Raw genomic sequence first — 72,089 nt, forward strand, 5'->3', positions numbered from 1 at the left:
TAAATACTGATACTGTGGAGGTTTTAGACAAATAAGCTAAAATATATTAATTTCTTGTGTTGTACTTCCTTTAATATAGCGAAATCCCAAAAATTTGACAAAGTTTCACAAAATGAATTTAAAAACTGAATTCCGGGACTTTTGAGCGTCCCGAAACAAATTTTCGGGACACCGGAATACAAGGATGAAAACCGGGACAATCCCGGTTTTCCGGGACGTTTGGTCACCCTAGACTAGGAAAGCGCTCACCCACCTGTCCCTCTTATTGGAAGGCACTTGACACTTTTATTTGAGATAAAGTGAAAGATGGAGTCTGTGCAGAAGTTCGACGATCCCAGAGGATTTAAAGCATCGCACTATTTTAGGATGTGCAGTGATATCGAATGAATGTCTTCAGATGTCTAGAATTCCTTGCACCAGTGACTGTGAACGTGTGTTGAAGTAGACGGTGGGCATTTGGAATACTTGATGACATAAATGGAATTTTAAGGAGGTGTTTATGTAAGGATACCGTCGATATTCTTACCAGCGAGCGTCCTTGTAGCAGGTTCTAGTTGGCGAACCTTAACTTCTAGAACTTTGTGTATTCTCGCATTGTTGTGTCACGACGACAATGCAGACTTGTAGCCAGCACGTGTAGTAGTAGAGGGGCAGACTCGGTTGCGTAAACATGTAACATGTAGCGTGAGTCAGAAATACATCATGTTGTCTTATACGGTTTCATAAAGTGTTTGTTACAAATCTGTCGCAGTTGAAGTACATACACACCAACGAAAAAAATCGTAACACCGAAAAATAAGCGATGTAGAATGATGAAATTCCGAGAATACATTTGTCTAGGTAACATATTTAAGTGACTTACATTGCAAAATCATATGTTAATGTAAACTCGAGATAACCCATAGCAAAAGTGACACGCTAATAGGCCTACATTAACAATTGGTATAACCGGCACAATGTTGAATGCGAGCATGCAGACGTGCTTGCATTGAGTTGTACAAGTGTTGGATGTCAGTTTGTGGAAAAGAGTTCCATGCATGCTACACTCCGTGGATCAATACGGGGACAGTTAAAGGGGGTAGGACGTCAAACGGGCCGGCTTGGAGAAGGTGAGGCACCACAGGACATTTTAATTTCCACTGTCTATACTTTTACAAGTAAATTCATAAAACTTTGTCAGCATGACCAGGAAAGATTCAGGATTCACACTCGTAGCAACGGAAGTTCAAAAATATAACAAAATAATTTTTTTTACATGTGAAATGTAATCATTTTTTCACTTACTATTGGCTGCATTTGTTGCTATAGGTACACTTTTCTTCATAAGTAAGATAGACTGTTCGATGAATTTTGCACAGCATACAAACCATACTTACAGATGTCTGCAGGTCTAGAATCTATTTAATTTATGAAAAAATGAATGAGCTGTTACGTTTTAAGCTTTACGTTTAGAAAAAAAATCCATTTTTGTAGATAATTATCTCATTTTTTACCACAGTTTTTAATAGATTTGGAAAATTCCAGAGTTTCATACACCTGTAAGTATGGTTTGTATGCAGTGCAAAATTTATCAAAGAATCTCTCTTACTTGTGAAGAAAAATGTACCTATAGCAACAAATGTAGCCAATAGTAAGCGAAAAATAATGAAATTTCACATGTAAAAAAAATTATTTTGTTATGTTTTTGAACTTCCACTGCTATGAGTGTGTATCCCGAATCCTTCCTGGACATGCTGACAAAGTTTTATGAATTTATTTGGGAAAGTACAGGCAGTGGAAATTAAAATGTCCTGTGGTGCCTGTCCTGCTCCAAGTCGGCCCGTTTGACGTCCTGTCCCCCTTTAAGCTGTCTGTAGATGATGCTGGAGCTGTCGTCTGATAATGCCCCATATGTGCTCAATTGGAGACAGATCTCGTGATCGAGCAGGCCAAGTCAGAAGTGGACAATCTGAAGAGCATGTTGGGTTACAACATTGTTATGTGGGCGAGCGTTACCCTGTTGGAAAACATCCCTTGGAATGCTGTTCCTGAATGGCAGCACAAGAGGTGGAATTACCAGGTTGATATCCATATTTGCAGTCAGGGTACATGGGATAACCACGAGAGTACTCCTACTGTCATACGAAGTAGTACACCACACCGTAACTCCAAGTGTAGGTCTTGTGTGTCTACCAAGCACACACGTTGTTTGCGTGCCGTTAACAGACCTCATCCCAACCAACGCAGACCCATCGCTGGCCCCGAGGCAGAGCCAGCTTTTATCAGAACACGCACGGCCTCCAACGAGCTATTCCTTGACACTACTGAAGTCGCCAACGGTGGTGGTTTGGGGTCAGTCGAATGCACGCAACAGGCCGTCTGGCTCGAAGCTATTCTAGAAGTAGCCCAATTGTAACAGTTGATTGTGTCACTGGGTTGCCAACTACTGCTCAGATTGCTGCTGCAGATGCAGTGCGGGCCTTCTGGAGCCCGGTCTTCTTGCGACCGTGGATGATCGTGACCACTGCTGCCAGCAAAAATACGCAATGGCAACGTCCCTACCTTCTGCAATATCGCGGAAAGAGCATCCAGCCTCTCGTAGCCGCATTACACGACCTCTTTCAAGGTGGTGACAATGGCGTCCTTGTCATCTTAAAGACATTGACTAACATCAACTCACTGCGTCGAGTCTCAAGGAAACTAACTTTCACGATCGTTAGAGCACGTATTTAAATCAAAGTTGATTTGCCTCCTCACATTGGCGCTACTATCGATACTCTTATGGGGCTCACGCGAAATTTTGACAGACATCATCTTTGAGGTGTAGACATACGCCTACCAACTTTCGTTTGTGTCGGACAATTCGTCCTCGGTGTTGCAATTCTTTTCAGCGTCAGCGTAGATTTTCGTGATTAGCTTCGAGCCGACGGGTTCGCTCTCAAGCCTGACCTACTGAGGCCTCACTGAAAATGCCTGAAACTGGCAACACAGGATCCACAAATTGACGGTGGATGAATGTCGCAATATACGTATGATGACTGTACAAATCGCAGTCAGTCCATCGCCCCTCAGTGGTGTTCCAGGTCACGCCCAGGGAGTCTGCAGCAGCGTCTGGAAGGAGGCGGGCGGTGGCAGCGGCCCCGCGGAATGCCAGGCCGGAGCGGGCTGCGCCGGGATCTGGGTCATCTCGCCTCGTCCCAGCCAAGGACAACCGCAGCCGCGTCCAGCCCCGCCGTCACTCCCGGGGGCCTGACGCCCACAGCTGACCGCGCCGGCTACTCCTGCTACGCTCACCTCTCTGCGCATCCAGACAGCATGTCGTTTGGTGCCGCTTCCTAAGCTTAAAGTTAATAAAAAAGTTTGAATTATAAGTTCCCATGAACTGATGCCTCATACCTGTCTTACGGATTTCACGAATAACAAACGATTAATTCAACTGTCTGGAAACCATTCCAGGAATTTGGTCCTACCGGTCACTCGTGCTGTGTGGTATGTTCCATGTGCCGTCTAGTAAGTCAAAAGCTGTATCCATGCCACAATATTTATTGTGTAAACACGGTTCACGATACAAATTCACAGTAGTAACAGCCATCGGCAATGTTTTCCTTCTATTGACAATCTACTTATGGAAGTTTCCACATAAATAAAAGTACCGCAGATGCACACGCCATACCCCAACGTTACCCCATTGTGAACTACCTTTTGGAGACTTTACAAAATCTATACGTAGATATGTCTCTCCCCATGAGTTTAAGGAAAATATGTACACTCCTGGAAATTGAAATAAGAACACCGTGAATTCATTGTCCCAGGAAGGGGAAACTTTATTGACACATTCCTGGGGTCAGATACATCATCACACTGACAGAACCACAGGCACATAGACACAGGCAACAGAGCATGCACAATGTCGGCACTAGTACAGTGTATATCCACCTTTCGCAGCAATGCAGGCTGCTATTCTGCCATGGAGACGATCGTAGAGATGCTGGATGTAGTCCTGTGGAACGGCTTGCCATGCCATTTCCACCTGGCGCCTCAGTTGGACCAGCGTTCGTGCTGGACGTGCAGACCGCGTGAGACGACGCTTCATCCAGTCCCAAACATGCTCAATGGGGGACAGATCCGGAGATCTTGCTGGCTAGGGTAGTTGACTTACACCTTCTAGAGCACGTTGGGTGGCACGGGATACATGCGGACGTGCATTGTCCTGTTGGAACAGCAAGTTCCCTTGCCGGTCTAGGAATGGTAGAACGATGGGTTCGATGACGGTTTGGATGTACCGTGCACTATTCACTGTCCCCTCGACGATCACCAGTGGTGTATGGCCAGTGTAGGAGATCGCTCCCCACACCATGATGCCGGGTGTTGGCCCTGTGTGCCTCGGTCGTATGCAGTCCTGATTGTGGCGCTCACCTGCACGGCGCCAAACACGCATACGACCATCATTGGCACCAAGGCAGAAGCGACTCTCGTCGCTGAAGACGACACGTCTCCATTCGTCCCTGCATTCACGCCTGTCGCGACACCACTGGAGGCGGGCTGCACGATGTTGGGGCGTGAGCGGAAGACGGCCTAACGGTGTGCGGGACCGTAGCCCAGCTTCATGGAGACGGTTGCGAATGGTTCTCGCCGATACCCCAGGAGCAACAGTGTCCCTAATTTGCTGGGAAGTGGCGGTGCGGTCCCCTACGGCACTGCGTAGGATCCTACGGTCTTGGCGTGCATCCGTGCGTCGCTGCGGTCCGGTCCCAGGTCGACGGGCACGTGCACCTTCCGCCGACCACTGGCGACAACATCGATGTACTGTGGGGACCTCACGCCCCACGTGTTGAGCAATTCGGCGGTACGTCCACCCGGCCTCCCGCATGCCCACTATACGCCCTCGCTCAAAGTCCGTCAACTGCACATACGGTTCACGTCCACGCTGTCGCGGCATGCTACCAGTGTTAAAGACTGCGATGGAGCTCCGTATGCCACGGCAAACTGGCTGACACTGACGGCGGCGGTGCACAAATGCTGCGCAGTTAGCACCATTCGACGGCCTGGTGTGTCCGCTGTACCGTGCGTGTGATCATTGCTTGTACAGCCCTCTCGCAGTGTCCGGAGTAAGTATGGTGGGTCTGACACACCGGTGTCAATGTGTTCTTTTTTCCATTTCCAGGAGTGTATTTCATAGCACAATTAAACTACCTAATAAAAAAAAATGGTTCAAATGGCTCTGAGCACTGTGAGACTTAACATCTGTGGTCATCAGTTCCCTAGAACTTAGAACTACTTAAACCTAACTAACATAAGGACATCACACACATCCATGCCCGAGGCAGGATTCGAACCTGCGACCGTAGCAGTCGCGCGGTTCCTGACTGAGCGCCTAGAACCGCTAGACCACCGCGGCCGGCAAACTACCTAATACATAACATTGTTTTTGTTTATATTACTTCCAACCCAAAGAGTTTTCCCGTTGCCGAGCGGGATTAGCCGTGCGGTCCAGGGCGTACAGTGCGGTTGGTCCCGGCGGAGGTTCGAGTCCTTCCTCGGGCATGGGTGTGTGTGTGTTTGTCCTTAGGATAATTTAGGTTAAGTAGTGTGTAAGCTTAGGGACTGATGACCTTAGCAGTTAAGTCCCATAAGATTTCCCACACATTTGAACATTTTTTTTAGTTTTCCCGTTGAAAATTAAATTACTCGCAATACACGCTGAAGCTCCAAAGAAACTGCTATAGGCATGCGTTTTCAGATACAGAGATACGTCAACAGGCAGAATACGGCGCTACAGTCGGCAACGCCTATAAAAGAAAACAAGTGTATGACGTAGTTGTTAGACCCGTTACTGCTGCTACAACGCAGGTTATCTAGATTTAAATGAGTTTCAACGTGGTGTTATAGGCAGCGTACGAGTGTACCGTGAATACCAGGAATCCGGCAATACATCAAATCTCTGACATCACTGCGGACGGAATAAGATCCTCCAAGAACAGGACCAACGACGTCTGAAACAATCGTTCAACAAGACAAAAGTGCAACCCTTGCGCAAATTGCTGTAGATTTCAGTGGCCATTAACAAGCATCAGCGTGCGTATATTTCAACGAAACATCAGATATGGCCTTTCGGAACCGGAGGCCACTCGTGTACCCTTGATGACTGCAGGACACAAATCTTTACGCCTCCCTGAGCTTGTCAAGACAGGCATTTGACTATTGATGACTGGGAACATGTTTTCTGGTTGGATCAGTCTCGTTTCAGATTATATCATGTGGATGGACGTAGACGGGTGTGGAGAAAACCTGATGAATCAATGGACCCTGCATGTCAGCAGCGGACTGTTCAAGTTGGTGGAGGCTCTTTAACGTTGTGGGGAGTGTGCAGTTCGAGTGATATGGACCCCGACTAGAAACGACTCTGACAGGTGACACATACGTAAGCATCATGTCTGATCACCCGTATCCATTCATGTCCATTATGCATTCCGAGGGACTTAGACAATTCCAGAAGGACAATGCGACATCCCACATGTCCAGAATTGCTACAGAGTGGCTCCAGGAACGCCGTTCTAAGTTTAAACACTTTCGCTGGCCATCAAACTATCCAAACATGAACATAATTGAGCACATATGGGATGCCTTGCAACGTGCTGTTCAGAAGAGATCTCCACCCTCTTTTAAACCTACGGATTTGTGGATACCCCTGCCGGATTCATGGTGTCAGTTCCCTCCAGCACTACCTCAGATATTAGTCATATCCATGCCACATTGTGTTGCGGCACTTCTGCATGCTTGCGGGGGTAGGATATTAGGCAGGTGTACCAGTTCCTCTGGATCTTCAGTGTATATTAATGTGGCAGCAACCATATTTGAGCCACGAATCATTCACACAACCCACTCTCCCATCTTATCAAAATAAAATAAACGTATTTTTTAAGAAATTTAAAACGATTGTGAAATTATGTGTAAAACATCCCATCTTAAATGTAATAGCTTGTTTATTCCTAAGGTGGTTAGTTTTTGCGAGCCTGCAAAAGTAGTTACGAAGTTATGGAAAATTTAATATTACCATTAATATTATATTATTACTACTTCACCTGATGTGTTTAGTTACAGTTATATATTTAAAACATGATCTTTTGCCTTCTAGCAGTAACTGATTGAACGCTATTTTCGAAAACAATGATTTAGTTGAGTTAAAATATTACATCATAGTTTCTTTCGTTAATACGTGATCCAATCTTGGAATTAACGAAATGAGTAATTCCCCGTGAAACCTATTATCGTCTTATGATCTTTAATTGTTAAATACCCTGAATCCAAGGCAGCAAAGTATGGGGTGATGAATATAACTACTTTCGACATACGGGTTTCTTACTGGGATCCTAAAATACAGTTTCAGAAGAGTTCTGTAGTTACAGTACCTGTCAAACCAGTGGAACGTGTCAATTTGAAGGACTTCATAGTAGAAAATGTTTAAATGCCTATAGAATGTAAATAGACCAACGATGGCGCTTTGCCCAAGCGATTTCACGCATCCGTATTTGCGATTAGTGACAGTTCTTTAAATTTTAGCTACACCTGGTCTACGCTTACATAGTTAATTTGGAAGAAATGGAGGCTGTCTCTTAGGAAGGCTCCAGCAAATGAATTTTTTGCGTTTATTTTTGGTGGGTATTTCATTACGATATTCAGTCTCGCTACAACGACCTTGTGATCACCAATCCCCGTGTCCATCACAACGCTCCCTATTTGCTCGTGGTTATTTGTTGCTAAGAGGCCGGGTACGCCTTCGTAACCATTATCACCTCGAGTGGTCTCCTGAACTAATTATTCAAAATAATTTTTGGAGGAAGCATTTATCACCATGCAGTTATGAATGAATGAGATACGGATATTGATCCTTGAAGATGGAACAACGTTTTTCGCTATAAACAACGTATTAAACTTTGTTGAGAAAGACGGTAGGTAAATTTATGAAACTGAAAACTCTGCCAATGGAATTTACACCAACGAGACCATCCCATACATTCCTATACGATATACAAAATAGAATGGCCATCAAAATGAAACATCTTTGTAAAGAATCTCCCGACCCTCCCGAATCTCCCTCCAAATTCGTAGATCACGTTGAAAAGGTATCACACCAATAGGATTTGCAATCTATCATCTGAATTTTCATATCTCATTGGTTGACTGAAAACAGACTCACTGCGATACAACTAGTATTGTTATTTATATTAATTCTGCTTCTTCCTACAGTTTCTTCAGTACCTCCGCGACACTCTCCAGTGACTCAAATAAACCTGAGATCATTCGTGCTGCATTTGTATAAGTGCGGCATCTCCTGTTAGTCCTATTTGATACCGTTCTCAGTTTAGCAATGTCGTAGGATGGGTAGCAAGAATATTTTGTAAGTAATCTCCTTTGTAAACTGGCTACATTTCAGTTGTATTCTACCAATGAAATGGTCTGCCTCTTGATTTATCTACGTGATCGTTCCAACATATTCAGGACCCTGTGCATGTAAATTTTTAGTTATTACATCTACCCTTTGAGCACTCGAGAAGAAACAGCTTTATTGTCACTTCACTATGGTTGCTTCAAGCGCAGTGATAATTATAGCGTTATCTTTATTGTGATAGCTTTATATTAACAGGTATTTACTACCGTATTCTGAAAAAAAATCACGTCTTTTACACCACCACACTTACAGCCAAGGTCTCCCACTTGACATAAGGATATTTTCGCCTTATGTTCGGCAATTAGTACTCCATGACTTGATTCTTTTGTTACCGAGAGGAAATGAACGTTAAGTCCTTTTCGACACTCTTTTGTAAATACTGTGAAGTTACATGTAAATTTCACTGCTCAAATATATAGTGATCCATAGTTCCTCTACCTTCTGTGACGTCATAACGAACAAAATCGTTAGTTAGAAATCTGCGCTTCACTTCCACTTCGTTGTAGTATGACTACGGCTGCCACCCATCCTGGTTTTTTTCTACCGTGGACAGGAAAACTAAACGAACTCAAGATTTGTATAAAAGATAACATTAAATCTGGTGATACTATCAACGAGCAAATCACATTGTTCTGTTTAATACTACTGCGAACTCTATGGTTTAATATTTAAACTTCTGTAACAAAAAATAATCGTCTCATTTGCAGCGTTTGTGTTTAAAGAGCAGTCGAATACTGTTCGACGTACGTTTAAAGTGTGCTAGTCTGAAGATAATGAAATTGTTTCATTTTCACCAAAAATGAAGAAGTGGAAACGAGTGATTTGTTATCAGAAATCTTGGGAGACATCATATACTTGAGTAAGGCCGGTGCCTGCCAGCATGCACGATATGCAATAGAATTACATCCGCTCTCATAGAGATGAATCAGATTTGAAGCAACATGCAATGGAGGATACAAACTTAAAACGAGTTCACAGCTTTGTTCTAAAGAAATAACTTCAAATTAATCTCATTTCTGCTGCAGAATTAGCTTTTGTGTTTCGCAGTGTCAAACTTAATCGAAGCTATTCAAGCACTGATTGTAACAACAAGTTCATGGAAGATTCATCTGACGATTCAAAAATTTCGAAATAAGTTTCATGTGGCAGAGCCGAACTACAAAGTCTGATTGTTAGTTGGTAGCCTCAGATGTATTGAAGATATTGTTCAGTCATGAATATCTGTACCATTCCGTTGTATGTGGTGCTACCAATAAACGTAACCTTAAAATGGTTCTGTTATGTTTAACAATTTCTCAGTAAAAATGGGACAGTAAATATATTACTTGATTTTTACGCAAGTACAAATGAATCTGCAAATTATATTAATGAAAGTATCACTAACATATCAGACTGGCTTAAGCATGTCTAAAATAGATTCGTATTCTGCCGATAATGCTAATGTAAATTATGGAAGTCATATATCGGTCTTAAAGCTACTTAAATCCGCAAGTGAAAAAATTTTTGCATCTGACAGTTTTTTACATCCTGTGCATAACAAAATAAACCTTGCTAATGACTGTCAAGTTACTGATGCGGAATTCCTTGTTATGCAAGTGTATCACCATTTCTCTGTATCTGCTAAGGGAATACAGAAGCTGAAAGGATGTTTCGAATGTATGGATGTTGAATACAGAGATATTCTGGGACAGGTATCAAATTGTCGGCTTTGTTTGGATGTTGCTGTTGATAAACTACTTCATCATTGGCCCCCAATTGGAAGTTATTTCAAGTCAATCGGGGAGGATCGTACTGCAATATTTTGATCCTAAGATACAAACGATGTAACACTAGAGGTTTGCTTGTTGTTCTTCAGCAATGTTGCATCTTGGGAAAAGATTTTGCTCCTGTTGTTGAATCCCATATGTATATGTCAGTAGTACAGCCAAATTTAGAAAAGAGAAGAGATTTTTCTTTCTCTTTTTTTCTTTTTTTAAATTTTTAGCTCTGAAAAACTTGAAAAATTTCCTGGAGTTTGAAATAAATAAAACTGAAAAAAATTTACAGTTCTATGCCAAAACCATTCAGTACCTCTCTTAGGCATATGATTTTCCTGTAAAGAATGTTATTAAAACACTGCAATAATGAACCATTATATTTTCTGACATATTTTCGAAATACTTTACCATTTCCAAGTATGACACAGGTTTTTTTTAATGTTCTGTATTTATAAGCTTATGTCCACTATTTCACTGGCAAACCTAATTACAATCGAAACACAAATATCATTTCAGGCACTGGAAGGAGATGAGTCTCTTATCAAGTCACGAGTCATAATGTATTGGTTATAGCGAACATGTTTACTGGTAAAGAAACGGAGTCGTGGCCTTAAACTGTCAATTTCAAGATACGGCTCATTATTATCGATCAACTTCGGATCCAACAGTTCCGATGAATTGGGTTTCAGGTTATCGGTGCTTGTTTCTAAATTTAAAGCGCACTGGTTTGCAGAGGATGAGAGGCAATAACGTTTGGAATTAAACTATCGGAATTGTCGTCTACATCCAGCGTTACGAGTGCAGGCGCTCAAAAACCGGTTGCCTCTGCTTTTCCAATGAAATGATTCCTAGCACAGAAATTAACGCTGACTTGCTGTCTGTTTGTCTGAGGCATACAAAAAAAGAGTGGCACGAGTATTATAAAGAAAACAAGAAGGTAATCTTAAGAGCTTTGCAAACAGTCCTGCAGTAACCGCAACAACACTTACTACTGACGCAGGTGTGTGATACCGCGGCACCGTGATTCTCGTTTTTTAAATCCTCCCAATTCAGACCGCACAGTGCGACCAGTCACATAACAAATAGCTGAGTCTGTGGAGCAGGTTGAGGTGATGCGGTCGGCACCAGGTGGGAAATGGAGTCGTGTGAAGTTAGCACCCCTTTTTCGAGAAATATACATTTTTTTCACAGTTCTTGATAGATGTAGCAAAGTTATAGAGTTCTTTGTACAAAATTTCAATAGTTCTGCAGAATTTAGCGACCAAAACAACAATACTCGAAAAAATTTTCGTATCGAAAATGTTCTTTGGCAGTTTCCGCAAAATGTAAATAAGTAGAAGAGTTCTGAGCACAGTTCTGAACAGAGCTCCAAGAGTTCTTTCGAAAATCCAAGTAACATTTTTTTGTGCAGCTAATAGTTTACGAGATAATTGCATTTTAATGAGAAAATCTTTTCACTTACTGTGAAGTTGGCACCCTTTTTTTCAGAAATATATATTTTTTTCAGAGTTCTTGATAGATATGGCGTAGTTCTAGAGTTCTTTGTACAAAATTTCAATAGTTCTGCAGAATTTAGCGACGAAAGCAAAATTCGAAAAAATTTTCGTATCGAAAACATTCTTCGTCAATTTTCGCAAATTGTAAATAAGTACAACAGTTCTGAGCACAGTTCTGAACAGAACTCCAAGAGTTCTATCGAAAACCCAAGTAACATTTTTTTGTGCAGCTAATAGCTTACTAGATAATTGCAATTTAAGGAGAAAATCTTTTCACTTACTGTGAAGTTGGCACCCTTTTTTTCACAAGTGTATACTTTTTTCAGATTTCTTGATAGATATGCCATAGTTCTAGAGTTCTTTGTACAAAATTTCAATAGTTCTGCAGAATTTAGCGACGAAAACAAAATTCGAAAAAATTTTCGTATCGAAAACATTCTTCGTCAATTTTCGCAAATTGTAAATAAGTACAACAGTTCTGAGCACAGTTCTGAACAGAACTCCAAGAGTTCTATCGAAAACCCAAGTAACATTTTTTTGTGCAGCTAATAGCTTACTAGATAATTGCAATTTAAGGAGAAAATCTTTTCACTTACTGTGAAGTTGGCACCCTTTTTTTCACAAGTGTATACTTTTTTCAGATTTCTTGATAGATATGCCATAGTTGTAGAGTTCTTTGTACAAAATTTCAATAGTTCTGCAGAATTTAGCGACGAAAACAATATTCGAAAAAATTTTCGTATCGAAAACATTCTTCGTCAATTTTCGCAAATTGTAAATAAGTACAACAGTTCTGAGCACAGTTCTGAACAGAACTCCAAGAGTTCTATCGAAAACCCAAGTAACATTTTTTTGTGCAGCTAACAGCTTACGAGATAATTGCAATTTAAGAAGAAAATCTTTTCACTTACTGTGAAGTTGGCACCCTTTTTTTCATAAATGTATATTTCTTTCACAGGTCTTGACAGGTATGCCATAGTTCTAGAGTTCTTTGTACAAAATTTGAATAGTTCTGCAGAATTTAACGAAGAAAACAACAATACTCAAAAAAATTCGAATAACAAACATTCGTTATAAATTTTCACAAAAAGTAAATTCGGACAACAGTTCTGAGGGCAGTTCTGAACAGAACCCCAATAGTTCTATCGAATATCCTAATCACAATTTTTTGTGCAGCTAACACGTTACGAGATAATTGCAATTTAAGGAGGGAACCTCTTCACTTACTGTGAAATTGGAATCCTTTTCTTCAGAAATATATATTTTTTCAGAGTTCTTGATAGAAATGTCATAGTTCTAGAGTTATTTGTACAAAATTTGAATAGTCCTGCAGAATTTAGCGAGAAAAACAACAATACTCGAAAAATTTTTCTTATCGAATACATTCTTTGTCAATTTTCGCAAAAAGTAAATTCGTATAACAGTTCTGAACAGAACACCAAGAGCTCTATCGAAAATCCTAATAATATCTTTTTGTGGCGATGGTAGTTTATACGGTAACTGCTTTGATGTTAGACCCACTTTCTCCACAGAAAAAGTAAATTCGTTCAACAGTTTTGATGAACAGTTCAGGTTAACACCTCAAGACTTCTATCGATAATCATAATAACATTTTTTGTGGTTATAAAGTTTGTATGGTAATTGATTAATTGTGGGGCACTCTTACTAAAAAAAAAAATTATGTCTGTTCGTATGCTCTGATGCCAGCTCTGGATAGCACTGTAAGAGTTCTATCGAAAATACTAGTAACATATTCTGTGCAGGTAATTGTTTACGTAGTAACTGCCTTTATTAAGGAATGCTTATGAGCATTTCCCGTGAAGTTTGAACCCCTTTTACGATAAATATAAATTTTTTTCACAGTTCTTGATATATATGCAGTACTTCTAGATTTCCCTGCTCAAAACACGAGTGTTCTACAGAATTTCGGGAAGAAAACAATAACTCGGCAAAATTTTGGTATGGTAAAAAATTATTTGTCAGTTGGGAAAAAATAAATTTGTATAACAGTTCTGTTGGCAGTTCTGGATAGCACTGGAAGAGTTGCATTGAAAATGATCAGAACATTTTTGTGGCGATAATAGTTTATACAATATTAGTTTTAATCTGATACTCACTTTATCTAATACAGCAAAATTCGTAGAATAGTTCTGATGACAGTTCTGAATATCACCCACAGAGTTCTACCAAAAACTATAATAACATTATTTGTGACGATGACATTATATGAGATAATTAATGTGGGACTTACTTTTGTCATGTAAAAGTAATAAATTCGTACAAAAGATCTGATGGCATTTCTTAATACGACCCTAAGAGTTCTACCGACAACTGTAATAACATTTTTTGTGGGGATAACAGTTAATGAGATAATAGCATTTTCGAGAGACCCACTTGGTCTACATTATAATAAATTGGCACAACCCTTTTGCTGACAGTTCTGGATAGCACCGAAAGAGTTCTTTTAAAAACCCTCATAACATTTTTATGGTGCCAGTAGATTATGAAATAGATTGTGTGTTCACTCTGCAGTGGGTGTGCGCCGATGTGAAACTTACTGGCAGATAAAAACTGTGTGCCGGACCGGGTCTCTAACACCAGGCTGTGACGAAAGAATATCGTCACAATATCCTTTCGTCCAAGAGTGCTTCTGCAATTTTCGTAGGACAACTTCTACGAAATTGGGAACGCAGGAGATGAGGTATTGCTGGAAGTACAGCTATGAGGACGATCGTAAATTCTCACTTTTAGTTTGGAAAACCGAAAATCGAAAACCCGGATGTATATTCTACTAAATACAAAAAGGCTAAATGTTCAGCACTATACAAATGCCAGTACACCTTCTCAAGACTGACTGTAGTAACTGTAGGTGGAAGCGTGGGATGTGCACGCTTAGATGATTCAAGGAGAGAAGGCTCGTCAGTGCAAAACAAACAGATGGCTGAGAGAGCAGATACATTCACACGCGCCACTAACCAGATGGTGTCACACCTGTCGAGAATCGCACCAGAGGTACAATGAGCTGTGGTGGAGTGCTGTTGGCGTGGTTACTATGCAACGTACTTGATGGGCATCAATACTGTGGTGTCACCGCCAGACACCACACTTGTTAGGTGGTAGCTTAAATCGGCCGCGGTCCATTTAGTACATGTCGGACCCGCGTGTCGCCACTGTGTGTTCGCAGACCGAGCGCCACCACAAGGCAGGTCTCGAGATACGGACGAGCACTCGCCCCAGTTGTACGGACGACATTGCTAGCGACAATACGGACGAAGCCTTCCTCTCATTTGCCGAGAGACAGTTAGAATAGCCTTCTGCTAAGTCCATGGCTACGACCTAGCAAGGCGCCAATTGTAACAGTGCATGTATCTTACGAGTCTCATTTGTGTAGTCAAGAGAGATGTATCACAAGGAGTGATTAAAAGTTAAGTATATTCCAAAGCTACGTATTTTCTTTATAGCAGTCATAACGTATCTTGTTCCAGACTTGACGCCAGTCGGCGTGTGTGTACGCGTGCCTTTCTTTCGGCTCCCTTCCCAGTGTGGCGTAACTAGCTTGTTACGCCACAACAAATACACCGTTATATTAATGTACAATACTTGAGAAACAATGTCATTCACACATTCCGAGTTCCTCATCACTCAGTACTAGACTAAATTACCGGCCTAGTGATAAGCAGCCTATGTACCTCACCGACTACACATCTTCCTGTTACAAGAAAAAAAGAGAAAAATACCAAGGGACTCAAAATATGAATCCGGATAAACCGGAAATCCGGATTACTGAGGACCAAATAAACGAGGTTCTTATTTACAAATTTCGAACTTGTTATTAACTTTAATACTGTATCCCCTCAACATTATAACACCTCTATCAGTCATGTATTGAATTAGGATTTAAACATACTACTTAGTTCGTTTGTACGATATATTCAGTAAATATACTTACATTTCTACACATTGTAAAAACTTTTAACGCTCGCTGTAGTGTAACTCATCAAACTTCCACACTTCCTTTCTAACTAGAACAATTGTTTGCAACAATATTAACGACAGCAATTTCAAATTTATTCGTTACACACAGCACATGTTTTTATGTATCCTAGCGGCTGGTGATGTTGCCACATAACTTTCATCCATGAGGGTCCTGGGCATATTTTTAGCTGTTAGTGGGTCCTGGATGTCATGAGAGCTCAAAACAATTACTGTTTTACGTAATAAAATTCATCTGGTTCTTCCTGATTCTAAAAATATACACTTCATGTGTGCCTTTCAATGTTGTATGATTCAGTATCGACGCTAATGCTCTCTTGATGAGATATGAGCCGATTGCTCGTTTTTATCCACTGTGCCCTTTCGAATTTCATTTCAGCGATTAATTTATTTGTTTATCAACGTAGTAAGTAGTACAAAGCTAATCCAGAATGTAAACTGCACTTAAATTCTGTTTTAACTGTTTAATAGTCAGTGTCCGCTGTCTGGACGTCAAATTTCAGATTAATACACTGCGCCTGGTTGCGTTATTTTATAGGAATTTTATTATTGTAAGTGGGAAGTACTAGATAATGTTGAAGAAATCCAAAGCATATTGTTCGAAGAGCATAATATTATTCGAAATTTACCTGTACCAATAGGTGCAGCCAAAGCAGCATTTGTGATGCTGTAATTACCTCATAGATAACGATATTTGTCTATTGTAGTTTTGTATTCCAATCAGAATTTTGAGAGCATCAAAGCCTCATTTCAGCGTGAGAGAGGGGTAAAATCAATAGATGATATTGAATTGAAAGCCTTCATCAGTCTCTTGTTTTTAATTGTTGTTAACAAAAGTAACAGATAAAGCCTGGAATATCTGTGTGGAATTGATGGTTATGGCATTGAAAAATTTCACCTTCCAAACGAACATAAAACGTTTCAAATTTATTCTGGAGAGCCTTAGATTTTACAGTCGCGCTATTCGTGATGAAAGGAGACAATTAGACAAGCTAACAGCTATTCGGGAAATATTTACTGTGTTTGTACGCAACTACCACAAATCTTACATCCATGGAGAAAATGTTACAGTAGACAAGAAGCTGGAAGGATTCTGTGGAAGGTACAGTTTTTGCCAATATGTATCAATCAAAACAAACGAGTATGGATTCTTGAGTGTGCGTTCTTAAGTATTTTACCTGTACAATTTGGAAATATACGCTGTGTTGCAACCAGAAGGATTTACCAACTGAGCAATAAACATTTTGATGTTGTTCTGTGACTGTGTAAACCTATATATCAGTCAGGTCGAAATGTGAAAGCGGACAACTAGTTTACTAGTACTGGAATGATAATAGAGCTATGAAGGGAGAATTTTTCTTTTGTTGGCATGATGAAGAAAGACAAGCGTGGAGATTTGTCTAGAGTTTGCTATCAGTAAAAGAAGGGCTGCCCACATTTCCTTTTTTGGCTTCCACAAGACTGAACTCTAGTTTCCTCCGTACCTAAAAAGGGGAAGTGAGTGATCCAGGCATCACGTTTGCATGAAGATAATTCGATAGATGCTGACATTGTAGATAAACGGAAGCCATCCACCGTAAATTTTAAAATAGTGTTAAGTGTGGTATTTTCACAGCGGATAAGCCGAATATTTTGTACAACGCTGCAAGAAATGTGCGCCGCTGGTCAATGATTGTATTTTTGTAATGATCAGTACAGTTGGAATCTATGCACAAGTGATTTATTGTGGCAACAGTAAGAACTGTATCAGAGGGAAAGGGTTCCTGAATCAGATTTGTTATACAATGTTGTTTTCTTCACTAAATTCTGCATAACTATTGAAATTTTGTACAGAGACCTCTATAACTATGACTTATCTATCAAGAACTCTGAAAAATATACATATTTCCGAAAAAAAGGGTGCCAGCTTCACAGTAGGAGCTCTTATGGGGTTCTTAATTAAGTTGCAATTACCTCTTAACCTATTACCTGCACTAAAAAATTCTACTAGGAATTTCGATAGAACTCTTCACGTGGTGTCCAGAACTGTCATCAGAACTGTTGTACGAATATATTTATATTTTCTGTAGAGAAAGTGTGTCCCACATTAAATCAATTTATCACAAACTATTATCGCCATAGAAAAATGTTATTAGGATTTTCGATAGAGCTCTTGAGGTTCTGTTCGGAACTGTCCTCAGAACTGTTGTAGAAGTTTAATTTTTGCGAAAATTGACAAAAAATGTTTTCGATAGAAAAATTTTTTCGAGTATTGTTGTTTTCTTCGCTAAATTCTGCAGAACTATTGAAATTTTGTACAAAGAACTCTAGAACTATGGCATACCTGTCAAGAACTGTGAAAGAAATATACATTTATGAAAAAAAGGGCGCCAACTTCACAGTAAGTGAAAAGATTTTCTCCTTAAATTGCAATTATCTCGTAAACTATTAGCTGCACAAAAAAATGTTACTTGGGTTTTCGATAGAACTCTTGGAGTTCTGTTCAGAACTGTGCTCAGAACTGTTGTACTTATTTACAATTTGCGAAAATTGTCGAAGAATGTTTTCGATACGAAAATTTTTTCGAATATTGTTTTCGTCGCTAAATTCTGCAGAACTATTGAAATTTTGTACAAGGAACTCTAGAACTATGCCATATCTATCAAGAAATCTGAAAAAAGTATACATTTGTGAAAAAAAGGGTGCCAACTTCACAGTAAGTGAAAAGATTTTCTCCTTAAATTGCAATTATCTAGTAAGCTATTAGCTGCACAAAAAAATGTTACTTGGGTTTTCGATAGAACTCTTGGAGTTCTGTTCAGAACTGTGCTCAGAACTGTTGTACTTATTTACAATTTGCGAAAATTGTCGAAGAATGTTTTCGATACGAAAATTTTTTCGAACATTGTTTTCGTCGCTAAATTCTGCAGAACTATTGAAATTTTGTACAAATAACTCTAGAACTATGCCATATCTATCAAGAAATCTGAAAAAAGTATACATTTGTGAAAAAAAGGGTGCCAACTTCACAGTAAGTGAAAAGATTTTCTCTTAAATTGCAATTATCTCGTAAACTATTAGCTGCACAAAAAAATGTTACTTGGATCTTCGAAAGAACTCTTGGAGCTCTGTTCATAACTGTGCTCAGAACTCTTGTACTTAATTACATTTTGCGGAAATTGTCAGAGAATATTTTCGATACAAAAATTTTTTCGAGTATTGTTGTTTTCTTCGTTACATTTTGCAGAACTATTGAAATTTTGTGGAAAGAACTCTAGAACTATGGTACATCTAACAAGAACTGTGAAAAAAATGTATATTTCTCGAAAAAGGGGTGCTAACTTCACACGACTGGGAAATGGTAACGTTGCCTCCGACGCGTGAAGACCTGTCCCTTGGAGTGTACGACAGAGCATTCTGTCTCTTCTTTATTTCTTTTTTATTTCGAGTCTCGTACACACGGTGGTGGGGGTGGCTTCTCTGAGGGTGCTTACAGTTACAGGAACGGTGTCCTCTATTTTTTAACTGTGTCGATTGCTGTTATCTGTGATGAGGCAAAAGAACGGGAACACTAACTGCTAAAATTCCTTCACTCTTGCTTGACGTAACCATTAAAATTTTCAGTATAAACGACGCAAATGGGAACGACAACGCTTCTACTAAATTTTTCACCGGGGAGATCTATTTTTTCAAGTGATTTACCGTAGATGAAAAAATGTGCAAACAATGAACGGTTATCAAACATTAAATACTTTGGAAACCATCTGATTACGTTACAAATAAAATCATTCCCAACTGTGTCCATAGTACACAGTAACAGCTGAGACAGCCTCACGTCAAGTACACTTCACTTGATGAGCACGTCTGCACCGACATATACGTACATAACCGGTTAGTCACTAAATGGTGCACTATGGAGGATACAATGCATACTACTAGACATTTCCTTTCCTATTCCACTCGCAATCGGAGCGATGGATAAAAGACTCTCTGTACGCATCCCTATGAGCCCTAATTCTTCTTATCTTTCTGCCGCAGTTCTTACGCGTGAAACGTTTTGGCGGAATTGGAATCACTGTGCAATCAGTTGCAAATTTTTTCAACTGTATTTCATGAAGAAACGTCATCTTCCCTCCAGGGATTCCCGTTTGAGTTCAGCAATCATCTCCGTAACACGCGCGTATTGATAGAAACTACCGGTAACAAATATAGCAGTACGCCTCCGAATTGCTTCGATGTCTTCCTTTAATGCGAGCTGCTGGTGATCCCTAATATCCTAATACTCCAGCAGTGCTCAAGAATGGATCGCACAAATGTTCTTAAGGCGGTCTCTTCTGTAAATGAGCTACATTTATGTAAAATACTCCTAACCGAAGTTGACACTTGACACTTGACTACCGTCCTTACGTGGTCGTTCACATTGGTTTGCAACTTTGCGACCTTATATTTAATCGAACTAGCTGTGTTCAGCTGCACGCCACTAAGTCTGTATTCATGCATTAGAGGAATTTTTTCTACTCATTTGCGTTAACTTAAATTTTTCTACATTCTGAGCAAGCTGCCATTAATTACACCAAATAGAAATTGTATCCTTCTACAGTCCTTCTACGACGATACTTTGCCGTGCACTGCGACGTCATGAGCAAACAGTCGCAGACTGCTCATCCTGCCCGTCAGATCTTACTTACGTAGATAACAAATATGGTCCCACCACGCATGCCTGGGGCACTCCCGACGATAGCCTCGTCACTGATGAACACTTGTCGTTGAGGACAGCGTACTGGGTTCTGTAACTTAAGAAGTCTAACGAGTTAGAACCACCCATGTATCTGGAAACCTATTCCATATGCTCAGACGTTAGTCCATAGTCTGCAATGTGGCACCATATTAAATGATTTCAGGAAATCTAGGTATATGGATTCTGCCTGTTGCCCTTCTGATTAGAGGTATATCGTGCGAGGAAAGGGCAAACTGAGTTTCGCAAGTGCGAAATAGATGCTGATTTGAGAACAGAAGCTTTTCTGACTCAAGGAATATGTTTTAAAATCCTGCAACTTACCGAAGTTAAGGACATGAGCGTGTAATTTTGTCGGTCTGTTCTTCTACCCGTCTTATATGCAGAAGTAATCAGTAGTTTTTCCTTTTCTTCAGTCCACTTTACGAAAAAATACACATTTACTTACAACATGCTTCATTTTTTTAGTCTTGCACATCCCGTCCCTAAATTAAATTGAAAATAGTTCCAATCCCCCTGTTCTGATCAAGTTATTTGGCGGATTTCCCTTGGATGTCAAATGCCGGAACCGTAAACCCCCTCCTAAATGTTGCCAAGTGGGACTCATCCTGCCCCACCAACATCTCCCTCTATATATGACTGAAAAGCTTCCGACTGTAAAATGGACCATACGCGAAGAGCGGACTGTACCTATATGGTTAAGGATTGGTAAGTTGTGACACTAAAAGTAACAGCGTAGCAATTTCAGCTCACCACACAGACATTCTCATATATAAATATACAGATAGCATTTTAATTTTTGTGACAGTGGACAACGTTGTCCCAAAAGTAATTTAAAAATAGTCCCCATCCCCCAGATCGATCACGATTTTTGGGAGTTTTCCCTAGATCACCAGGCGAATTCTGGATCTAGAATTCTCCTTCTGAGTATTCCCAATTGGGGATCTCTCACCGCCATTCCCACCCTACTCTGAAGTTGGCTGCAAAGAGTCCAGTCCCGACATTGTGTGGCAACATCAGCATCCCGCTTTATTCATTGGAGTAGAGAAACAAAGTTTATGCTCCACTCCAAGCGTAGTGTGATATTCTGCTGAGAGAGACAAAGTACGTGTTGCTGATTTAAATCTTGAGGAGTGTTTTGAATATCTCGAACTGCTCCCTTTACTCCCATGTATATAATGATCCTTATAGTAACGATGTACAGAGATTTTATTGTATTTTCCTTAGGTACTTTACTCGCTGAGTTCTGAAGGAATTTGGTGCTTTACGTCAATTGTATATCTTAACGCCCATCTCCATATGTGTTGGGACCATCAGAAGCCCGTTACGCCTATGTGTTTCTTTACCTTGGTAACATAACAATTACATCTTTAAAACATTAAGGTACTTCCACTTAATCTTTCCCTGTTGTTTTTAGACAAGAGGCAAATGGTTATCCACGTCATTTACTCAACTGGAAACCAATCGCTTGCTTGTACAAGTTTTTGAACTAAATAATTTCCTAGTATCACTTTACTTGATATGTTAGCAATAGTGACAATAATTATTATGAAGTACTAGGTACTTTCACGATAGAGATCGGAAGAACTTTCTAATTCTATAGCCGTCTGAGAACCCAGACGAACGATGGTCTTGAGAATACGAAAGTCGTACACTATTCAAGATACAGCTGACGAATAAAATTTTAAACTGTTCTAGAAAAGAGAATGTTCATACACAATAACTTGCTCTGACAATAAGTTTTGCTATTTTACATAAACAAGGACTCTAATCAGATGAATTTACAGCAACTTTGCTAAATTTTCAATGTAATGGTGTATTTGAGCATCAGAACGAAGTTTGAGGGTACAGTAAGAGATATTTGAACGCCGATAACACTCCTGAAAAGGTAAGAGTGGACAAAATTTATTTGGTAATTTACCTAGCAAATAAAATCTGCTGTAGATTAGGTCCTTTTTTGACAATAAAGTTTTGGAAGTCGAATAGTTCAGAGCCTTCCACTCAAGGATCCTTGTATTGAAGCAAACCCGCTCAAAAGGTAATAGTAGCCTAATTCTGTCCCACTACCCTTTCGCAGTTTTCTAATACAATGGAGGAGGTTATTTCAGTCGCTTTCCTACTACTGAGCAGGACACAAAGGATTTTGCTGTGATGGGAACACGTGTTTCTGCCATTTTGTTCAGACGAGAGCGTCATGGTCGAGGAGAGATATGAGGGGCAGTGAACGTCGATAAGACAGTACAAAGACAGGGTATATGAAAATCTCTGCTTTTATCTGCACGCAGTCAGGATAGTTGCGATGATGGTGAAATACGAACAAAGAGTCGAACATCATAGATATAACGAACACAGACATTCATAACCAGTTCCAGGAGCCGTGAACTTTACTGAGAAAGAGCTAGCAGGATAATATCAGTGCAAACAGTAACTGGAAGTATAAATGTTTGTGCAAGTTTCTTTTTCAGGTGAAGAGGGCAAGGGAGATGCTGATGCCTTTTTGCACATTAACCATTACGTGCTCAGTCCAGTTTAGATTTTCATCTACATATTATTATTCGTGGAATCTTTGGTGATGGGAATTTGATATTTCTCCTGTTTAGAGTTTAAGATGGTAGGAACTCCCGACGTTTCAGGGTAATGAGATTAGAACGACCTGCCAATGACGCCTCGGTTTTGGATGGGTTGAACCATAACCTTATACCCTGTGCCCATTTTGAAAAATGGCTCTGAGCACTATGGGACTTAACATCTGTGGTCATCAGTCCCCTAGAACTTAGAACTACTTAAACCCAACTAACCTAAGGACATCACACACATCCATGCCCGAGGCTCGATTCGAACCTGCGACCGTAGCAGTCGCGCGGTTCCGGACTGAGCGCCTAGAACCGCGAGACCACCGCGGCCGGCCGCCCATTTTGACAATGGAGACAGGTCGTTATTGAGATTCTCCATAGCTATCTTCAAGTTTATTGGTTCTGCGACTAGATACAATTGGAGGTCATTAGCGTAGTTGTTGTGTTTGTAGTAGGACGAAACTAATGACACATCACGGGCATATTTTGGAAACAGTATAGGACCTAATACGGAATCCTGGGGGATGTCTGATACTACTTGCTTCCATTGTGACTGTATGCTGCCGGACATGACGCATTGCTGGTGATACGTCAGGTATTAGCAAAACCATTGCACTGCGCTCGGCAAGTAATTTAGACTGAGAATTTTGACAAGTAAAACACCGAAGTCTACAGTGTCAAAGCCTTTGCCGAAGTCTAAGCATCACATGGTAGTCGCCTGCATGGCAAGCTGCAGGCCATCTGTTACCATTATTAACGCAGAAGTTGTGCTGCGGTGTTACCGGAAACTTGATTGGTACTGGTTTAGTCGTTTGTTTGCAGTTAGATAATCATACTTTGTTAACTGGTCAAGGACTAGTCGCTCCTTCCAGGCCTCAGGGAAGACACTTGTGGTTAAGAAGCGGTAGAAGATTCATCATTTGGATTGTGATGCCAGTGTCCAGTAGCTGTTTGTGTGATACGCGTGATGGATCTTTTGCCGGTATTGCAAATAACATGTTACATGTGACTATAGTCGTTTACCCCTATAAAGAAATCGGTGAGCCTGTTTAGTTTCTTGTTCAATCGCGATTGTAGCTAATGTGAAGTACACGCTCAGTTCTTCGGCTGGGAGAATGGAATCAGCTGCTTTGCCTATACCAAGACCACGTGTTTTCCCACAGGACAACTAGTGTGTTTCTGCTGTCGGTTTATGTGTGATTTTTCCAGAGTTTTTCGTTTCTCACAACTTAACTGACTCTGTTCCTTTTCTGTTTCTAAGCAACGTTATTTTTAGGCGTCGGGCCCATTTGTATACCCGATATGCAGCTTGTCTGAGATCTATGACGTGTTTTAGTTCTTCTGTTAGCCATGCAAGTTTTCTTATTACGTTTCCGATCTTCAGGGGAGCATATTTGTTATATAGCTGAGTACGTCTGTTAGTAAATCAATAAAATTTATCGTTTAAGTGCGAGAAGAAAATAGCGGACGCCCCCAAACTATTTCTTCCTCTCAGTTGCAAGTTCACATAAATTAAAGCGTTTGACGTTTCCGTATGTAGATAGTTGTGGTTTCTTTCTGCGACATACTGTAACACATAGGTGGATGCAAAGATAACACTTAGGTGGATGTAAAGACGGGAGGTATTGATTAAGAGTGCGTTTGGATACAGTTTTTAAAAGACATTCATTAAGATATATACCAAGTTGAAAAAATCTTAAGAAAACTGCAATTAAGTACCGCATTTTGTAAAGACAGATTAGAGTATACAGACTGATGCCCAGGAGCTTTATTAGTAACGCACAGACAATTATAAAACCACAAATGCAGCAGAAAATTAATCATTAGCTGCCATTAACAAAAAAGTAGCCAACACGAAACAAAAGTACTCACTCCCCATATCAGGAGTAATTCCATAAACATGAGAAATGGATTTAACAAAGCCTCTGAAATCTAGCAATGCTCAAAGTGGAAAACTAATAATTAACTTCAATGTAGTAGAAAGACTGTTCGAAAAATCATCATGTCAGGCTCTCAGCAAATCAGTCTTAGCCAAATAATCGTAGACTGTGACTAAAACATTGAAATGTAGCGCCTCCAAGAATCCATGACAGGCAGATAACATCGGCACATTAAAAGGTTGATGAACAGCTCCCTCCGGTTTAGAGGCCAAACATATCTTCCCTTATTGTCTGCGTTGTGACAAGTGGCCAACTTCCTCTCACAAAATGTCTGCAGTAGTCGCGTCTCACGGACGTTACATAATTTCCAAAAACTCTCATTTTCCCTCTATAACTTGCGTCAACCGCTCGTAAGTCTGAAGAACGACCGAGTGCCCAACAGATAATTAATTTCAATTCAGCAAGGGCTAATGCACGTCTCCGAGTCCCAGCGTCACACACAATTCTTGGAGCTGTTCCCCAAACTAAAAGGACTGATAAACAGGTTGGGTACCTGAGTCCAGTGACCACCATCACGCTCAACCTACCAGCACGTCCTCTAGCGCACGACAGTGTGACGCGACCTGGTCGTGCCATTGGTTGCCACAGACCACGAACTCCATCCTTACAGAAGGGGGAAGATAGAAAAAAGACGACACTAGTGCCGACACGTCACAATACTAACGAATAGGTCGTGAAAATTATTACATCGGCAGACATGTCAGGGGCAGATATTTCGGAGATACGAAGTACTCTATTTTCGGACTTAGTAGCAAATACATCTACGAGAGAGTACCTGTTGTTCGTATGATGGATAGCAGCAAGCTGAAGTAGCGTTACGTTTGAAGAAGGAACAATCCGCTTAAATTTCACACTGGAAGGATAATTGTATACAAAATATGTTAGCGCCACCAGCTACAATTATATGCTCGTTTGTCGATTCGAGGTTTAAAAGAGCAGATTAGAAGCAGGCAAACCCGGCTACTAGAGGCTTTCGGAATTAAGCGTTTGTAAGAGTGAATCACTGTACGACAAATCTAACACTAAAATGGTTGATGAATTAGGTATTTTTTGTGTTAAGGGAATGGTGATGTTGTTGTTGTTGTGGTCTTCAGTCCTGAGACTGGTTTGATGTAGCTCTCCATGCTACTCTATCCTGTGCAAGCTTCTTCATCTCCCAGTACCTACTGCAACCTACATCCTTCTGGATCTGCTTAGTGTATTGGTCTCTTGGTCTCCCTCTACGATTTTTACCCTCCACGCTGCCCTCCAATGCTAAATTTGTGATCCCTTGGTGCCTCAAAACATGTCCTACCAACCGATCCCTTCTTCTAGTCAAGTTGTGCCACAAACTTCTCTTCTCCCCAATCCTATTCAATACCACCTCATTAGTTACGTGATCTACCCACCTTATCTTCAGCATTCTTCTGTAGCACCACATTTCGAAAGCTTCTATTCTCTTCTTGTCCAAACTGGTTATCGTCCATGTTTCACTTCCATACATGGCTACACTCCATACAAATACTTTCAGAAACGACTTCCTGACACTTAAATCTATACTCGATGTTAACAAATTTCTCTTCTTCAGAAACGATTTCCTTGCCATTGCCAGTCTACATTTTATATCCTCTCTACTTCGACCATACTCAGTTATTTTGCTCCCTAAATAGCAAAACTCCTTTACTACTTTAAGTGTCTCATTTCCTAATCTAATCCCCTCAGCATCACCCGATTTAATTTGACTACATTCCATTATCCTCGTTTTGCTTTTGTTGATGTTCATCTTATATCCTCCTTTCAAGACACCGTCCATTCCGTTCAACTGCTCTTCCAAGTCCTTTGCTGTCTCTGACAGAATTACAATGTCATCGGCGAACCTCAAAGTTTTTACTTCTTCTCCATGAATTTTAATACCTACTCCGAATTTTTCTTTTGTTTCCTTTACTGCTTGCTCAATATACAGATTGAATAACATCGGGGAGAGGCTACAACCCTGTCTCACTCCCTTCCCAACCACTGCTTCCCTTTCATGCCCCTCGACTCTTATAACTGCCATCTGGTTTCTGTACAAATTGTAAATAGCCTTTCGCTCCCTGTATTTTACCCCTGCCACCTTCAGAATTTGAAAGAGAGTATTCCAGTCAACATTGTCAAAAGCTGTCTCTAAGTCTACAAATGCTAGAAACGTAGGTTTGCCTTTTCTTAATCTTTCTTCTAAGATAAGTCGTAAGGTTAGTATTGCCTCACGTGTTCCAACATTTCTACGGAATCCAAACTGATCTTCCCCGAGGTCCGCTTCTACCAGGTTTTCCATTCGTCTGTAAAGAATTCGTGTTAGTATTTTGCAGCTGTGACTTATTAAACTGATAGTTCGGTAATTTTCACATCTGTCAACACCTGCTTTCTTTGGGATTGGAATTGTTATATTCTTCTTGAAGTCTGTGGGTATTTCGCCTGTCTCATACATCTTGCTCACCAGATGGTAGAGTTTTGTCATGACTGGCTCTCCCAAGGCCATCAGTAGTTCTAATGGAATGTTGTCTACTCCCGGGGCCTTGTTTCGACTCAGGTCTTTCAGTGCTCTGTCAAACTCTTCACGCAGTATCATATCTCCCATTTCATCTTCATCTACATCCTCTTCCATTTCCATAATATTGTCCTCAAGTACATCGCCCTTGTATAAACCCTCTATATACTCCTTCCACCTTTCTGCCTTCCCTTCTTTGCTTAGAACTGGGTTGTCATCTGAGCTCTTGATATTCATACAAGTGGTTCTCTTCTCTCCAACGGTCTCTTTAATTTTCCTGTAGGCAGTATCTATCTTACCCCTAGTGAGACAAGCCTCTACATCCTTACATTTGTCCTCTAGCCATCCCTGCTTAGCCATTTTGCACTTCCTGTCGATCTCATTTTTGCGACGTTTGAATTCCTTTTTGCCTGCTTCATTTACTGCATTCTTATATTTTCTCCTTTCATCAATTAAAGTCAATATTTCTTCTGTTACCCAAGGATTTCTATTAGCCCTCATCTTTTTACCTACTTGATCCTCTGCTGCCTTCACTACTTCATCCCTCAGAGCTACCCATTGTTCTTCTATTGTATTTCTTTCCCCCATTCCTGTCAATTGTTCCCTTATGCTCTCCCTGAAACTCTCTACAACCTCTGGTTCTTTCAGTTTATCCAGGTCCCATCTCCTTAAATTCCCACCTTTTTGCAGTTTCTTCAGTTTCAATCTGCAGTTCATAACCAATAGATTGTGGTCAGAATCCACATCTGCCCCTGGAAATGTCTTACAATTTAAAACCTGGTTCCTAAATCTCTGTCTTACCATTATATAATCTATCTGATACCTTTTAGTATCTCCAGGATTCTTCCAGCTATACAACCTTCTTTTATGATTCTTGAACCAAGTGTTAGCTATGATTAAGTTATGCTCTGTGCAAAATTCTACCAGGCGGCTTCCTCTTTCATTTCTTCCCCCCAATCCATATTCACCTACTATGTTTCCTTCTCTCCCTTTTCCTACTGACGAATTCCAGTCACCCATGACTATTAAATTTTCGTCTCCCTTCACTACCTGAATAATTTCTTTTTTCTCGTCATACATTTCATCAATTTCTTCATCATCTGCAGAGCTAGTTGGAATATAAACTTGTACTACTGTAGTAGGCATGGGCTTTGTGTCTATCTTGGCCACAATAATGCGTTCACTATGCTGTTTGTAGTAGCTAACCCGCACTCCTATTTTTTTATTCATTATTAAACCCACTCCTGCATTACCCCTATTTTTATTTTGTATTTATAACCCTGTAATCAGCTGACCAAAAGTCTTGTTCCTCCTGCCACCGACTTCACTAATTCCCACTATATCTAACTTTAACCTATCCATTTCCCTTTTTAAATTTTCTAACCTACCTGCCCGATTAAGGGATCTGACATTCCACGCTCCGATCCGTAGAATGCCAGTTTTCTTTCTCCTGATAACGACGTCCTCTTGAGTAGTCCCCGCCCGGAGATCCGAATGGGGGACTATTTTACCTCCGGAATATTTTACCCAAGAGGACGCCATCATAATTTAATCATACAGTAAAGCTGCATGTCCTCGGGAAAAATTACGGCTGTAGTTTCCCCTTGCTTTCAGCCGTTCGCAGTACCAGCACAGCAAGGCCGTTTTAGTTAATGTTACAAGGCCCGATCAGTCAATCATCCAGACTGTTGGCCTTGCAACTACTGAAAAGGCTGCTGCCCCTCTTCACATTTTTGTCTGGCCTCTCAACAGATACCCCTCCGTTGTGGTTGCACCTACGGTACGGCCATCTGTATCGCTGAGTCACGCAAGCCTCCCCACCAACGACAAGGTCCATGGTTCATGGGGGGGAATGGTGATACACACAATAAAATCGTGGATCGAAATAACCACAAATATATGTACGGTACAGTAAAGAGAGACAAATAAACCTACCAAAATCACAATATTTGACGCATTTGAAACTGGCATTTAACCTTGAGGAATCCAGCTGTGGAGGAGTACACTGATATGACAAAAGACATGGGATACCCGCTCATATTCTGCCAGACCTCGTTTCGCCCGACGTAGAGAACCAGCCCAACATGGCCTGGACTCAACAAGTCGTTAGAACTCGCCTGCATAAATATTGATCCATGCTGCCTCAATAGTCGCCCATAATTCCGAAAGTGTTTCCGGTGTAGGATTTTGCGGACGAGCTAACCTCTCGATTATGTCCGATAAATATTCAATGAGATTCGTGTCAGGCGATCTGGGTGGCAAAATCATTCGCCAGAGTTGTTCAGATTGTTCTTCAAACCAACAGCAAATGGTTCAAATGGCTCTAAGCACTACGGGACTTAACATCTGAGGTCATCAGTCCACTAGCCTTAGAACTACTTAAACCTAACTAACCTAAGGACATCAATCACATCCATTCCCGAGGCAGGATTCGAACCTGCTACCGTAGCAGCAGAGCTGTTTCGGACTGAAGCGCCTAGAACCGTTCGGCCACAACAGCTGGCAAAACCAACAGCGAACAACTGTGGCCCAATAGCATGGTGCAATGTAATCCATAAATTTTCTATTTAATTGTTAACAATATATTCAGTTGGAGCAGAGAACCCAGTTCATTCCATGTAAACGCAGTCCACTCCATTGTGGAACCACCACCAGCTTGCAGGGTACGTTGTTGATAACGTTGGTTCGTGGCGTCGTGGGGTTTGTGTCGCACTCTAATCCTACCATCAGCTCTTACCAACTAAAATCTGGACTCATCTGACGAGGCCACGGTTTTGCAGTCGCCTAGGGTCCAGCCTCTATGATCACGAGCTCAGAGTAGGCACTACGAGCAAAGTCGTACCGTTAGCAAAAACACTCGCGCCGGTCGTCTCATGCCATAGCCCATTAACGTCAGATTTCTCCGTACTGTCCTAACGGATACGTTCATCCCGTGTCCCACATTGATTTCTGCAGTTATTTCACGCAGTGTTGCTTGTCAGTTAGTACTGGCTATTCTTACGGAAACGCGCTGCTCTCGGTCGTTAAGCGAAGGCCATCGGCTACTGCGTTGTCAGTCGTGAGAGGTAATGCCTGAAAGTTGGTATTCGTGGCATGTTAGTGATGCTGTGGATCCCTTTAGCTATCTTTGAGGTTGGACGCAGTGAGTTTATGTTAGTCAGGAACGCCTTTAAGGCAACAAAGACGTCATTGACAACGCCTCAGTGAGTTTGCACGAGGTGATGTAGTAGGCCTACAAGAAGCTAGATGTTCCTTCTGTGGTACGGCAGAAAGACTTGGCAGGAATGTAGCCAGTGTAGGTGATTTCCGGCACTGGTAATCACGAGAAAGTGGTCGCTGGATGACCGGGTTCCAGATGGCCACGTAGCACTACCGAGACAGAAGGCTGGCGCGTACGGCGTTGGCTGTGGCGCATCGTAGTGCATCTGCAGCAGCAATTTCAACAGCAGATAGCATCACAGTGACGCCACGAACTTTTACAAGTCGATTACTTCAAGGAAAGCTCCGACCCAAACGCCCTGTAACGTGCATACCAATGACACCAAACCATCGCCATTTGCGTCCTTTAGTCGTGTCAAGCGAGAACTCATTAGACGGGAGAGTGGTGACCTGTTGTGTTTTCTGATGAAAGCTGTTTCTGCCACGGTGCCAGTAATGGCCGTGTGTTGGTTAGGAGGAGGCCAGTTGAGGGCCTGCAACTAATCTGTCTACGTGCTGGAGACACTGGACCTACACCTGGAGTTATGGTCGGGTGTGTGATTTCATACGACGGCAGGAGCACTGTAATGTTTAGCCCTCACACCCTGACAGTAAATCTGTACATCAGTCTGGTGACTCGACCTGTTGTGCTGCCATTCACGAACAGCATTCCAGGGGTGTTTCCAACAGGATAACGCTCACGTACATTCCGCTGTTATAACCCAACATGGCCTCCTCACTGACCAGACCTGTCTCTAGTCGAGCATGTATTGGGCATTATTGGACGATAACTCCAGCGCCATGCGCAAACAGCACTAACTGTCCATGTAGTAACCGACCAAGTGCAAAATGTATGGAACTCCATATCATAGACATATCCGGCACCTGTACAATACAATGCATGCACGTTTGCATGCTGGTATTTAACATTCTGGCTGTTACACCGTTTGTTAACGTACCAGCGTTTCACATTTGCAATGCCTTACCTCGCGCTTACATTAACGTGTAATGTTTCAATGTTAATCACTTAAATATCTTACCTAGACAAATGTATTACCGGAATTTCAGTACTCCACATTAATTATTTTTTTGCCTCGTGACTTTCTCCGGCAGTGCAGTAAAGAAATGCCCAGTTAATCAAAGAGCTGCAGTGCAATCTCGCGAAAATCAATGAATGTGGGCCTAGTTTGTTTGTTTATGCATGTTTTTATTCCTCACTTAAGGTGCCGTTGGAGTACTTCAACTGATATCTTAGATAAGTTTACTGATTTGGCCTCGTAAAATATAACACACTCTAACCCATCAAATCCATTAGAAAAGGAATTCATCTGACTACAAAATTAAACAATAATCTCAATTAACTCAGTTTATTACATAGACACAATATTCAAAAATCGAGCGATTACTGAAATAAATAAACCTATGCCTTGGAAAACTTGGGTAGGAAAACTGGTATGTGGTTCGAGAGAACACACACGTCGCACGGGGAGCGAGTGAACGTTTCTGCGAATAGGGCAATGGGTTGACATTGTGCAGTGTTATGGCCCTACAGACAGTCCCTCGTTTTCTGCGGAGTCCAACGCTCTTTCGCAGTTGCTCTTGATTTCGCTATATATGCTGTTCACCATCGGAAATCGTAATCTAAGTAGTTAAGCATTGGCAATCACAGCTACTAATTCACATTTCATTATCTGGTGGAGATTAATTTATTCAAATTTGATTCGCCTCTTTCTTAGTGATTTTACATTAATTAGCAAACATTTTGGTACAAATTGTTGTGTAATGTGCTCATTACAACTTGTGTCCTTTCAGCCATAAACCGTATATCGCCTTCTTATATTACCAGTTCACTGTTACTATTACTTTGTATCTAATTTTTGCTAGTGTCTTCAGTTACACTTTTCAGCATCTCCATCTTCAAAGAGGCGTCTCTTGAAGAAAAATATTGTGTTATTCTTTACGTAAAATACAGTTCGTTGGAATTATAAACGAATTTTGTTACTCGACATGTCTATCATGTTTATTACTCAAATACAACGCTCAAAACAGACTACTCCTGTAGAATGTCTCATGCAGGTACTACCCGACCACGATATTACTGCACTTGGCCTTCCGTAGCCGTTATCGGAAACACTTGGTGACGTCAGAGTAAAGTAGTACGATGGTGACTAAGGAAAATGCTTCCTACTATGAATGATTTCCAGAGAGTTGTGGATATACTATCAAGTGGTTCAACGTGTTCTCAAGAAATATAACGATCAAAATTCACGATGAGCCAACTGAAGCGCCCTCACTTCCAGGTCCAATAATACTGTGATCACAGTAAGTGGTTCCCACACCATTAATGGGACGGTGATTTGAATAATTACTTCTACCCCTCCATATAAGCATGTAATGGAAAGTTTGCGAATTTAAGTGAGTATAAGTGTGATTTGTTTCCTTTCTGATAAATGTATTACTACATATCTTTTGTGAATAAAACCTTCTAGTCCTCTTAATATATTTATTTATTTATTTATTAAGTCATTTCTGCCATCATGTGCCACTATTAACCTATGTCTAATCGAGGGGTCAACTTCGAGAAAGAAATCCCTTCGAGATGTACAAGGTTGAAGCTCCCGTCCTGCAAGTCATATTTAGGTTTTATGTGACTTTCCTAAATTACTACGTGGGACACACGAAGCTTATCCCACAGGATCGTTGTACATTTCTCTGCCCATCACTGACACTTGACGTGTGGCAACACTAACTTCGGTAGGCCTTAAATTTTCCCTCCATTTGAATATATTCTTCCCCTCTGTTGGCTGCGTCTTTTGAAAGGCACAGTTGTAAAGGAACCTTCAATACTGGATAATAAATATCCGTTTACTTAGAATACTGATTTACTTCATCACTTTTCGCGACATGGAACATTCACTAAAATGGCTACTGTCTTTACAAATCATTATCATCTACTAGTTATAAATATTTGAAGACAACAAAAGTAGCCTGTAGACGGTGACAGATTTTGTTGATTATCTACATTGGAACTTCGATGAATGGCAGCTACAGAAATTACACATTTTTGTAGCCTGTAACTGGAGTTTGCCATCATTTTTCCGCTTCGTGCTCTCAACTCAGGTCAGTATAATAAACTCGATATTCTCTCTGTCGTCTCCCCGCCGTCCACCAATATAATTACTTTTTTGCTGATACAGTGTTTCGTGGAAAAGGTAAATTAACTTCACTACCGAAAACAAGCCTCCGTAATACGTTCTTTTCTCATAGGCGTCCTGCACTGCGTATCATTCTGTACGAAAGTTAATAAAATGGAATGCTGACACTCTCCACCTATTTACAGCTATTAGTGAAACTTTTTATTACTTAGAGAAGCTGAATATCACATACGATACGTCTAGATGGCATTCCCCGTTGACGACTCTTTGGCAGAATAGTAAGTTGTAGTCTTACTATGTGTCCATGATGTCATGTCACAGCTATGGAAAAGACATGAGAGAGACAAGGTCGGCCACATGTTAGAACAGATCGTTATCTCGTCATACGTGCAAAAATCATCCGACTGGCCGAACAAACTTGCTAAAGAATTCGTGACAGTGTCTAGAACCTTATCTCTCATCAGACTATCACCCTCTCCAATAGCTAGTTTTGCGTGTTTGACTACCCACCACAATATTTTTTTTATGTCTCCTGACTTACTAAGCTGTACCAATCGCTTCGTCTCAAAGCAACATTGTCATTTATTTATTCTACGTATTGTATGGAAATAAAATCAAAACCAGAATTGCTAATTAAATCGCCTCATGTTGAGAGCCAAAAATGTAATAAAGCTAATCTGACTGGGGGACATTAACAAGCAAATTGCCCCACGCTGCATCAAAATCTTATAATTGAATTGACTGAGGGACTGACATGGGAGTAAGATTGCCATCTCTGGGAGCGAAAATACGAGTATAATTAAATTAAAAGTGATAAATACATTGGAACTTTTACTTTTATGATTACTATCTTTCCCAGATGAACAGCCAGCCGCGGTGACCGAGCGGTTCTAGGCGCTTCAGTCAGGGACCGCACGACCGCTACGGTCGAAGGTTCGAATCCTGCCTCGGGCATGGATGAGTGTGATAGGTTAGTTAGGTTTAAGTAGTTCTAAGTTCTAGGAGACTCATCATCTCAGATGTTAAGTCCCATATTACTCAGAGACATTTGAACCACTTTTTTTCCCAGATGAACAGAAAAATATAGTCTCAGGGCTGATTTGACTGGGCATAGACACAACTCAGTAACTGAGCAAATATGCGTTCAGGGGTGTAGGCAATTTCATATAACCACTTGGCAAGGTAGTATTACTCCTACAACCGGACCGTGATACGTCGGCTTGACGTGTCGATCTCTTCCGGTGTACCGTGGCTGCAGGCTCTCAGGAGGCGCTCCCATCTTCACCTTAACTCTCCCATCTTCCGCTAGTTGACTGCCAGCCCAATCTGTCTCCAGATATAGCGCTGTCCGGTGGTTCACTTTGTGTTATTTTCCTCGCTTATGGTGTCTGTTGTCTGCAGTGATTATCTAACAGTGTCGGTGTCTGTAGAACGGTTGGAAACTGAGGCCAGATAAGCAAAAGTTGGGTGCTTACAGGTTCAAGCTTTAGACAGTAAGATACTCCATCTGAATGGAGTATGAGGTTGTTACAAACTGATGATAGACATTGGGGACAAGGCCAGGATCCGACTAGTCGGAAAACTGAGTCGACAATACGCTCCAGGAGATAAAGTTAAACTTCATTGTGCTAGGTAGTATACAAATCACTTCTTTTCAGGCCCCTCTGGTCTCTTCTCTCATTGATCGATCGACCATTGTCTTCGTTCACTATCTAGCTCTGATTGGCAGTTCTGTTCATTTTCCTTCACTCCATCATTCAGTACACTGAATTTCCTGTCGTTTCATCTTGGAAATCTCACGGGGTAGCTGACAATACATAACATCTCTCCTAGTCTTCTTTCATGATGAAAAAATTACTGAACTTCGGAATCGAAAAGTTTCAGCTAATTTTAATTGCGGCATCTCACAGCATTCACTTCGGTCTGAATTTTCTCGTGAACACCGCAATTCCTTCCAGAGATTGCATTCTTGAAATGTCAAGAAGGCTGCACCTCAACAACAGATCTGTTTGTCACGATAAAACCTGCTTGCCTCTCCTCAAGTGCCTCCATGTGTTTGAGGCTTGACGGTCGCCATCTGCTGTTAATCTTTAAGTGGAACAACCGTTTCAAAGCAAAGTAAGCACTAAAGTCAAACCGTGCCTATCTGATTTTTGGGAAGTCACAATGTATCCAGGTACGGATTAAGTGCAGTCATTTTGATCTGAGCGTCTAGTGACCAAGTATTACAGTATTCTTCCCCTACAGTCTTCTTCCCCTACAGTTTTTGCCCTGAACGTGTCCTTCTAGAATTGTGACGTTTTTCCGTGATCTCTTAGGGCATTTTCTCTGGATTGTGCTTTCCTCAAATTCATTTTCTCCTTCTTTGCCATCGCTCCACTCTATTTTCAGCATCCTTTTGCAACACTGTCTATCAAAGAATTCGATTCTTTTCTTTTGAGGTTTCCTCACACTCTATGATTTGCTTAATACTGGGTTCAATGCGTACCTTCTCAGAAAGTTTTTCATAAAATAAAGGCCTCTGTATTATACTACCAACTTCTTTTGACGGGGAGTGCTCTCTTTGGCTATGCTGTTCCGCTTCTTGTACCTTCCTTGCTGTGGCGTTCAGGCGTTATTTAGCTTCCTTCATTTTTCCTACTTCCTAGTTCCCTTTTTACTTCGAACACGTTTCGCTTGGTCTGTGGTCTAATGTTAGAACTGTCTCTCTAGTAACTTTACCGTTAATAATGCTAAGCTCATCGTTATTTAACTAAGCTCGTTTTTCTTTTTTTAAATATATTATTCTTGTCAACAACTTGAATGCATAAGCTGCCAAGCTGACTGTGCTATAGCTGTTGTATTTACTGCTGTAGACATGACATTCTTCCAAGCGTCTGACGGAACGTCATCAGTCTCATAAAATTTGTACTCTAACTAGAAAAATCGTTTGATTACCGTTTGTCCAACTGATTGTCGAAACCGAACCGTCATAAACATTATTTCTCGCGTGCGCATTCCTCTCACACAAACACAGTTTCTCATCGGCTAACATTAAGTCTTCCTTATATCTGAAATTTATTAACACTAAAATTGGTGTGTCGTGTTTTATGGTGATAGTTTGGATTTAAAAGTTAATTTCTCTGACTAAAATTGACTGCACACTCAAATCTGTTTATAACCAACGCATCTAACTATAAACAAATATTATATTGCATCTGACTGCTAGTGATTATTTAAACATAACGGAAAACAGTTTTATTCACCAAAGGATTACTCAGTACGGCCGACAAAAAGTGTGTACGACACACGAGGGCAATTAGTGAAGGAAGGTCCAATCGATAGCGAAATAGAAACCACAGTGAAAATCCGATGAATCATTCCACAGATGTGTTGGACAGTATCTGTAGTATTCCCGTTGGCCGCGTCACGGTGCTCTTTTAAGCTCTGAGCGCATAGTGAGGATGCACCCTAGAAAATAGTGTCTCCCGCCAAGTGTGTTTCACTGTAAAAAATTTCGCCTAATTTAATGCAGACCACATAAAGTAACTGTCATACATTCCCTTACGCGTGACAGTTCTCGGCTGCACACTGCAGGGGAAATGAGGACGCTCCTACAGAATTTTTGACGGAAAGTGGTCGCCCACCATGAAGCCCGGACTTGTCTCCCTTTGACTCCTCATGATTTTCATCTTTGTTCACATGAACCGCATGCATAAAGACAATATTTTTGCGTAGACAACAAGCTGCAGATCAGCGTAGAGAATTTGCGGAACGTGCAGGCGCCTGCCTAGCACGACGAGGGTATTGGAAAGTTGGTAACTTTAGAAACCGAACCTCTATTCGTTCCACCATATTCTACACACATGTGAAACACAGAGGTTCCGCTACCTCACTCAGACATATTTAAAATACTCTGCAATACGAGCAAGAGTCTCAGTTTCGTAAAAGCTGCGTGGATTCAGATCTCATTAACCACACCCCAGGAAGAGAAAGGGCTCCGTGGTCACCACACAGGACCTGGAATGCAATTTCACCAGTTTACAAAGAGAAAATGTACTGCAGATTATTAATAAGCGTACAATATAGCGTAAGAAACTCCTAACCAGTCATAACATACACGGACAAGAAAACGTCACAGTAACAGACATTGAGTCATACAGAGAACATTGTAAGTCCAACGAACATCGTGGCGTTCTAATTCACGAAGCAATACATACAAAGATATGGTAAGGCATTTATACAATAAATAAGCAAAGTACAGTGACAAATAACTGGTTGTCTGAGATACATGAGGGCTTGGAAGTCAACCACTCAAGGAAAAATGCACGTTAGTTTCATGAATTACATTTAAAAAAAGTGACTCAAACACACGGCGCAACAGAACCGACACGAAAAAGCCACAGGTGATGGCATAAGGGGTGACAATGAAACCACCCCTTTCTCACGAACATCGATGCCCATACATTTCGTGCTTGAAAACGACAGTTCACAGTGCGATGAAAAACAGGAAGACGTCGTTGATACGGCTGCCATCTCCCTGTCGCTCCACGCTTTTCTAAGGACATCGCAGGCTAGCAACCTCAATGAACTTAATCTCACTCCCTTGAAGTGCAGTGCGATCGTAATATTTCTGTGCTATACATGATGCAACCAGGAAGGACCGTTCAAAGTCAGTGACGAAATTTGAACTTGTTCAGACGCACCAAACGGTTCTTATGCTTTTTCAGTGCCTTAGTGCTCCGGAGGTGTATCAAGAAGTTGCCTACCTACCGGCACCCAGCACTACTTCGTAGGTTTTCTCTGCAAAGGCATATTTTTGAAATGCCCTGTAAATAAAGGGGGGGGGGGTCAGTGCCACCAAGGTTATTGCCGAACCGGGAGCCTTAGCCATTTGCCGTTTCAATCAAACATGTGTCAATATCGCACCCCTCTGTGATCACGCCACAGGAGAGCATGAAACAGGAACACTGAAAAAGCAAAAGAATCCCTTCCTGCCTTCGTGTCGATTCTAAGAGGCGGTGTGTCTGAAATGTTTTTCTTGGCCATTCATAAGAAGACCGTGTAATTTCAACGCTGAAACTCGCGGTGCAGACCTCTAACGCAGAGGCGTCAGAAGATTCAAGTGGTTCAAATGGCTCTGAGCACTATGGGACTTAACATCTGAGGTCATCAGTCCCCTAGAACTTAGAACTACTTAAACCTAACTAACCTAAGGACACCACACACATCCATGCCCGAGGCAGGATTCGAACCTGCGATCGTAGCAGCAGCGCGGTTCAGGACTGAAGCGCTGAAGCGCCTAGAACCGCTCGGCCACAACGGCCGGCGTCAGAAGATGTGGGTGAGCCGAGGTGTGACGAACTTCCATCGCGTGACACGTCCACGGCGGCATTGAGCACAGTTGTTGTGAACTTTGATGCCAACGGGGCATAATTAGCCCACTTTACTCTTCACATCAACTTCTAAGAGCTGACCTTTTATTGGCATATGGCGACAATTTGCTGTTTGAAGCGTCATCGAGTCCGAGAGTGACGTCACAGGGCACCGTGCTTTTGCGTCAAAACACCTTTGCAGCCGGCCGCTGTGGCCGTGCGGTTCTAGGCCGCTACGGTCGCAGGTTCGAATCCTGCCTCGGGAATGGATATGTGTGATGTCCTTAGGTTAGTTAGGTTTAAGTAGTTCTAAGTTCTAGGGGACTGATGACCATAGATGTTAAGTCCCATAGTGGTCAGAGCCTTTTGAACCATTTTTGAATACCTTTGCACTTTGAGCCAGATTCCAAAATTATGCATCTTAAGGGCGTTTCCAATTATTTAGTTCTGTAGTTCATTGTAATTAATCCAAGAGAAGATCCGTGATGATAAAATTAATGCTAAGCTAATTTTCTCTCGTGAGGGTATTTTCATTCTGTCGTTGCAACTATAAGAAAATGCGTATTTTTTTCACCAGACGTATTTCGCTTTATTGAGGTTAAGCATCATCAGTGGTCTGTAATTAAAGATATTTATAACTTGATTTGTTTTTAATATAGAAAAACAGTTCGTTAACAATATGTTGCTTTTTACTTACCGTGATTTCCACTTGGTTTCTCGCCATTTGCTGGCACATCTTTGGAGTTTTTCGCTGTTAGTCACTGATGCTTGTAGGTTAATTTTTACCTGCTCTGCAGAACTACACTCCTGGAAATTGAAAGAAGAACACCGTGAATTCATTGTCCCAGGAAGGGGAAACTTTATTGACACATTCCTGGGGTCAGATACATCACATGATCACACTGACAGAACTACAGGCACATAGACACAGGCAAGAGAGCATGCACAATGTCGGCACTAGTACAGTGTATATCCACCTTTCGCAGCAATGCAGGCTGCTATTCTCCCATGGAGACGATCGTAGAGATGCTAGATGTAGTCCTGTGGAACGGCTTGCCATGCCATTTCCACCTGGCGCCTCAGTTGGACCAGCATGCGTGCTGGACGTGCAGACCGCGTGAGACGACGCTTCATCCAGTCCCAAACATGCTCAATGGGGGACAGATCCGGAGATCTTGCTGGCCAGGGTAGTTGACTTACACCTTCTAGAGCACGTTGGGTGGCACGGGATACATGCGGACGTGCATTGTCCTGTTGGAACAGCAAGTTCCCTTGCCGGTCTAGGAATGGTAGAACGATGGGTTCGATGACGGTTTGGATGTACCGTGCACTATTCAGTGTCCCCTCGACGATCACCAGTGGTGTACGGCCAGTGTAGGAGATCGCTCCCCACACCATGATGCCGGGTGTTGGCCATGTGTGCCTCGGTCGTATGCAGTCCTGATTGTGGCGCTCACCTGCACGGCGCCAAACATGCATACGACCATCATTGGCACCAAGGCAGAAGCGACTCTTATCGCTGAAGACGACACGTCTCCATTCGTCCCTCCATTCACGCCTGTCGAGACACCACTGGAGGCGGGCTGCACGATGTTGGGGCGTGAGCGGAAGACGGCCTAACGGTGTGCGGGACCGTAGCCCAGCTTCATGGAGACGGTTGCGAATGGTCCTCGCCGATACCCCAGGAGCAACAGTGTCCCTAATTTGCTGGGAAGTGGCGGTGCGGTCCCCTACGGCACTGCGTAGGATCCTACGGTCTTGGCGTGCATCCGTGCGTCGCTGCGGTCCGGTCCCAGGTCGACGGGCACGTGCACCTTCCGCCGACCACTGGCGACAACATCGATGTACTGTGGAGACCTCACGCCCCACGTGTTGAGCAATTCGGCGGTACGTCCACCCGGCCTCCCGCATGCCCACTATACGCCCTCGCTCAAAGTCCGTCAACTGCACATACGGTTCACGTCCACGCTGTCGCGGCATGCTACCAGTGTTAAAGACTGCGATGGAGCTCCGTATGCCACGGCAAACTGCCTGACACTGACGGCGGCGGTGCACAAATGCTGCGCAGCTAGCGCCATTCGACGGCCAACACCGCGGTTCCTGGTGTGTCCGCTGTGCCGTGCGTGTGATCATTGCTTGTACAGCCCTCTCGCAGTGTCCGGAGCAAGTATGGTGGGTCTGACACACCGGTGTCAATGTGTTCTTTTTTCCATTTCCAGGAGTGTATATATTTCTCTCCTTTTTACATAGCACGCTTTTTCGCACACCACTTTTTTGTATTTGTTTTTATTCTTCTAAGTACTTATTGTGGTTTGTGTTGGGTAGTTTTGCTAACACAACGTTGCCAGTAGTTTGTCTTTTACCTACACCCTTGTCTTTTGTTTCTTTTTTGAGTGTTTTAGGTAACTGTATGTCTGTAATTATATTTAATTTCTTTGCTGTGTATTTATACACTGTGTAAGATTAGTGAAGGAAATGTGAATTTTTTTGTGAAGAGGAGAGAAGCCATGATGAGTGGACATAAATGCATAGTAGTGTGATGGAGTGTGGGCTGGAAGAGAAGGTAAGGAGCAAGAAGTAAATTGAAACGGGGGGGGGGGGGGGGGGGAGAGGATGAGGGACGGTAAAGACTATTCTTTCACATAATTTTGTGTAGTATCTGGGTTCCAATATTTATTTGCCCTTCGAGCAGTTGTTTATTTTGTGTTAATGTTTTGTGTATCTGGCAATTGTCCTGGAAAGGGAGGAAGTGTCTGTCTGTACTGAATCTTACGATGCTCATATCATTTTCAAAATCGCTTCGCCTATGGTGTTCTAACGCTCTGACACGTTCTTTATATCTTGTGTCGAATGTCCAACTAGTCTTTACAGTATATATTTTTTCATAATCCCTGCAACTGAGCTAATAGATATCAGATTGTTGATATCTGACTAAGCAAGCAGTATTGAAAAATATATGAGCAGTTACACTAGAAGTATCAGTGTCTAACGACGAAAAACTCCAACAATGTGATAGTAGACGGCATTTCCCGATGTAGGCAGAAACCAAGCCGAAATCACAGTAAGTAAAAATCAACATATTGTTAACGAACTGTTTTTCGATATTAAAAAGAAATGAAATTATAAAATTTTTACTAACAGAGCAATGATGATGCTTTACCTCAATAGCGCGAAACGCCTCTGGTGAAAAAAACAGGCATTTTCTTACAGTTGCAACGACAGAGCGAAAATGCCCTCAGGAATTGTAAAGCAGCTTTGGACAATACGGTCACACAGTAAGGAATTTAATTTTCTCTCACGCATGCAAACTCAGCGTGGCCTAGCAAATATCACCCCGGTACTCCGAGTTGTGTGAGCGTGGTCAATCTCAAGTGGAATCTTCTACCGCTCCTTTGCCAATGCCTAAATCCAAAACATGAGTAGCCGAGATAAATCACTTCTCCTGTGGCCAGTTAGACCGCCATTTGTTCTACTGCCCCACACGTAACCCGACAATGTTGACCAACACGAAATTCAGCATGTATGCGACAAATGAGAAACGATGCACGAAAAATGGGATGCTCTCTCTCTTCGCTCGAACATGCGAAATGTGTATCCAACATGGTAAAGACAGAAATTCTAATATGCACCACAATGATCTGTTTATATCCTATTGTAGAATTATCCTCACACTGCGTGAATCTTTCAGTGCAAGCATATGTAGTGTAAGTGAGGTTGTAACCTGTTTCATGACTAGCCACGCTTTGGAGAGTGATACTCGTCGCCTCCAGAATGAGATTTTTACTTGGCAGCGGTGTGTGCGCTGATGTGAAACCTCCTGGAAGTTTAATTGAAAGGGTACAGTACCGCCCAACATTGAAAATAGGTACGAAATTCTTGTCAGAACAACACATTTTTTTGTGTAAAAGTAACTCAATTTCAATTAATACAGCGAAGCCGGATACCAGTGTGGGAAAGAATGACAATTTATTTATTTAATTGATCACATGTGCACTCCCTCAAAATAAATCCCTACATCCAGTTTGGTGAGATCTGTGAAAGGAATGAATGTATGGTCGTCTGCTAACCACAGATAGTGAATCGGAATATATGATCATCTTTGAGTCGATCCTTTGGCTACCTTTGGTGAGACCAAAGAGATGGAAGTTACCAGAGCTTTGAGCGTCTGAAATGTGGCTGACCAATAAGGTAGCAAGGTGCTTCTCCCACTTCGAGAGAGGTGCGAGAGAATCGGAATACGGCCATGTTTCAGCTACTCTACCGCTGAACCTTCTGCTGTAAAGACCTGTTTTTTTGTTGTGCTCCGTAATGAAGGAGTGGAGGCATGGTATGGATGTGGAATATTTAAGAGTAGTTAGAATTAATAATTTCTCTTTCACAGGACCTTTTGTGGGGAAAATTACAAAGCGAGGCAGGTAATTTTAAGGGGATTGTAGTAAACTAACGGTCACAATGAGCCCACGTGTAGTTAAGTTGAGATACTTCCGTGAGCTTAAGCTGAAATATTTAAGAATTAATAGCGTGTGTACAATAAGCTGAAATATTTAAGAAATAGCGTGTGTATCATAAGTTGAAGTATTTAAGAAATATCATTCCGTGTGACGCTAAATTTAAACTCTGAGAGAGAATCAAGGTGAGTCGGCCGTTTTTCCAGCAACGCCACTTGGCTTGCATTGCACAGGAAGACGTGCGTTTATCTCCAGAGTTCACAGTAGGAAAGTAGAATTACAAAGTGGGGCAGTGTCGTGTGAAACTGGGATAAATATTGATTGAAGTGGGAAAGCGGAAAGTGATGAAGTTGTAACCGTTCTTTGTGTAATATTTCATATTGTTGTGTTGTGTATGTCTTGTAATTTGGGTATGTGTGTTTTGCATGGGAGTAGCAAGGTAGTTTCGAAAGATTTGTGGGTATGCCTGTTCCTTCTGTATCGCTCGATCTGGAGGAAAGTTTCGTGAGGATTATTGTGAGAGGCGAAGTGTGAGGTATAATAAAAGATCCACCATCCGATCCAGGGAGTGCACTGTTGCGGTAAATAGATTACGGGACCATAGTATAGAGATTCACTAACGTAAAGCCATGCCCACTGGGCGGAATTTCTCATGTGATTTTGTTGTAGGTTGTAGAATTTGTGTGTTTAGGAATAAATCAAATAGTGAAAAGAAAGAGATTGGTGGCCTTTTTCATTAAATTGTATGTTATCGTAATGTCCCGAATTTATATAAAAGCCGTTAAATCAAAGACAAAAGGTAAATGTCGTATTGCCAGTGCGTAGTGTACAGTCAGAGTTCTATAAATCACTGATAGTCAGATGCGTGTTTCCGTTGCGTATTATTCATACAGGAGGATAATTTGTAACTAAATAGTAAGATACGAGAATTCATGTTGCTCGATAAATTAAGGAAGATTCCACTCGCTTGGCAAACCACTCATCTTGCAGGCCTGACTGCTTGATGCCACAGTATGAGAAAGGCAAGTGGGTGCCTCTCATAATATCAGCGCACACTCCGCTGCAAAGTGAAAATCTCATTCTGGAAACATCCCCCAGGCTCTGGCTAAGCCATGTCTCCGCAATATCCTTTCTTTCAGTAGTGCTAGCTCTGCAGGGTTCGCGGGAGAGGTTCTGTAAAGTTTGGAAGGTAGGAGACGAGGTACTGGCAGAAGTAAAGCTGTGAGGAGGGGCTTGAGTCGTGGTTGGGTAGCTCAGACGTAGAGCAATTGCCCGCGAAAGGCAAAGGTCCCGAGTTCGAGTCTCGGTCCAGCACACAGTTTTAATCTGCCTGGAAGGCTCACTCGTCGTATGTTTATGAGACGTTCATCTAGATCACATTAAAATCCTACAAATTTTGTGGGAAGTATCTTAATGGTGACTCTAATCTGTTCACTGGTAACAAGTGCTTTGCATTCTTCTCAACCATTCATGAATTTTAATTTACAAAGTGTCACAGAAAATTTGCGACAAGCATAGTGGAGTTGTAGAGCGCTTCTTGAGGAACAATTCGATGATAGGAAACCGTATCCCTAAACGTCATCCAACTATGTTACAGAGCGTCGAACTTATATCTACATCTACATCTACATACATACGCCGCAATCCACCATTCGGTGCGTGGCGGAGGGTACCTCGTACCACAACTAGCATCTTCTCTCCCTGTTCCACTCTCAAACAGAACGAGAGAAAAATTACTGCCTATATGCCAATGTACGAGTCATAATCTATCTTATCTTATCTTTGTGGTCTTTCCACGAAATATAAGTTGGCGGCAGTAAAATTGTACTGCAGTCAGCCTCAAATGCTGGTTCTCTAAATTTCCTCAGTAGCGATTCACGGAAAGAACGCCTCCTTTCCTCCAGAGACTCCCACCCGAGTTCCTGAAGCATTTCCGTAACACTCGCATGATGATCAAACCTACCAGTAACAAATCTACCAGCCCGCCTCTGAATTGCTTCTTTGTCCTCCCTCAATCCGACCCGATGGGGATCCCAAACAATCGACCAGTACTCAAGAATAGGTCGTATTAGTGTTTTATAAGCGGTCTCCTTTACAGATGAACCACATCTTCCCAAAATTCTACCAATGAACCGAAGACAAATATCCGCCTTCCCCACAACTGCCATTACATGCTTGTCCCACTTCATATCGCTCTAGAATGTTACACTTAAATATTTCATCGACGTGACTGTGTCAAGCGCTACACTACTAATGGAGTATTCAAACATTATGGGATTCTTTTTCCCATTCATCTGCATTAATTTTTATTTATCTATATTTAGAGTTAGCTGCCATTCTTTACACCAATCACAAATCTTGTCCAAGTCATCTTGTATTCTCCTACAGTCACTCCACGACGACACCTTCCCGTACACCACAGCATCATCAGCAAACAGCCGCACATAGCTATCCACCCTATCCAAAAGATCATTTATGTAGATAGAAAACAATAGCGGACCTACCTCACTTCCCTGGGGCACTCCAGATGATACCCTCACCTCCGATTAACACTCACCATCGAGGACAACGTACTGGGTTCTATTGCTTAAGAAGTCTTCGAGCCACTCACATATTTGGGAACCAATCCCATACGCTCGTACCTTAGTTAGGAGTCTGCAGTCTGCAGTGGGTCACCGAGTCAAACGCTTTCCGGAAGCGAAGGAATGTGGCATCCGTCTGATACCCTTCATCCATGGTTCACAAGATATCATGTGAAAAAAGGGCGACTTGCGTTTCGCAGGAGCGATGCTTTCTAAAGCCGTGCTGATGCATGGGCAGCAACTTCTCTGTCTCAAGGAAATTCATTATATTCGAACTGAGAATATGTTCGAGAATCCTGCAACAAACCGATGTTAAGGATATTGGTTTGTAATTTTGAGGATCCGTCCTTCTACCCTTCCTATACACAGGCGTCACATGCGCTTTTTTGCAGTCGCTCGGGACTTAACATTGGCCAAGAGATTCACGATAAATGCAAGCTAAGTAAGGATCCAATGCAATAGAGTACTATCTGTAAAACCAAACTGGAATACCATAAGGACCTGGCGATTTATTTATTGCATATGCGCCGGTACCTGCCACTAGGCCAACCCCTTGGGCAGCAAACGTGACTTTGCACGCTGACGGGAAACAGGCCGAAAGTTTGGCAATGTTGCCGATATTTCGACAGGAGCACACCCTGCCATTGGCAAGGTATGCTCCTGTATAAATATCGGCGGTGGTCGACGACGTCACCCGGCATCAAACCAGCAAGTTATTTGGCAATGTTGTTTGTTATTGAGTAATCGCAACTGATTGCCATGATCTCCAGTGGAGAAGATGGAGAGAGCTGCTGTGTAGACAGGCCTTGTCTCCGATTAATGCGATGCTCTGTTGCCTCGATGGAGGGAGGTTTTTTGACACGAATTTCCATCCGCAGTTTACTTTTCTCCAGGAGCCCTCTGAAACGTCCAGCGTGTTTCGGTATACAGACACAACTGAGGCATTGCATTCATAGGAGGTAAGGCCTGTATACGCGACAGCTATTTCCATCTTCTCCATTGGAGATGGTGGCACTCACGATCACTGAATAACGAACATTGCTGACGTGCCGCCTACAGGCTCTCAGCGTACAAGTCCACGTTTTCTGCCGAAGGGGTGGTCCAGTGGCAGGCCCCATCGCTTATAAATTCGACGCTCTGTAGCGTCGTTGGATGAAGTTTCTGGACATGGGCTTCTGTCCTCGATTTGTTACTTAACACACCTACTACAATCCCTCGAAGTTTGTTGAAAAATTTGTGAAATACCCTGTACAAGCTGGCCGTAGTGCTCGCGTGGTTCTAGGCATTTCAGTCTGGAACCGTGCGACCGCTACGGTCCCAGGTTCGAATCCTGCCTCGGGCATGGATGTGTATGATGTCCTTAGGTTAGTTGGGTTTGAGTGGTTCTAAGTTCCAGGGGACTGATGACCTCAGATGTTAAGTCCCAAAGTGCTCAGAGCCATTTGAACCATTTGAACCTTGTACGATATGTTACGTAACCTGCTCTTCTATGTAGAACACTGCACTGAATACATTCCTGGCGGGCTGGGGGCTGGGGGAAGGGGTGATATGTTACTTCCTTGGTTATAAACGTTCACGAAATGTCTGAGAGGCACTCGTTCATCAAGTGTTTCTACCTTAGTATTATTCCCTCCCAGGAAGGGGTCTCCTGTACTCATATTTGGCAAACTTAACTCTGCTTTTGGATGCCCTTCCAGTGGCCGCAGTCGTCACTTAATAAACGGAGAGAAGTCGTGTGTGTCACCTGTCTGGGAATGGTATAAAGGTTGTGCTGTGTGTGATCGTATTTTAGCTGATCGTTTACCGTATTTTCCTCGGAGGAATTTGAGGACCATACTAGAATTTTCCCAAACGGGAAATCATATTAAAAACCATAGGCTGGCTGGTGCACCAGCCACGATCGTTAATCCGCTGCGTCGAATCGATTCTGGCTTGGCCCATCAGTCTCAAAATGACACAGATCTCATTTTCAGTAAACTCATAACTCTCAGTTTATTTGCCATAGTGTAATAACAAACTATACTGCAGAACGCAAGCAAAGTTTACTTTACCTTGCAAAGGCTTCTATCGCCCAAACTCTTGACCAGGAAAACCAAACTGAAACTCTACAATACAGTCATCAGGCCAGTACGGATATACGGAGCCAAAGCATGACCATAAAAAAAGAGCACCAACTCTCAGTGCTTGAAAATAAAGTGAACAGAAAAATTTTTGGGCCAACATTTGACAAAGCAACACAAAGAGGGGTTTGAACATCCTATGAAGAATTAGTTAAGATAGCCAAGTGACTCTCAGTAGTGATCAATCGCCAAAGCGAGACGTTTGGAATTGGTAGACCATATTGTCAGAATGCACTATGGTAGAATAGTCTGTCAGCTACATGACAAGAAGGTGGAGGGCCCACGACCCCCTGCAGGACCAAGATGCAGTCGGCAATACTAGGTGACTTCAGGCTGCAGAGTGTTGGGTATCACTGGATGCGAGGGAGCTGCATAAGACAGGAAGAACTAGATGCGGACAGTGTGAGCGGCGCGGGATTGTTATGGAGTGAGTGGCAGTGAGCCTCGTACAAACCTTAAACGCGTAGAGAGAGCCTGGAGACCTTAACGGTGGTCTTTGTAATCAGGACTCGGCTACATACAGAGCGGTTTCCTGTAGGACCCGCCTTGACGCGGCGCGGACTCTGCGTCGTTATGCGGACTACCTGTCAGTTGTCGCAGGCGCTGACTGCACCCTGCACGCCGCGGGTGGGAGCGCGGTGGACGCGCTCGCGAGCAGCCGGCCGTGCCGGGCCGGCCGGGCGAGGCCAGGCGGCGGTGAAAGCGAGCGCCCCGCCCCGCCCAGGAGCCGCAGCCGCCAGGTGGCCGCCCGCCCGGCCCACGCCACGGCGGCGCGACCGCGATGGCCCGCTACAGATTAGCTAGCCGGCGCGCCGGGGGACGAGTCGCGCGCGCACTTTCGCCTCCGATCGCCGGCTGCCGGCTGCCGACCGCCGCCTGCCGCCGTTAGCCAATTCTGCGCGAGCGCGCGTCGCTCGCCGCCTGCGCCCACGCGTCCACCTAATGTGCTTCTGCTCTCTCGCACTTCCGCGAAGAGACGGCGAGTCCAAGTGAGATTGGCGATAGGCATTAACACGGCAGTCTACTTCTGAAACTTCGTCAATATAGTTTTTTCCTCATGACTATCTTCACGAGTTACGCTGTAAACGATTTCGGGGCCAGAATAAATAATTCACTCTGTGGCAAGATCTGCGCTGTTTCGAAACCTCCAGGTGGTGTATGACAGACGGGCATTCGAACTCAAAATTATTACTTTGAGGAGCATTGCTCTTACCAGCTAGCCCATCCGTGCATGATTTACAATCCGTCGCGATAGTCTAACTTCCTCCAGTACGTTCTCCTATCTTCCAAACGCGTTCTTTTATTCCAGGAGTGATAGCCCCACAAAAAATACTGGAGAACCCTGCCGGCCGCTGTGGCCGAGCTGTTCTAGGCGCTTCAGTCTGGAACCGCGCGACCACTACGATCGCAGGTTCGAATCCTGCCTCGGGCATGGATGTGTGTCATATCCTTAGGTTAGTTAGGTTTAAGTAGTTTTAAGTTCTAGCGGACTGATGACCTCAGATGTTAAGTTCCATAGCGCTCAGAGCCATTTGAACCATTTTTTGTTCTGAGCAGTACCTCTCTCTCACCTTCAAACTGGGCAAGACTTTCCAGTTCAAATGTAGCACCTAGAACCACTCGGCCACCCCGGCCGGCCGATCAAAGCAAAGCTGCAAGGGTGGGTCACGTGATGTACCTCGAAGGTCATTTCGTAAGAACCAAGACAAGGTTCCTGTTTCGACTACTAGTCTATCACAGGTTTTTAATTTCTTCGATCCTGAATGGCTCCTAAATTAGAAACCAGTTACATTTACATAAATTATTATTATTTTCCTATAAGATGCTCAGTCATTGGGCGTTAGCGTCTAGACAAAAACTGACACAGACATAGAGACAGAAAGAGGAAGAGGGAGAGACAGAGACAGAGAGTAATGTAGACATCATTAATGCACATTTCTGTTGTGGCACAAATGAGATCCTTGCGATGTGTATTTACAGTTGCCAATAACTGCGAAAACCCTGAATAAACAATTTTTCAGAGTGGACCGCTGCGAGATGTACAGGAATAGAGTCAAGGAACTTCTTGAGGGTCCAACAGATATGTGTAGCCCCAGCAACTCCAGCGCCGTGGCCAGGTTTCTGGTTGAGGATCCGTGGTGCGAACAGCCCGATAGAGGTGATGCCCAGGTGAGGAAGGTAAACTCATCCCGGTGGTCTTCGAACCATGCACGCACACTGCGAGCTGTAGGATGCGTTGCCTTGTCCGATTCGTTGATGCCAAAGCAATCGCGCAGAAGAACAACAAACTGCACGTACGGGTGGACATGGTCCCCAAGGATACATGCGTACTTGTCTTGATCCCTTGTGTCTTCCACACTGACGAGATCACTCAGTGAATGCCACGAAAACGTTCCCCAGACTATAACTCTCCCTTGTTGTTTGCTTTCAAATGTTTCACGCCGCGCTCACCAACAACCATCTCTTCGATGGGGCGGTACTGGCGTGCAAATTCCAAACTTCATCCCCAACGAACAGCAGTCAGCAATGACGGATGAACAGGGCGCATGCTACAGAGACCCATACGCAGCAATGTTCGCTGAATGGTCGTTTATGAGACACTGTTGGTTTGCCCCTTGGTTCGTCTGGACGGTCAGCTCTTCAACAGCTGCACATCTGTTCGCCCGAACGCACCTCCGCAGCCGTCGTTTATCCTGTCATCTAATATCCATGATTCGCGATAGCTGCCTCGGTGTCGGTTCTGGGTACCGTCATCTTGCCATTCAAGGTATACTTGGACCACGGCGGCACGTCAAGAATTTACAGAGTCAGCCTTTTCGGGAAGGTTTTCACCTTTGGTCTGAAAGCCAGTGACCATGCACTCTTGCACGTCACTCCGTTTCCTCAATACTACATCAATTGTGTCATAAGAATGTGATTGCATCTATAAATTTTTACAAAATAATCACTCACTCCATTGACAAAATGTCGTTTTTTCCAAAAACTGGACTGATTTCTGCGTCCCCCAAGATGTTTTATGTACCCTCGACTGCTAGTGATGCCACCTGCCGTTTCCGAATGGTTATTGCACGTAGACATCGAACATTGGTGGTGGTCACGTTAAATGTGGCTCGATCGTGTAGTAGTTAATACACGCTACATACAGTACTGTTGAGCGTTACTGCTGCTTAGAGTAGCCAATACAATGACATTCAAAATTAATTTTTTACACTGCAGTGGAGTACCGGCTAATACGAAATTTCCTTCCGGACTGAAACTGGTTTTTACGTAGACACTATTTAACAGGAATCTGAAACAGTGATTTAACTGTAATAGGCAAAATACAAGAGCAGTATATCGAAAATCAACGAGCAAGAGACTTTGACCTTCTGAATACAGGATTAAAATTCACCGTCAACAAGCAAAAATTATTCTCGTAGAATGCTATGTACTTAGGGGATGTGCTGGCAGCACTGAACAAATTAATAATCTCATCCTACAAACGTTACAGAATTCCTAACATTGTTAGTAAAATGTAATTTCCATGCAATGTTTGTCCCTAGACATGAAGACATAAGCGTATGCTTGTAACACTGGACCAACTAAACGATAACCTCGTCCTGCAAAAATTACAGAATTGCTAGTGTTACAACTAAAGTTGAAGTATCATACAAAGTTCATCACAGGACATGAGACCATACAGATTCCTTTTTATTTATTAAAATTCAAAAGCTGAAAATTTTAAAGGTATTTATTATATGTGCAAGCCTACCCAACGCTCTGGAGTAAGTTGTGCTCTGCACCCTGTTTGGGAAATTACACACCTGAAAAATACTTGGTAGTGACAGCAGATGCAGCACAGCCTGGAATAGGAATAATGATTGACACAACTATACGGACAGCTCAGAACAAACAGCAGTTTTAGCATCTGAGAAGCTAAATTTAGCCCATACTTAAAGCTCATATGTAGATATAAAACCACTCACAACAGTATACGCCAAGCACATGTCCCTTGTACATTTTAACGGCAACAAGAGTATCTTGCCTTCAGTAGTCATGTTTCGACAATTGAATAAGGTACCAGAGAAGAGAGCTGAATTACAAAGATGTGGTTTATTTCTAGGTGCACATATATGGCGTCTTTTCTGCAGACGATCACCTGTCTTAGAAATACTGACGCGCCATTCCGACATTGAATAGAAAGAGACACACAGTTTGTATCTTTAGAACTAGACACAGAGTTACTTCTTAGAAACTGCTCAGAAAGTATCTTCAGCCAGCAGCAAGAATTGCGCACCAGCAACTGTCGCTCAAGGGGTACATTAGATGGACCCCAGTCATACACCTATCAAGTCAGACCTTACACATATCTTTCAGGAAGAATTCTCACAGACAACTGTAATGACCAACGTGACCTGCTCGTATAGAATGTAGCGCAGCGCACTAGTTTTCGAGATAGGAAACCAGACCAGGCCCGATTCTTCGTGGCGGGTTAATGACTGTCGCTAATCCACTGCGCAGTCTGTGTGTGTGGTCTTTAGGAGTTTGTCACGTTTGTTCAGACAGATGCTGGGCTGGTCGCCAATTTATGACTGACAAAATACGATATATAAACAGTTAAAATGCGCTCGCACACTGTACAAAGTTTATACAATTCGCAAACAGATGGTGCAAACGACTTCCCTCCAGTAGACAACTGAGGACGGCGGCCACAAGAAGAGCATCCGGCTGCAAAATATAAATGAAATGAGTTTTATAAATCCCTGACAGCAATGGACCCCGTACTAGGTGGGATTCACACTTAGTAAGAGAAACGGAAGAACTGTGATGGGCAACATGCCATGATAAACATCGAATTGTTTCAAGGTGACATGCTATAGGAATAGCATCGGTACTGCACCCTCAACATCATTAAAGTCATTGAGAAGCGGAGAAAATGGTACAGATATTTAAGTATTATTGAATTTATTCCACAGAATCAAAAAAAAAAAAGAAATGGTTCAAATGGCTCTGAGCACTATGGGACTTAACATCTATGGTCATCAGTCCCCTAGAACTTAGAACTACTTAAACCTAACTAACCTAAGGACATCACACAACACTCACAGCATCAAATTGGAAACAATAAATGAGAAAGATCCCAGAAAGGATACTTTATGGGAGACAACTAGAATGTTTCCAGAATGAGAATTTCACCCTGCAGCGGAGTGTGCGCTGATATGAAACTTCCTGGCAGATTAAAACTGTGTGCCGGACCGAGACTATAATTCGGGACCGAGGTCTCGTGTTCGAGTCTCGGTCCGGCACACATTTTTAATCTGCCAATAATTTTCAACTAGAATGTTGCAACGACAACAACAGAAGACTAACGGAATGGCACTCGGCATCCTATCACCTTGCCTGGGGCGCTTCCGGCCCCACGCACATAGCGTAGGTGGAAACCGTTTGGTGACCGGCAAAAGTATCAACCACGATTACTGGCTACTATCGAGAAGGTGCTCCTTGCCGACCACGACATCATCGCCACTCTTGCTTCATGCTCTGCTTGTGCTGCGCAGTGTCCCTCGCTGACGTCGTCGTTTGAGACCTGCACCAAACAGCAGTCGTTCACTAATTGCCTTTGTGGATCATAAGTATTTAGGATACTCAACGGCCTACTTACATTGCCTCATCCGCATGTACATTACGCACGACACCTGTAATCTTCTATGCAACGTTATTGTTCTTGCTGATAGCTTATACCTATTTTACTCAGTATCTGGAGTGGAATGACAAACTGAGCATTCTAAGAAGAGTCAAGCAACGTGCACTTCCTATCTCACGATAACACCATGACTGTTGACAGTCGTTTCTCTCATGCACTGTTCCCTAGTGGAGCCGCAGATGGTGTGTAAACGGGAGAGGGGCGGAGAGAAAAATAGTGGTACAAGATGCTTTCTCCGCCGCGCGCCGTACTGTCACTTGCGCAACACGAATTCTGATGTAGATGGACAAAACTGAAGGCTTCGACTAATTAGCCCACATGCAGCACACACTACCCAATGCCTTCCTGCTCATTTAGATTGCATTCGTCCCTTGTCCTTTAGCAGCTGCCGGCCGCGGTGGTCTCGCGGTTCTAGGCGCGCAGTCCGGAACCGTGCGACTGCTGCGGTCGCAGGTTTGAATCCTGCCTCGGGCATGGATGTGTGTGATGTCCTTAGGTTACTTAGGTTTAAGTAGTTCTAAGTTCTAGGGGACTGATGACCACAGTAGTTGAGCCCCATAGTGCTCAGAGCCATTTGAACCATCTGTAGCAGCTGTTTTGGTCTTCCATTCTTATTGCTACCTCTAGGTTCTTATGCACATTAAGTTACCTGTAGCTTACACAAATTTTCCTAAATCTGAATTGATCGTCCTCTAACACATCCCTCGCTATTTCAAACAATCTCTCTGAAGTTGGGAGAAGGGAAACTAACCATACTAGGCTCGAAACGTGGTTTCAAATAGCGTAACGTTTTCTTTGCCGTCGTGGAAGGAAATCCTGCCTCTCTTTATTGTTCGAGTTCACTCGGAACAAAACAACTGATGAGCACACAGGTAGCGGCTGTTCTTGATCTATCACTGATCAAACATGGGATCCTCGAAGCTGAACCTGTTTTTTGCGGCATGAGCAAGTAGAAACACTAAGCGATATGACGCAGAACTCTAGTCTGTTGGTTCATCGTGATCTACATCTACATCTACATGACTACTCTGCAATTCACATTTATGTGCTTGGCAGAGGGTTCATCGAACCACAATCATACTATCTCTCTACCATTCCACTCCCGAACAGCGAGCTGGAAATACGAACACCTAAACCTTTCTGTTCGAGCTCTGATTTCTCTTATTTTATTTTGATGATCAATCCTACCTATGTAGGTTGGGCTCAACAAAATATTTTCGCATTCGGAAGAGAAAGTTTGTGACTGAAATTTCGTAAATAGATCTCGCCGCGACGAAAAACGTCATTGCTTTAATGACTTCCATCCCAACTCGCGTATCATCTGCCACACTCTCTCGCCTATTACGTGATAATACAAAACGAGCTGCCCTTTTTTGCACCGTTTCGACGTCCTCCGTCAATCCCACCTGGTAAGGATCCCACACCGCGCAGCAATATTCTAACAGAGGGCGAACGAGTGTAGTGTAAGTTGTCTCTTTAGCGGATTTGTTGCATCTTCTAAGTGCCCTGGCAATCAAACGCAACCTTTGGCTCGCCTTCCCCACAATATTATCTATGTGGTCTTTCCAACTGAAGTTGTTCGTAATTTTAACACCCAGGTACTTAGTTGAATTGACAGCCTTGAGAATTGTACTATTTATCGAGTAATCGAATTCCAATGGATTTCTTTTGGAACTCATGTGGATCACCTCACACTTTTCGTTATTTAGCGTCAACTGCCACCTGCCACACCAAAAAGCAATCTTTTCTAAATCGCTTTGCAACTGATACTGGTCTTCGGATGACCTTACTAGACGGTAAATTACAGCATCATCTCACTATTCTCTGGACGTAGAGAAGCATGGACAATGGCACAGTCGCAGACAGTTTTCTGTGAAAGAGATCTGTCTGTGTATCATAGACACTGCCTGCCTGTGTACGATCTGTCGGCACGTGTGCTGCTGGTGTCGTTGGAACGTTTCCCAGTTCTTAACGTTACAACCAAGTTTGAAAAACGTTCCGACGATCTGCTTGATGGGGGAAATTTTTCATGTCTACAGAGCAGAAATTACTATGCCCTTGACTTAATGTTAGGCAAATGGCGAAAAAGGCAAAAAAGAAAAATTTATTTGGCTGCCGTTGCTGATTTTATAAAACGATAAAGCTACAAATCAATATCGTATAATAAGTTCCTACTAATCCGAATCTGACGTAAAGTCTGTCGACCGAATACTGAAAAAAAAAAAAAAATCAACCGGGGCAGTGGACCGGCTACTTTAAGTGCTGCAGGAGTAAAATTTATCGAGAGTTACCTGTATTACCTGAATACGTAAACGCTCCGGCACTAAGGACAGAAGATACGGTTACGTTTACAACCCTAACCCCTCCTAGTTTAGAGGTCGCAATTCTGACTGCTACGACTTTTATGTCGCTGGAGGAGAGGTATTTACGATTAGAGTCTCACTGACATAAACCTCACAACACTAAACAATGTTGCTGGACTCAGACGTCGCCTTCCTTGTATGTATTAGTGAAGGGCTCTTTCAATATATATAACGTGACAAGGCGGCACACCGGAATGAGCAAAACGGTATCGTGAGGCACACAGCACTGGGATGTAAATTACGAATTCTCCATGCAATGCATATCTGTTGCATACTAGTAAAGCCTATCTCTAACCATACTCTCATTTCTACTCAGGTGCGTGGCGCTACAGGTATAGGACAAGACAGTCCAAACTATGACCAATAACAAGAAAAATGTAATTTCCTCTCATTACTTGTACTTACTTTTCCTTTAGTTACAAAACACTTACTTCACTTTATACAGAGATCATGAAATTGTGTTGTATTATATGAAGGTTATAATTGCAACAGAAGAAGACGATCGAAATGCTTTAGTGAATAATAAGTGACAACAATGGCCCGAAACTGTAATTGTTCGCAGCAAAATTCTTGGACATAATTTCCGTCGTTATTAATCTTCGGAAATTCGAATGAAGGTTCCGAGCATTCGATGAGCCTCAGCGCTATTAATGTAAATGTCTGAATACCGAATACAGGCTACCGAAATACTTCCAGTGACAGTTTTCAGATTAATTTAAAGTGGACACCCATTATATATCAAAAACTATTTGAGATGTCGAAACAATCTCAAAAACTTGATTGTTTGCAAACTGACAAGTATTATACTGCCAAATAATAGTCACAACTTCAATTTTCCCTCGAGATACTACAACAACATTTCTGTGAAACTATATGCGCTATTGTAACTATATTCCAAGAATACAGAAGTGGTCGTCAAACTGGGATTCGCGGCTTTATGCGACCTAAATCATGTATCTGCGCGGCCCACGGTTCTGAACCATAATGTGTAATAATATGCTTAAAGTAATTAGCGTCAGAATCCGACAACGTCAAGTAATGTTAAGGGCCTCTTAAGGCGGCAGTTTCCCTGCTCAATACCAAACAAAAATACATGCAGAGATCGTAATATTATAAGCCGTGCTTAATATTAACTGATTTTGGTGCAGTCAGCCGCAACATAGGTAACGTTAGTCGCTTATCTCAGGGACAGAGAGGAAAGTAGCGTGACCTGGGTTCGAGGATGTGAGAGACGAAACGTTTTATTGTAATGACAACTCACGGGCATGCGCCACTCTTACCGATTAGCTGCTATGGCTGGTATTAAGTCAGTTAAATTTGGAAATTTCTGGTAAGGTCTTATGGAACCAAACTGCTGAGGTCAGCGGTCCCTAAGCTTACACACTATGTAATCTAACCTACGCTAAGGACGACACACACACCCAAGCCCGAAGGAGGACTCGAACCTCCGACGGGAGAAGCCTCGCGGACCATGTCAAGACGTCTCAGACGTCGCGGCTACCCAGCGTGGCCGAAAAGTCAGTTAAGGCTGTTGTAATATAACGCAGTGAGATGAAGAAAAGTGGTATTAAATCATTTATCAAACTGTTGTGATGGTGTCCCAGACTCGATAGTGCATTTACAGGGTGTTTCAAAAATGACCGGTATATTTGAAACGGCAATAAAAACTAAACGAGCAGCGATAGAAATACACCGTTTGTTGCAATATACTTGGGACAACAGTACATTTTCAGGCAGACAAACTTTCGAAATTACAGTAGTTACAATTTTCAACAACAGATGGCACTGCGGTCTGGGAAACTCTATAGTACGATATTTTCCACATATCCACCATGCGTAGCAATAATATGGCGTAGTCTCTCAATGAAATTACCCGAAACCTTTGACAACGTGTCTGGCGGAATGGCTTCACATGCAGATAAGATGTACTGCTTCAGCTGTTCAATTGTTTCTGGATTCTGGCGGTACACCTGGTCTTTCAAGTGTCCCCACAGAAAGAAGTCACAGAGGTTCATGTCTGGCGAATAGGGACGCCAATCCACGCCGCCTCCTGTATGTTTCGGATAGCCCAAAGCAATCACACGATCATCGAAATATTCATTCAGGAAATTAAAGACGTCGGCCGTGCGATGTGGCCGGGCACCATCTTGCATAAACCACGAGGTGTTCGCAGTGTCGTCTAAGGCAGTTTGTACCGCCACAAATTCACGAAGAATGTCCAGATAGCGTGATGCAGTAATCGTTTCGGATCTGAAAAATGGGCCAATGATTCCTTTGGAAGAAATGGCGGCCCAGACCAGTACTTTTTGAGGATGCAGGGACGATGGGACTCCAACAAGGGGCTTTTCGGTTCCCCATATGCGCCAGTTCTGTTTATTGACGAAGCCGTCCAGGTAAAAATCTTCGTCGGTAAACCAAATGCTGCCCACATGCATATCGCCGTCATTAATCCTGTGCACTATATCGTTAGCGAATGTCTCTCGTGCAGCAATGGTAGTGGCGCTGAGGGGTTGCCACGTTTGAATTTTGTATGGATAGAGGTGTAAACTCTGGCGCATGAGATGATACGTGGACGTTGGCGTCATTTGGACCGCAGCTGCAACACGGCGAATGGAAACCCGAGGCCGCTGTTGGATCACCTGCTGCACTAGCTGCGCGTTGCCCTCTGTGGTTGCCGTACGCGGTCGCCCTACCTTTCCAGCACGTTCATCCGTCACGTTCCCAGTCGGTTGAAATTTTTCAAACGGATCCTTTATTGTATCGCTTTTCGATCCTTTGGTTACATTAAACCTCCGTTGAAAACTTCGTCTTGTTGCAACAACACTGTGTTCTAGGCGGTGGAATTCCAACACCAGAAAAATCCTCTGTTCTAAGGAATAAACCATGTTGTCTACAGCACACTTGCACGTTGTGAACAGCACACGCTTACAGCAGAAAGACGACATACAGAATGGCGCACCAACAGACTGCGTTGTCTTCTATACCTTTCACATCACTTGCAGCGCCATCTGTTGTTGAAAATTGTAACTACTGTAATTTCGAAAGTTTGTCCGCCTGAAAATGTATTGTTGTCCCAAGCATATTGCAACAAACGGTGTATTTCTATCGCAGCTCGTTTAGTTTTTATTGCCCTTTCAAATATACCGGTCATTTTTGAAACACCCTGTAGATATAAGTAGACATACAACCAATAATCAATGTCATTCGTACACACACAGTAAAACCAACAACACTTAACACGTAACTGTGGTGTCACTACTGTTAGGTCGCTGTGGCTGACAGCAATCTGAAACAGACCACAGCCAACACAAAGCTTTCCAGGAATATCGATTATAAGGAACGCCGATGAGTATCGATCAGTACTTTGGGCCCGTCGACCAACTACTCGCGTGTATGCTATAAAATGATCGTGAAATTAAATTAAGGCTGTTGCAACACAACGCAACGAGGGGAAGATAAATGACATTAAGAACATTTCGTAAGCATTTATGATCATATCTCATATTGCATAATGTATTTAAACACCATTACAATTTCTGTTATTAATCAATTAATCATCTGTGCACACAGCCATCTGTGTGGCACATAGATAGCTAACACATACGAACGAGAAAAGTCTCGGCCATTCTAGTGATCTCGACACGTTATTCTGTCTGGCATTTGTTTGCGAAAAATAGCTAATGCTCTACTGTTTTCTTGTAAAAAGAATCTTCAATACGTGGCATTATAAATACGGACTACTCGCCGAATAGGAAGCTAGTTTACATTCAGAAGCAAAAATACTGAGACTGAAGAATAAATAAGTAAACAGACCTAGTTGTAGCAAGTGCAAGTGTGAAGATTAGTCAACACTGAGACTGAAGAATAAATAAGTAAACAGACCTAGTTGTAGCAAGTGCAAGTGCAAGTGTGAAGATTAGTCAACACTGAGAGTGATCAGTTGATTGTGAAGTATTAATAACAGTAATTCATAGTAATTTCTCAGTAAAAATATTGTTACGATACTCGTAACAATATTTTTGCTAATAACGTAACAGTAGTTTCCCATACCTAACTTGTAAATACTCACCCTGACTTTGATTGTCCTTTTGACGATGAAACTTACCAATCTGTCAGGAAGAATAGTCGCACATAATTCGTCATTTAAGGAAGAGACCCACAATTGTAACTTTTTATATCATAAGATGGCATTGTTCTGTATACCGGTATTTGTATAGTCACTTTAAATAAAACTTCCTTAAGCTTTGCATGTGACTTGATTATTTTTTATTACGGTAGCTCAAGATATCTTTAGCGCCCTCCCCCCTTGAGGTTTTTCTGTATCCGTCTATGCTTTTCATAAGACTTAAACGCAGGCTGGGTTCCGTACAAAGAAAAACTTTTTTTCTGGGCCTACTTTGAATGAAAAATTAGATACATTCAATCATTCAGGTATCTGTAGGCTTGGTTGCTGGTTTTGTGACGGTATTTACACAGGACAAACAGGTAGGGCTTTTAAAACAAGATTCACAGAGCGTAGTTATGCAGGTAATGCCAGCACAAGATTTAGAGAGCGCAATTACGCAAGTATTGGCAGTGCTTTGGGCTTTCATTTGAGGTAACAGGGCCACCAGTTACGTCGTATTGAGAGAAATTTAAGCAATCTCCATTTGGAACCCAATCGCAGGGATGTGGACATTTTAGAAGACCATGAAAGTTATGCTCATCGTAGTATTAACGCGAATAATGTAATCAATGAAAAGTAACAAGTAACAGATAATGGTTTTTCAGCATTTCCGATGAGTTGGCGGCTCAATTTCTCTATAACATTTTTCACTATTGCAATTGTACTGTCTTCTATTTTGTTTGTGAGGTATAGAAAGTGTCAGACAAAATAAGTTACTTTCTAACCATGGTTTCATGCGTAGGCTTAAGGTTTTCAATTTAATTTTTTATTTGTACCATTTGTCTTAAATATAATGTACTTTGCATATACGAGTTCTTTGGCATAAATACACACCAATTTAAAATTTGTGCAAATATCTGCAATTTTGATTTTGTTTTTTTGTTTTGTTTTTTGGTCATCGGTCTTCCGACTGGCTCGATGCGGCCTGCCACGAAATCCTCTCCTGTGCTAACCTCTTCATTTCAGAATAGCACTTGCAACCCACGTCCTCAATTATTTGCTGGATGTATTCCAATCTCTGTCTTCTAGAGTTTTTGCCCTCTACAGCTTCCTCTACTACCATGGAAGTCATTCCCTCATGTCTTAAGAGGTGTCCTATCATCCTGTCCCTTCTCCTTATAAGTGTTTTCCACATGTTCATTTACTCTCCAATTCTGCGCAGAACCTCCTCATTCCTTACCTTGTCAATCCACCTAATTTTCAACATTCGTCTGTAGCACCTTATCTCAAATGCTTCGATACTCTTTTCTTCCGGTTTTCTCACAGTATATGTCATTATCATACAATGCTGTACTCCAGACGTATATTCTCAGAAATTTCTTCCTCACATTAAGGCTGATATTTGATATTAGTAGACTCCTCCTGGTCAATAAGGCCCTTTTTCCATGGCTAGTCTGCTTTTGATGTTCTCCTTGCTTCTTCCGTCATTGGTTATTTTACTGCCTAGGCAGCAGAATTCCTTAACTTCATCTACTTCGTGGCCATAAATCCTGATGTTAAGTTTCTCGCTGTTCTCATTTCTGCTACTTCTCATTACCTTCGTCTTTATTCTATTTACTCTCAGTCCATACTGTGTACTCTTTAAGACTGTTCATTCTGTTCAGCAGATCATTTAATTCTTCTTCACTTTCACTCAAGATAGCAGTGTCATCAGCGAATAGCATCATTGATATCCTTTCACCTTGAATTTTAATTCCATTCCGGGACCTTTTTTTTTTTATTTCCATCATTGCTTCCTCGCTGTACACATTGAACAGAAAAGGCGAAAGGCTACATCCTTGTCTTACACCCTTCTTAATACGGGCACTTCATTCTTGGTCGTCCACACTTATTATTCCCAATTGGCTCCCTATGGCTTACTCCAACATTTTTCAGAATTTCGAACATCTTGCACTACTTTACATTGTCGAACGCTTTTTCCAGGTCGACAGATCCAATGAACGTGTCTTGATTTTTCTTTAGTCTTGATTCCATTGTTAACCGCAACGTCAGAATTGCCACCTTCCTAAAGCCAAACTGATCGGCATCTAGCGCCTCTTTTCCATTCTTCTGTATATTATTCTTGCAAGCAACTTGGATGCATGAGCTGTTAAGCTGATTGTGCGATAACTCTCGCCCTTGTCAGCTTTTGCCGTCTTCGGAATTGTGTGGATGATGCTTTACGGAAAGTCAGATGATATGTCGCTAGACTCATACATTCTACACACCAACATGAATAGTCGTTTTGCTGCCACTTCCCCCAATTGTTTTAGAAATTTTGATGGAATGTTATCTATCCTCCTGCCTTATTTGATCTTAAGTCCTCCAAAGCTAATTCTGATTCTAATACTGGTTCCCCTGTCCCTTCTAAATCGACTCCTGTTTCTTCTCCCCCTCCCCCACCTGAAAGAGGCTTTCAGTGTTTTCTTTCCATCTATCCGCTCTCTCCTCTGCATTTAACAGTGGGATTCCCGTTGTACTCGCTATGGTCGCAGTTTCGAATTCTGCCTCGGGCATGAATGTGTGTGCTGTCCTTAGGTTAGTTAGGTTTAATTAGTTCTAAGTTCTAGGCAACTGATGACGTCAGAAGTTAAGTCGCATAGTGCTCAGAGCCATTTGAACCATATGAATCCGTTGTACTCTTAATGTTATCACCCTTGCTTTTAATGTCATCAAAGGTTGTTTTGAGTATCCTATACGCTGAGTCTGTCCTTCCGACAATCATTTCTTTTTCGATGTCTTCACATTTTTCCTGAAGCCATTTCGTCTGCACTTCATATTTATTTATTTCCTCAGCGACTTGTATTTTTGTATTCCTGAGTTTCCAGGAATATTTTTGTACTTCCTCCTTTCATCGATCAATTCAAGTATTTCTTCTGTTGCCCATGGTTTCTTTGCAGTTATCTTCTTTGTAGCTATGTCTTCCTTCCCACCTTTGACCCTTTTAGAGATGCCTATTCGTCTTCAACTCTACTGCCTATTGAGCTATTCCTTATTGCTGTATCTGTAGCCTTAGAGAACTTCAAGCGTATGTAGTCATTCCTTGGTACTTCCGTATCCCACTTATTTGCTTATTGATTCTTCCTAACTAATGTCGTAAACTTCGGCCTACTCTTCATCACTACTATATTGTGATATGAGTCTGTACCTACCCCTGTGTACACCTTACAATCCAGTATCTGATTTCGGAATCTCTGTCTGTCCATGGTGTAATCTAACTGAAATCTTCCTGTAACACCCGGCCTTTTCCAAGTATACCTCTTCCTCTTGTGATTCTTGAACAGAGTATTCGCTGTTACCAACTGAAACTTGTTACAGAATTCAAGTAGTCTTCCTCCTCTCTCATTCCTTGTCCCAAGCCCATATTCTCCTGTAACCTTTTCTTCTGTTCCTTGCCCTACAACTGCATTCCAGTCCCCTATGACTATTAGATATTCATTCCCCTTTACATACAGTATTACCTTTTCAATATCCTCATACACTTTCTCTATCTCTTCATCTACAGCTTGCGACGTCCGCATGTATACCTGAACTACCGTCGTCGGTGTTGGTTTGCTACCGATGCTGATAAGAACAACCCCGTTACTGGACTGTTCACAGTAATACACTCACCGCCTTACCTTCCTATTCATAAAGAATCGTACTCCCGTTATACCATTTTCTGTTGCTGTTGATATTGCCCTGTACTCATCTGAGCAGAAATCCTTGTCTTCTTTCCACTTCACGGATCCCTACTATATCTAGATTGAGCCTTTGAATTTCCCTTTTCAGATTTTCTAGTTTCCCTACCACGTTCAAGCTTCTGACATTCTACTCCCCGACTCGTAGAACGTTACCCTTTCGTTGATTATTCAGTCTTTTTCTCATGCTAACCTACCACTTGGCATTCCATCCCGGAGATCCGAATGGGGGACTATTCTGGATTCTTTTGCCAATGGATAGATCATCATGACATTCTTCAATTGCAGGCCACATGTCCTGTGGATACACATTGCGTGTCTTCATGCAGTGGCTTCCATTGCCTTCTGCATCCTCATGCTGTTGACTACGCCAATTCTTTCGCCTATAGGGGCACTTTCCAACCCTTAGAACAAGGAAGTGCCCTGAACCTCTGTCCTCCGCTCTCTTTGACAAGACCGTTGGCAGAATGAGGGTGACTTCTTATGCTGGAAGTCTTCGGCCGCCAATGCTATAATTAATCAAAATTCAAGCAACGGCGGGATTCTAACCCGGGACAGAAGACGTTTTGAGTATGAATCAAAGACGCTACTACTTTTTATCATTTATTTTTAAATTTAATTTTATTTTATTTTTTATTTTGTTCGGTAATGTTCGTTGCGTTTCGTCTGGGCGGACGTCATAGGACATCCGTTCAAGTTGATCGTTGATTCCTTTACTCATTTTTTTTCATTGCGCGGTGTTTAGAGCCACTGTATTTATTCTTCTGCCAGCTGTCTACATCATATCTGTGTACATATGTCAATATAGTACCTTCATGTTTAATAGTTTTAAAGATTTCTGTATCACAGCTTTTTACTTATATTGCATTGTGGCACATGTTTCTGTAAAAAAATGGTATTTTGGTTACAAACCATTGTGCCTGTACAAATACGTTCCTGCACGTGTTCACATTTGTAATGTAAAAATGTGTTATCACATCATCTGGTGGTTGCCACCCTCGAAACGAGTTTTGAAAGTGCGGAGTTTCATTTACATACAGTGACAACTTTTGCGACCTATCAGCTTTTTTTTAATCGTAATAAAAAAAAATGAAATTCTGCTTAGCTTTGACTATAGACCACCTAGAAACCATCAGCTCCGTACCAGCATGACAGTCAGATGATCCCAACCATCGTGAGCATCAATAGTGAGGCATGCTAAACGGCGGACATGATTGTGCGTGATACTGATTTCGTCGCCTTCTGATATGTACTGGAGATATTTCCCCTTCGATCACTTGGCATATCATTATCTTATCACAAACAAACAACTTTCATATGCGATGTCTAAATAACAAACTTGCTGCATAACCTTTCCTTGTATACAGAATAAAAATGGCGTTATTCCTACTTGCCACCATATTTAAACACGTATTGCTATAGTCACTGTTTTCGTACCATTATTTATACTGTCTTCCGATTGACAAGTGTTCTGTCAGTGCTGCCTATGTGTGTATTATCAGTCTGTGAATGACACAGCCCCACAATGCAATCATATTTGAGACTGCAGTCCCTAAATTACACACAAAAATCAGACTGCGGGTAAAAGAACTATAGTGATAGTGTCCCTACAGTAATTATCCGCCTTTGTACCGGAGTGGCCAGCGTAACAGCCCCGAATGCGGGGGCCTCGATGAAGATTCCCAGTATTACCAGGGATATATCACTGATGGGAGAACTGGACCGGTGTGCACTCAACATCATGATACCAAGCAAGGAGCAGCCTGATTGAGAAGTTACATCTCCCAGTTCGGAACGTCGGCAACGATCTGGAATGGGGGTGGTTAACACCACGCCCCTCCATAAGGCAACTCATGATAACTAGCTCAGGATACCATGGGGGTCAATTGACATAAGCGTTGTCTTTAGGGTCCGACCGCGGTTATGTCTCCTTTTAGTAATTAGTATTTAATGTAAATTAGCAGTCAGCGCTCTTGGTTCATGCAGAAGTGTTTCACATTCTCGCCTGGTGATATCCTAAGAGGCACATACTTGTTAGCCCAGACATCCACAGAGTAATTTCATATACCATTCTGTAATTTGGAAAAGTGCACTGAGTTTCAGCAGTCCTGCCAACTCCTCATACATATAGTATCAATTAAAAGATCAATATCGCAAGAAACTTAATTATATGCTACGTAAAACAGTGTTCAAAGTTCAGCCATTTGCCTTTTTCTACGTATGTTCTTAATAAATCAGTATTTTGATGAGATTTATTTTATTAATTTTTATGAGCACAAACAACACGGGAAAGAACCTAAAAGCTAAAATCCTACCAGCTGTTGAATAAAAAAAATGGAAAATGCCTCCCTAGCATACACTGCAAATCATGCTTCATCAGCAGTGAGATTCTTACAGGTACAACACACATGAATACACATAGATATGTACAAAGTTATTAATTCTACTATTATTCTGCAATTCATGAAAAATATTAACTAACCACTAAAATTCACGCAGTGTCCAGGAAGTATATATTTCATTAGGCTACACTATTATACGTTATAACTTTAGTCAATGCTATGCCTTAAACTTCATCTTACGTCTCCATGAATTTTACTAATATTTCTTTCCTACATGGCAATTAGAGTATGAATTTACATTCTTAGTCCTCATACTTTCTTATACTAGGTTTCAGAGTCCATGTTCTTCTTATCCCACTTTATTTATGTATATAACAGTACAAAGGAAATAATTTTTTAAATTATTTGTTAGAACCTTGCGTGGGTAGAAACCTTATTTCATTAGACTGAGAATAGATAAAGGAATATGCGCCAGAGTGAGCACTCTCATAGTGAAAAATGACGCAGCATACAATACTTTCTATAACGTTTCATTCTAAAGTTTTCATATTTCTTTGACGAAGGCTGATTTCTTCGCCAGGGGCACGGAGTCCGAGGTATGGCAATATGTTTTTTGAAGAAATACTTCACGGTGAGATTAATTAGTATGAATTATGCTAGGTCTTTCTTCAAATAATTTTGTGTACTTCAGCGGAGTGCTTTACAGTTCAGACTGCCGGCTAGCATTCAAACAATCAGATTCATTAACATCGCTAATTACTTGGCCCACAATACGTTGAGTAGAACTCAAGGCTGCAGAGTGTGGTGACTGTTACACTCATTATTAATGATTTTAATCTTAACATTTTGGATAAAGCTGGAATGACCAACATGCGTTTGCAACAAATCCATTGTCACATCCTGACTATCATCTTTAATGTAATACTTTCCTGACGAATAGTTACTTAATTCCTGTCCATGAAGAATATTATGGCCAATGTGGAAGCGGGCATTCGTAGTGTTCACTCTGTAGGAGCCAAAGAAATCCACATACAAGCTTTAAGAGTATTAACTTATTTGTAGCCTCTAACTGTGAGAGGGAGATATTCTCTAAATACCTCAGTGATGATGACAGTATTGTCATTCTCTCCCCTGACAAGGGCTATGAAACAGTAATTATGAATGTGACCGACTGTCACAGTAAGATTATACATGTGTTAGATCCACAGATATATAAGAAGCTGAGTAAGAACCTAAGAAAGTTCTTAGAACTGTTACAAATTTGATAAAAAAAAACTCCTTAATTCAACATAACAATCAGATGGGTCTTTTAGACCATTCCACTACCATCAGCGTTAGGCATTTCCAAAAATTCCTAATGAAAATTTCTGTTGGAACCGACATTAAGTGTCATTGTTTGGTAAACCTAGTCAGTTGCTAAGTTCTTGACTACACTGCTACGACCACATGTGGACCAAACATACTCCTTCATTAAGAATTTAGCATATTTCATCAGCATACCAAATGGCGTAATAGCCCAGCCGGGAAACACATTAGGCACTTTAGGTGCAGCATCTCGGTTACGATGATTCCGCTTGACGAGGTGATAGAAAGCTGAACCTGGTTTTCCGTGTCACTATTCCTGACCTCTCTAAATATTTTCTCGTGACCACTAACTTCAACGGGGCTGATGAGTCTTACGAACAGATGGATGGTGTGGCTCTGGGGATCTCCTTAAGTCTGAGGACAGTAAATTTCTTTATAGAAAAGAACGACGAATTTGCATTAGGAACTGCCAACAAAAAACTGAATAGATGGTTCTCTTGTGAAGATGTAACGCTTGTTTTGTGGAAACTGTTGTGTCTAGACAAGACAGCCTAGACACAATGAGAGGAAGCCGAAAGGCACGCGCTTAAACTCACGAAGGCTGGCGTGAGGTCTGAAACAGGATACGTAATGAATGCTATAAAGAAAAGTACGTAGCTTCTGGAATACTTAACTTTAATCCACATTTGTAGAACATCGCTCTTGATGATACATTAATAGAATCTCAATATCAATTGAATACGGCGCCTTGCTAGGTCGTAGCAAATGTAGTTGAAGGCTATGCTAACTATCGTCTCGGCATATGAGAGCGTATTTGTCAGTGAACCATTGCTATGAACGTCGGCTGTACAACTGGGGCGAGTGCCAGTACGTCTCTCTAGACCTGCCGTGTGGTGGCGCTCGGTCTGCTGACAGTGGCGACACGCGGGTCCGGCGTATACTAATAGACCGCGGCCGATTTAAAAGCTACCACCTAGCAAGTGTGGTGTCTGGCGGTGACACCACAGAAACATGTCAGTATGAACATCTCAATGGAATTAATACAAAGATTCAGTTCACCATGGAGGATTACATCTCCTGGATGTGCCAGTCTTCAAGGAAGATAATAGCTTGTTCCTTACGGTGCATCGGAAACCCACGCACACGGACTATTGGGATTCAAACCACCACCCCCAACAAAATTGAAGTGTTAAAAACGTTTGCGGCTAGGGCGAGGAACATCCGTGAACCACATTTACTGGACGTGGAATTGAAATATCTTACAAAAACGTTGCACAAGAAAGGGTATTCTTCCCCTGATATAAAAACTTCCTTCAAACAGCAATGAAAGGTCCTAGTGATATAAAGGCGTCTGAAAAATCCAAGGTTTCTCTGCCATCCATTAAAGACATAAATGACCGCATAGGAAAGACCTTAGCGAAATAGAATATCATTGTAATCCACAAATCTACAAAGAAGACATAGTTGTACGTAACGTCGGTCACGAATGCTCGCAGACTGCTGGAAAATGCAGGAATTTACAGGGTATGTATGCTTGGGTTCTATTGAAAGAAGTCTGTCGAAAAGCGGTTAGAAGAACTCAAGGGCAACTATACAACGGGAGAAGCAGACAAATCAGATTTTGCGGAAAATTATTTGTTGCCAGGAGACCAACGGATTCGATTCTATAAGACTCAGATACTGGCAGCTACAACTGGATACTATGAAAACCTATAAAGGAGACCACAGAGATTGCTAAACACCCCAGTAATCTTAATCGGAAAGACGGGGATGTGAAGCTATATGTTACGTGGAGTCCGGAGTTGACGACGTCTATCATTCTTCTACCGCGGAGTGATAACAGTAGGGGACCACAGTAGTCGATAGTAGCCAATTGCACTCCAATGTACGACGTCTCGCACTTGCGCATGAGTACACGGAAATTGAATTTTGTTTCAGTAGATACTAAGGCAGGGTGTACATCGGGTTTTCCACAAAGCTACAACCATCCCTGAGGATGTCTGCCCCAGACGGGGACGAAGCGTGGGTTTCAACATGATATTCCTTCGACCACAGCGTAATAGCCCGGAATATTTTAATTATTTTAATAAGTGTAACATTTCCGGCCGTTAAAGCTTACATTTTTCAACGACGACATTCCTTCTAAACGCGTAGTCATTGTACGAGTGAGAAAATATATTTTGTTAAACGTTTCTGCCGTCTGATCTACCGGTTCGGTTATTTGAACCCACGATTCTTCTGCTTCAGTATCACGCTCAAAATTAAGTAATTCATTTGTGTCCATATTCTGTTATTTGTCAATCTTTACCACACTTATTAGCAATAAAGAAATTCAAACTCTTCCTATTCCTCCTTTTAAAATTAATTAGCTCTTCTCGCACAATTATTCTAATTTTAATCTCCAGACATTCACACCCAATGGATTCCGATCTAATGAAACAATCTAGTAGCGTTTTACATTCTAGAACATCTTAAATCAAAGACAGTCATCTTGTCCCCCAAATATTCTGAGAGTAATAACTACAACCGCTGCTAATGGAAAATTTTTAATTCTACTAGAGGGAAATCGGTAGAAGTAAAAGCCAAATCAGGAATATTTTTTTTCTTTCAAACTGGGTTTGGCTCGACCACCGACGTCGACCTCGTCTTAAAAATTTCTTTCTGTGTCTTATTCCTGGTTTTTGTCTGTTAATAAACCCGTAAAAATTTTCTTTTTTACTCTCCAGTATAGCAGAATTTTTCTATGTTACAATCTGCAATTACAAAAATCATAAAATTTCACCATTATTATTATTTCACATTAATTTAATGAAAACCATTTACAGAACAAAGCAGGTTGTATTTATGTGTTGCCACGGTCGCAGCTTCTAATACTGTATGTCTTTTTATTAGACTCTATTACATGAATACATAATCAGATCATATATGAAAGTCTATCTTTTGTCAAAAAGAAGGCAAAATAGATAGCTACGCTCACAGAGGTAGTTGAAATTATAGTGGCAATAGTTACGAAATGTCTTGAAAAGTATACTAGATCTCCGCTCCATTTAATCCACTACAAGGTTTGCATGGAACATGCTCAAAAATCGGTAGTAATATCGCACAGTAAGAATGAAAAAGTCTGTTTCATGTAAAGCTCGAAAATCACAACTGTTTACTGTCCTTAGCCTCAGCGACATTTTTGCTCATAACAACTAAGTGGTTCTTTCCATTTCATTATCTCACTGTTGATGTAGAGTAAGTAAAAATTATTGCGCTGGACCAGAGTCAGTGACGTAAATGAAGACATACTTAAGTTACCGCGCTGCATCTCTGACGTAGCAGACACACTCTACTAGACCAGAGACACTGTTTACCCTCATATCTAAAACATGGCAGTTTTAAATAATTTTAGACAGACGCTATGACTTGTGGCAAAGTGTTTATATGGGGCTGACGTTTCCAGTGCGGTCAGAACAATTGTGAGTTTTGAAGAACGAAGTGACAGACGAACTGTGACGAAATGGAAGCTCTTGTGCCAAAAGACCAGCGTATGAGATTCGATAGTGGAAAAAATGGAAATCAAGCGAAAGTCACCGCCGCTGGCTTCGGCAGCTGTCCACACCTATTCAGAAAACCCGTCGAATCGAATGCTGCAGCTGCGTCCAGTCAGTCCAGATGACTTCCTTAGCCAACTAACACCAATAGTTACGAAATGTCTAGAAAAAGTGTACTAGATTAAGTTTTCTTTTCTTTCTCGGTGTACAGCTATCACCACGACACAAAAGAACAAAGCAAGCTTCGTAAACACGTGGCCCCAGTATTGTAATGAATCAAAGCACACATAAAAAAACAGAAGAAGGTCTCATCCTTAATTTTAAAAATACACGACCTGCTCAGTTCTGCACATCTAGGGCATAATAAATAGGATGGAAATTCCAATTTCTTAGATGTAATGGAAAAAACTAAGATTGGAAGTCCTAAGGAAACTTACTTCAACCACATTTGCATTAAGAATGGTAGGAGGTCTTGGCAAGAGACAAATCAGTAAGTTGACATATTTTGCATATTTTAATGCAGTAATGTCATATGGAATAATGTTCTAGGGTAACTCAACTTTAAGAAAGAAAATTTTCTATGTGATTCAGCTTCAACAGAGTATGTTGAACTAGAGACTGTTAGTTCACATAGATAACTTTATAAAAGAAATTTGCGTGGAGACGCAAGTGCAAAGATCACTGCTGCATTCGACTTCTGTTGACTTCCGCCGCATCTTCGAATATTGCTGTCTGCAGCTCGTGGTCTAGTGGCAGTGTCGCCTTGCGCGTC

This window comes from Schistocerca piceifrons, chromosome 2, assembly GCF_021461385.2.
Source record: "Schistocerca piceifrons isolate TAMUIC-IGC-003096 chromosome 2, iqSchPice1.1, whole genome shotgun sequence".
Taxonomy (NCBI): Eukaryota; Metazoa; Arthropoda; class Insecta; order Orthoptera; family Acrididae; genus Schistocerca; species Schistocerca piceifrons.